This window comes from Choristoneura fumiferana, chromosome 12 (assembly GCF_025370935.1).
Source record: "Choristoneura fumiferana chromosome 12, NRCan_CFum_1, whole genome shotgun sequence".
NCBI lineage: Eukaryota > Metazoa > Arthropoda > Insecta > Lepidoptera > Tortricidae > Choristoneura > Choristoneura fumiferana.
The window spans coordinates 3508781-3580869 of record NC_133483.1 but is presented as its reverse complement, the minus strand read 5'-3'; the positions used below and the strand labels follow the sequence as shown (position 1 = coordinate 3580869).

The window sequence follows — 72089 nt, the reverse complement described above, 5'->3', positions numbered from 1 at the left end:
CAACCCCGCCAACTCCTCCGACTCCCCCGACTCCTCCGACCCCACCAACTCCGGCGATCCCTCCAACCCCACCAACCCCTCCAACCCCACCAACCCCCCCAACCCCGCCAACTCCTCCAACTCCAACAACACCATCAACCCCTTGCCCTCCAGCAACCCCACCTACCCCACCTACTCCACCAACTCCTCCAACTCCTCCGACTCCCCCGACTCCTTCGACTCCCCCAACTCCCCCTACTCAAGCAACCCAACCTCCACCAAGAACCACAACCCCCTTACCACCAATAAAAACAACTAGAAAATACGATTTTTCAGGCATTAGAATTGTCATCAGTTAATTTTGAAACCTTATTTATGTTTAAACAATAAAACAATATTTATTTATAAGTACTTATCTAAATAAAAATTATTCTATAAACTGTTTGCTAATGAATTTAATAGAGCATTTTTATCGTATTTATTAAATTCTTCTGTTTTTTCATTTCTCTCTCTCACTCATACCACCTATTTTTTTTTTTACAAGATTTTATTTAGTTTCACCTGTCCTGCCCCGTTGTCTGTCTGTCTGTAATCAAATCTTGCAAGTTAAATTTGATCAACTTCCAGTAGTCAGATTGACTTGAAATAATACTTATGTAAATCGCGTGACAATGACAATACAATAATCTAGAAGTGACATCCTGGTAGTCCAGCCAGGATCGTCTTCGCAGGACGGAACTTCAACGGTTAATAGCGTCGACTTGAAATTTGGTATGCAAATGTAGTTTGGGTGACAGTGCAAGTACAGTCAACAATAAGTACATTCGGCAAAAAAAGCTTGTTTTAAAAGCGTTTTTCATTCCTGTCAAGTACGTCAACGGTGTCAGTTATATTTAAAATTCTTGAAATTTTTATTTCGACTAATTATATCTTCCATTGTAAATTTATGCGATCTACGGGATGAGTGAGCGAAGTTTTTCTTCGCTGTCACCATCCATGAGCGTAAGTAGCGTGGTTGAGGTTGAGGCATCTCAACATAACTTCGATGATGATGAGTTTCTTAGCCATACTTCTGGAGTATTCGAGAGTCAGCCGAAAATTTATAGTGGACTAGTGAATCATGACAATGATGAGGATGAGGGGTTCACGACTGTTGCGCGCAAGAGACCTCGAACACCCAACAGCAAAATGTCTATGATGGATGTCGTAGAAGGCGTTGAGGTATATTTAACGGCCCAAGCAGCGTTACCGAAGCAACTAGCGTTAGCAAAACTGTTGAGAGCAGAGGCCATTGGCGGTATTCTTAAGATGAAATATAAAGGTTCTCTCAAAGTTTTGTTAGTCTTTGATTGCAAAGAGAATGCTCAAAAGCTGATTGATTGTAAAAAAATGGCTGAACTAGGATACAGTAGTGAATTTGTCATAGGAGAGAAGTGCTTTGGCATCCTCAAACAGATAGATTTAGATGTTGATGTCCAAGACATCCCATCTATTTTGACGGCAGATGTTGACATTATATCGGCGATACGTTTACGACGGTTGTCCGAAGATGGAAAATGGGTGGATTGCGAGACAATTCGTCTTTGTTTTAAAAGCTCTTCTCTGCCTTCATATGTTTACGGCTATGGATGCAGGTTCAAAGTTGAACCCTATACATTTCCAGTATCGCAGTGTTCGGGCTGCTGGAAATTTGGTCATTTAATTAAATTCTGCCCCACAAAGAAAATTATTTGCCCCAAATGTGGGCTGGGACATGGAAATTGCGAAAATTTGTCGTTTAAATGTGTAAATTGCAAGGGGGCCCATATGGCCCTAGATAAATCTTGTCCTGTATTTGTTAAAGAGAAGGAAGTAAGACAAATAATGTCAAGAATGAACTGCACTTATAAGAAGGCTGTTTCTTTACACAGTGAAAAGAAGAATGAGCAGAATATCGTTAAAAATGACCACTCTTACGCCAAACCTGAACGTTCCAACCGCATAAGATTAGGAACAGGTGTATACTCTTACAGCGATGCATTAAAAAGCACTAATAAGTCTCCAGTAACTGAGTCTCCAATCCCCCTAGGACAGGTAAATCCTTCCTTTATAAATGAAACAGAAAATCAATTTGAGCAAGTTGCATCTGACTCCTCAATTTCAATCGCAAGACAAAGCCAGCTTAGAAAAAGGCGTAAGAAGCAAGCGAAGAGAAGACAGCCAAACGTGAAATCTTCGAAGAATGTAAAGGATTCCATTGATTTTGATTTTGATGCGGGGAAAGAGCAGGACACACGGGATAAAAAGTTTTCATTTAAAGGTTTTTTCAGGAAGGTTAAGGATATTTTAAACTCGGAGGGGAATTTGGAAGATAAGGTAAAAATGTTATGCAAAATTGTCGTTGAGGAATTATGTGTTTATGTTTTTAAGATGTTGAGAGATGGAGATATGCTTAAGAACTTGTTATCTGGTTTACTATGGCCGTGAGTTCGCAAAGAATATCTATGCTTAGTATTTTACAATGGAACTCGCAAAGTCTTAGACCAAAGTTGGTGGAATTTGATTCATTACTGTCCCAAGAAAAAGTACACATCGCACTAGTCTCTGAGACTTGGTTGGAACCGAACTCAGACTTGAACATAAGCGAGTATAATATTTTTAGAAAGGACAGGGATGATTCTTATGGTGGTGTTTGTTTGATCATTCACAAGTCAATTAAAAGTCAAACACATATATTGAACATTTCGAATACTGGAATAGAATGTATATGTGTTACTCTTTTGAATTGTAGCATTCTGCAAAATATTATTTTAGTATACTGTCCACAGACTGTCAGAACTTCACAAGCAGATTGGGATTTTTTATTTTCTAAATTTTCGGCTAAAACATTAATAGCAGGAGATTTTAACGCTCATCATTCTAATTGGTCTTGCAAGACTGATGCAAGGGGCTCTCAGGTTTTTGATGCTGCACTGGAATCCGGATATATATCTCTGAATGATGGACAAGCAACCAGAGTCAAGTCTGTGAACGGTATACTTCGAGAAACATCACCTGATATCTCTTTTATCTCTACAGATGTGGCAATAAACTTCACTTGGAATGTCATTAGCGAAAATTTAGGTAGTGATCATTTGATTATTAAAATGAAGATTAATTATAGGGAGCCAGTTGTTGAAATTAAGAAACGAAATTTTAAGCTAGCTAATTGGAGTTTGTATAAGGAAAGTGTTGGTCAAATACTAAGTTATCCAGGGAATACTTCTGATGTTCAAGAACTGTATAATTTTTTTGTGGACCATATCTACATAGCAGCGAACAAAAGTATTCCTTTTATTGGAGTATGTCCGTATCCGAACATTAAATTTAAACCGAAACCGTACTGGAACAGTTCTCTTTCTGAATTAGTTGCTGCTCGTAGACTTGCGTTAAAAAATTTTAGAAAAAATCCGATCCCTCAAAATTTAAACATATTAGACCAAAAGATTGCTGATGCAAAAAAGGCTATATTACGTGCTAAAACAGATTGCTGGCATAATTATTGTAGTAGTATAGATGAATCGATGTCGGCCTCAGACATGTGGCAGAAAATGCGTTGGCTTAAAGGTTTTAAAAAGAAAAGTCACAATTTTTCAGTGTTAGATAAATCGAATATGCTCCACAGTATTGCTCCTGATTTTGTACTGCCACAAGCACCCAGTTGTAAATCTAGCAATCCTCTGTTAGAATCTAGGTTTTCATTGCACGAATTAAAAAATTGCCTTAAAAAGAAGGATACTGCTCCAGGGGATGATGGAATCACGTACTCTATGTTGTTTCATTTACCCGAATGCGGGTTGAAGTTCCTCTTGAACTTATACAATCTTATTCTTGAAACTGGGTGTGTACCTTACCAGTGGAGAGAAATTAAAGTTGTTTCTGTTCCTAAACCAGGCAGCAATACTAATTCTACTCCCAAAATAAGACCTATTTCACTTATCTCCTGTCTGTGTAAGACTTTACATATTATGTTGCTGAAAAGACTTGAATGGTATGTAGAGAAGAATAATATGTTAAGCCCACTTACTTCGGGTTTTAGGAGAGGTCAATCTTCTTTAGACTGTTTGACTCATGTTGTTTCACATATCCAAACAGGCTTTACTACAAATGTGAGTACGCTGGTATGCTTTTTAGACATTGAAGGTGCTTACAACAATGTTTTAGTTGATAAGTTAATCTGTATCTTAGACGAATTAGGAGCGGGCAAAAGAATTTGTGATTATTTTTGGAATTTTCTTAGTGACAGAATTCTCATAGTTAAAGATTGTGCTGGTGGTGAAAGTTCTCTGGTGAGGCATACTAGTAAAGGTTTAGCACAAGGTGACCCTATTTCGCCACTTTTTTTTAATATTGCCACTAGGAAACTCTGCAGGGATATTAAACAAGTACAAATATGCCAATACGCAGACGACTTTATTCTGTATAAAAGTAATTCGAACCTCTCTCAAAGTGTGGAAGATATTCAAAGTGCTTTAGATAGTTTTGTTACTATACTGAACTCTTTAGGTTTACAATTATCTGAATCTAAATCGAAATATTGTATATTTAGTAGAGGACACAAACAAAAATTAGTAAATTTAAAAGTTAATAATGTAGGACTTATGTCTGTAGATTGTTACAAATATCTGGGTCTTTGGCTTGATAAGTCGTTACGTTGGGGCAAACACATCAATGAAGTGGTGGCCAATGTACAAAAAAGGTTAAACTTATTTAAATTATTGGCTGCTAGGTCTTGGGGCCTGCATCCAAAACACTTGCGTAGAATTTACATCGCTCTGATTAGAAGTAGAATAGATTATGCCAGTTTTCTGTATGATAATAGTGCTAAAAGCAATATCTATAAATTAGATAAAGTGCAAAACCAGGGCTTGAGGATTATTGGTGGCTTTTTACGAAGTACGCCGGTCCACGCTATGGAAAGTGAAACTTGTATTCCACCATTATTTGTAAGAAGACGATATCTTGCTATCAAGTATGGTTTAAAGATCCGTTCTGTAGCAAATAATGAAATTATACCCCTTCTGGATAACTTAAGTTCGTTGTGCCAAAATAGGTATTGGAATAATAAAAAACTTCCTCTTCTGGTTGTCGCAAGCAAAGATACTGTAGAAGAACGTATATTTGCATCCAACCCTCTTCAGATGTTTTCCTTATCTACGTGGATGTCGAATATTGACGTAGATATTTTAATTTCATCTGATTTGGATTGTGTTACTACATCTAAAAGATCATATGAAATTAATAATCTTAAAGCAAATGTAATTTCGGAATTAAAACAAAAGTATAAAGGTTGGCACGTGTTATATACTGATGGTTCCAAATCTTCTTCGGGACGCGGAGCCGCTTTCTATGATCCAATTGGCTCCCTTGATAATCAGAATTATAATATCTTTAAAGTTATAGGGAATGTTAGTGTTATGACAGTTGAGCTTATTGCAATTTCCAGTGCAATATCGTATATTCAAGACAAAGGTATTAGGAAGGCTGTAATATACACAGATAGTAAAAGTGCGTTACAACATTTAGCTCGTAGTGTTTCTGGGCACAGAGGTGTACCTGTAGCGTATGAAATTTTAGATAAAGTTATCCGTTTACAATTGAATGAAATTAATTTGCGATTTCAATGGGTGCCTGCACACATTGGATTGCGAGGTAACGAGGAAGCAGACCATTTGGCTAAAAAAGGTATCGTGGAAGGTCACGAAATTTATATACTACCATTTTATTTAGAGGCGACGAATAAATTCAAAATTAAATGCCATGAAATTTGGAAAGAGTATTTTGATGAACGTTCACGAGAAAAGGGTATTTGGTATAAGTGCATTCAGAGTGAACCTCCACGCGTACCTTGGTTTCAAAATATTAGTTTAAGTAGGGTTAACATTGTAACAGCACACAGACTGCGAACCGGACATGTTCCTCTTAATAAGTTTTTACATCTGATGAAAAAAAGTGATTCACCAAATTGTGAATTATGCGGTACGACAGAAGATGTCCAACATTTATTGGTGGAATGTGTTCGGAATCGTGCTGCGAGGGAGGCATTGGTTGCAGCAGCCAACCTGAGCAAGTATGACACGGGTATGTTTGTAGGTATTTTAGCTCAGCCGGCCTCAGACATGGCGTTAATGCTTTTCAGGTTGGCTGATGTGACAAGGAATTAGTTATTATCAATTGTGAGAAGTATTTTTTTTTCTGGTTAGTTAATGTTTTGCCCTATGGGCTAATGTGACAAATTTGTACGTTGCCCGTTTCAAATAAAAAAAAAAAAAAAAAAAAAAAAGCGTTTTTTTTATGGTTAGGTTATACGAACTACTTTGTTCGAACTCTAAGCTTCAAATCATAATCCGTCTTATCCTAAGTCTTATCTATATTAACCCCCACAGACCACTTTTTTTTTGTGAGCGTGAGCCGTGTTTATTGGTTGGGTTAGGTTGTTGTTAAGTGCGCACACTGGGCCAATTTATCGGTCGTTGGTGGGAAGTTCTTAGACTGTCCAATAGTAGGCCGATTGCTTAGAGCAGGCGTTTTCAACCGGTGTGCCGCGTATAATTTCAGGTGTGCTACGATTGTCGCGAAGTGTATGCTGCATTGAAATCATGAATAGCTATTTTAATCAGAAAATTTACGTTGCTTTTTGGGGTTTCGTACTGGTGTCAATGAGACCCTATTAATAAGCCTCCGATGTCCGTTACGTTATGTTATACATATTACGAGTATTGGCTCTGATCTGAGTACGACATCAGCGCCACCTAGCGTCCGCAACTTTGTTGGCTCTGAGGCTCTTGACTTTTTAAAATTTCATCGCAACTATGGCAAAAACAAACCTATCACGTATTAATTACTATTAAGTTTGGTATTTAGTTTATAGTTAACTTTTACTTGGTTATTTTATCGTAATATGTATATTCTTAGTCTCGTTTAAACATTAAATATTTAATACAAAATAACTGTGATACCGGATTTGGGTCGTGAGGTGTGAGCTGCTCTTGACGACAGATAGTCACGTAATGAAATAGATTATCGCAAGTAAAAAATTAAACAGTGTTCCCCAAATTATTAAATTAAAAAAAAACTCCTTTTACCGATTAGCATTATGCATACTAAATAGCTACAATATTTTTTTTATAAAGAGCACTGGTCTTTTCTTAGTTAAAATTTATAACCTGAATTTGACAGCAGAAGTTTTATTCAGCTACACCTATTAAATATAAGTATGTAAAATAAAATGTTTAGTACTAAGTGAGTGGTCTTTGCTCTAAATTTAATAAAATAAAAAATAAAAACAAGTTAAAACACCAAACAAAATTAATTAATTTTTAAGATTTATATCGTGCCAAGTCCAAGCATAGCGGATGTTGACAGTTTTTGGCTATACATATATGTGTATATATGTACAATGCATAATTGGGGCAGCACTCCAAACCGACATGACTTTACCGGCCGAGCAATACCGACCTGATATTTGGTAGCCCAAATGGCTTCGAAATAACAGCGCGGTAAATTCCGGTCACGCAATAATATCTGCCCGACATGAATAAATACCGATCTAACATTCCCGACCTGATAAATACCGTCATGATAATCGGAATATTTCCCGTCCCGTTTGTGTTAGGTTGTGTTAGATTCAATGTGGCCAGAACCAAATTAAGTTATTTTCTACTAAATTTATTAATATTCCGTGTACACGAATAACATGGTCGGTATTGACAACCCGGTAATTATCTGGTCGGAATTTATCAGGTCAAGAATGATCACGGCAGTAAGATGCATACCGGGCTGATATTTAGTCGCTAGCATGGCATTCAATGTGCGTGTACACGAAAAACAGGGTTGGTATTACCATGTCGGTATTGTCCGGGCCGGTAAAGACAGTCACCCCATAACTGCTCAATTGACTACCATAAGTAAAAGATGGCTCTACTGGGGTACTGTGAAGCGGTGGTACTTACTGCAGAGAGGGCCCTGTTTCATAGTTGTATTTCTCGTATAATCGGTCGGTATAATACAAAGACATAATATAATAAATATTAACTACTCTATGGCGTAAAGACGTCTATACATTGACATAAGCAAAGGTCTTGCTCTAAAACAGTAAAGATAAGAGTAAAGATGAAAGAAAAAGAAAGCCATAAGAGAAAGTTCAGGTATGAAATTGTAGATGGCGCTCGCTGACATGGACGGAGGCCTTATCGTCTAACACACTTGAAATCATACTCGTTCTTACCACTTCTTTCTGTCACACTGTATAAGAAGAGCGTAGAGAGAGATGGTGAATGTGATCGCGAACGTCAGCGCGTTTAGGCATTACGGCCTAAGAGGGGCTACTTCGAAACTCGAAAATTGAAATTCGTATCGCAGCGTCCCTTTCACTCGCGTAGTAAATGTCATAAGGGGCTGTTAGCGAGAATAGTAGCAGTGGTGAGCGGCGTGGCTATCTACGGTAGAATGAAACAAGAACATTTTTTCAAAATACACCCGTAGCCAGGGCTTGTTAACGTTACCAAATTCACACTATAAGTAACGTTAAATAACGGTAAAAATCATAAAATACCTAGTACCGGTATTAAAATTTAACGTTAATTGATAACTTAACATTATTTAACGTTTTGCTATGCTACCGAGTGTTGCCAATTTAGCGCGTGCATACTCGCTCGATAAATGAGGATAATCTAAAATTTATCGTTACCCAAGCTTACCGGTAAATAGTAATATAAATACCGTTAAAATGATTTAACGATACTTTTGAATTAACGTTAATTTAATGAATAGCTGATAACGTTACCATTTTTTTTACCGGTAAAAAGTTGTATAAGTAACGGTAAATCATTTAACGTTAATTATCATTTAACGTTAAATCGGTTTGACAGTTGGTAACGTTACCACTTTTTAACGGTATTTAAAGCCCTGCCCGTAGCTTTATTCAACAAAGCACCACAGTGTATTCCAACGTCAATTGGAATAAAATACAGACAGATTACACTTATAAACTTTAGTTAATATGAGAGAGCACAGAAAACATGACCTGAACAATACAGGGCCAAATCAGAGGGATACGTAGCATCTCTTATTAGTCTGTGCCAGAGGGAAAGTAGAGCTGACAGCAGGAAATTATTTAAAAGGAACAAGACAAACAGTGGCAAACTGGCAACATTGATGCAAAGCATAGACTCAAGTAATGTTCTTTCTATTCTAACAGGGGCATCAGCGGGACGGAAACATACGAAGTTCGAGTTTTGCATTTCGTAGTATAGGGCCCGGAGGATCTCTATAGTCTAAGATAGGACCAGAGGGGCTACTACTACGAATAATAGTTACTACAAAATTCCAAAATCGAAGTTCGTGACCGTCTCTCTTACTCTCGTATTAAATAATGTAAGCGTCAGCGGGACGGCAAGATACAAAGTTCGAATATTGCGCTTCGTAGTAGGCTCGTAGCACTGCTACTACGAAACTCGAAACTCGAAGTTCGTTTCGTACCGTCCCTCTCGCTCTTGTATTAAATAGTACTTCGATTTTCGAATTTCGGAGTAGGCTCTCTTGATTGAGGTCGGAAATTTTTCAGCTCTTCGAGATAAAGGATAAACTGCTATTTTACGCCAAAATGGCGGTCTGGGAAATTTTTATGTTGCCGTCATGCTAATGTGCCAACTGTTGACAGTTCTAGCTCGAGCTGTCACGTCACTGTCACTTTTGTTTGTTTGATTTAAATTTGATGGTAACGGCTATTTAGTTATTAAAGTTTTGGCCATCGGGAATAAAAATCAAGCTAATTTATGCTTTCTTTATAATTAGAAATAATATATTATTGTCTTTAGCGGCTTTTTTGTCTTTGGCTACCGTAACACGTGCTATTGTTTTTCAATTAAGTATACGAAATGACTATGTCGAAAGTAAACAAGAAGCAGTTAAAAATAACAAAGTTGTTTCGGAAGGGAAACAAACGTAAGTTTTTAATAATTATTCCTGTTGTAGGTTCTAGTTACACAACACACACATACAAATATCACGCCTGTATGCCTGTATGCCTGTATTCCCTGTTGGGGTAGGCAGAGCACATGAAACCTTGCCGCTTCGGAGCCACTTTTAGCAATTTTAGGTTCTAGTTACATGTACGTCGAATATGTTTTATTTAGATGTTTTTATTATATAGTGAATTTCCGTTATTAATTTTTACAGTCAACTACAAAGAGATGTATGTATCCAAGTTAATCTTACAAAATTTTGTAAATTTAGTGTTTCTCATGTAAGTGAATTGTTATAATTCTTTATGAGAATAAAGTTCTTAAACCAGAAATGATGTATCCCTGCGGATGCCATAATTAAGTATCCATAGAATGTGACAAACATTCTATTTTTTTTCGAAGCTTAAGTGCACCTGTGTGACTATTCCAGCCTCATTGGAAGACTCAATGACATAGGGCTTGCAGAAGAGTTTTCCATATGTAGTATTCTTGATATACAAGAATACTTCTTGGTAGATGACTAAGCATTTGTATCATTATTATTCATATTTGTAGGACCACGGATCATCAAAGAGAACACAGAAAACAATGAAAATATTGAACTGCAGCAGGAGATTGAGGCGTTGGAGCAGAAACTGCGCGAGAAGCAAGACTACCTGTTCCAAGTGCAAAGAGAAAGTCTCCGGCAACAACAGACAGCTCCGAGAGCTAGAAGCGAGAATGCAGACAATGTAGTTAATGTTAAAGTAAGTTTATATATATGCAGGATAGAAATGTGTTGAAGTTTAATATAGAAATAAATTTTGGGATGATTGACACCAATCAATAAATCAATGACGACATCGTGAGAGTTGCGGGCAACCGGTGGATGCAAGTGGCGAGTTGTCGTTCATTGTGGCGTTCTAAGGGGCCTCCCTTTGTTCAGCAGTGGATGTCTTCTGGATGTTGATGATGTTGTGAACGTTTTGGTATTAACTGTAAATTCACTTTTATCTCTTTCTCTCTTCTTAGAATCTTTTTAAAAATCTTTTTAAAAATAAATAAATGAATCGTTAATACATACTTAATACATATTATTATCATGGTCTATGACTATGACTAAACCACACACACACCAAATATGACTATGTCAGCCTCATGGAGAGCCTCATATATACCACACTGCAGACAGATATTACACTCTCCCTTGCACTGAAACCACGTCTCTGGATGCAAAGGCCCGTCCAATGAATCTGTAACTTCGCGTCGCTTCTTCTGAAAGCGGTCGTCGATGACTCAACCTATATGAAATTGGAATATGGTGATTCGAAATTCTTAAAATTCGTATATGAGGTTGAATCAGAGACCCGTCAATATAAAATGTCCAAGACTGGTACAAAAATTCATATTTTTCTTACCCAACTGCAGATTGAACCTGTGGGTACTGCAAGCTTTGTAGTTTAATACGATTACATTGGTAGAGGCTACGCTCGTAACCAATAGCAACATTTTTCCCGCTTTGTAGCGCAAAGTGCCTACAAACAGATAATACAAATGTTGTGTTCTTGTCACTGAATGTGTTAGGGTCTATGCTAGCTAGCACTCTCTCGCACTGTTAGCGCTGCTGATATTATTTTTCAGTAGGCGTTCACTCTCGATCTGAGAGGAGGCCTGTGCCCAGCAGTGGGACGTATATAGGCTGGGATGATGAGGCGTTCACTCGCTCCGTGCAAACAACATCAACTAGAAAAGATTAATGGTTATTTGTACACAGGTCAACCAACAAGTTAATAATGTTATTATCTGTATCTTCCTTCCTCAGTCATTTATCCTGAAGAACCGGATAGACAGCTGGCAGAAGACCCTGGAGCTGACTGCAATGCTGACCGGCCTCGAGGTTGAGTCTTATGGCCGAGACCATTGCACCGTTCTGTTTCACATGCAGTTAGAACATGACATTGAAGTGAAGCATGGAGTCACAATATCTAAAGTAGATGGTATGAATACAGTCAAAACAGTTTATAGTGACGACACCAGTTATATAGACAGACAGACATATGGGATGTAATAACAATAAAAAAAAGTCCCAATGTGATTTGGTATATAAATACCCAAATGATACTGGTTATAACAACCAACCATGCTTAACAACCAAATATTGCCGTTTGAACGCCCTTTGAACGCGGTCTATGACGCCAGCAACGCCTAAAGGTGTCAGAGCTAAGGTGTACTTTGATCATGAATGAAATCTATTTCGAGTCGTTTTTTTATTTTGTTATTAACTCATTTGTTACTTTAAATCCTGGCGCAAACCATACCATCACCACTGTTTCAGATTTGCCAGAAGGTAGAGGACTTGTTCCACTTGTTGTTGGAATGTGTTTGGAATTCAGACTTGAGAAGAAGAGTTCTTGGGGGTTTGGGTTCCATGCACAATGGCTAGATCAAATGTCCCTTGTTGGGCATTTACCGAGCACCCATGAGGCTGACACGATCACCTGGAGGGTTCAAAGCCTCAACAAAAATAAGGAAAAAAAATCCTGGCGCGTGGACAGTGCTTGGCGTGTGACTGATCAGTTCATTCTAATACAAAAGCGTTTAAAGGATTTTTACCGTGCGAGGTTGCGAACCCGGCCTTTGTAGAGCTATGAAAAAATACAACCTAATGAGGGCTATCGCGAATGAATTCGCCGCTAGAGGCGCTAGTGTAGCGTGAGGTCTCCGAAATGTCAAATCTCATAGTTTTTGGGTGAGCTACGCGGGTTTATTTATAATTAGAATAATTTTGTGAATATTTTGCAATATTTGAAATTAATTATGGCAAATATGCGTTCCGGGGCAATGAATGTCTGTGTTTTGAGACAGTTTTGTCTTTCGGAAACCTTTGTCCTCCCTTTTTTCCGAACAAAACGGGGACTTTGCAACACTGTGGCATGCTCGATATTTTTATGCTATGGTTTAAAGGTGTATTAAATATGATTTTAATCTAAACTTTGTATTCACGCCCGTAATAACAGACTTTGAAAGCCATACTTTAAAAACCTCACGCAACAGTGCGCCATCTAGTGAGACAAAAAACGATAGCCCTCATTGATAACCTCCTCCTTTTTTAAAGTCGTTTAAAATAAACTTTAACTTGCAGGCGAGCACAAAATCACAAATTGTTCCCTGCCCCTCGGATTCAAACTACAGGAGATGCTGGAGGGGTGCAACAATGAAGTCTCCCTCAAGACCTTTGATGTCATTAGAAAGGCACTCACTGCATTCTACGCCAGACTAGAACAGTATGAAGATTTAAAGGTATATAAACATTGTTGTTTAACTTGACCAGAGTCCAGAGTCCATCTTCAGAGCAACACAACCCCATGCTACCAGATGTTAGACACCATGTAAAGTAATTTTTTTTAGTTCGTTTTTATGTTACCTCAATAAATTATATAAAAACTAGTTTTTGCCCGCGGCTTCGCCCGCGTGGAATTCGGTTATGGTGCATTTTTCCGGGATAAAAAGTAGCCTATGTCACTCTCTGGCCCATAAACTATCTCTATGCCAAAAATCACGTCGATTCGTCGCTCCGTTTCGACGTGAAAGACGAACAAACATACACACAAATACACACACTTTCGCATTTATAATATTACTATGGATGCGCCTAATTTAAAAAAAAAACCTTGCATTTATTTTTTGTGTAGGTCTCATCCTCGTGGTAGTTTTAATTCAAACATTATACATGGTAATATCCATCGACATCTATGTATAGACTGCATGTTTTCTACATCAAAACGACGCACAAAATTTGTTCACAGCGCGGATTTGTGAACCTTTTCACTATAGTTTGTTGACGTCCGTGACATGGGTTGTGTCAAAGTAATATTAATGATTAATGTTTCAAGCAGCCAGTCTAGTGCTGTAAGGTACAGTCAAGGGCATAAATATATGTACGTTACCGAGACATCAAAAATATCTATACACCTTTATGCCACTAATCATAAGCTATGGCTGTATATATATTTATGCCCTTGACTGTACATAGATGTCAATGGTATCTTTTCGATGGCTATAATATAACGTATAGATTTCCTTGGGGGGTTATTCTTTTCAGTGAACGGCCTGATTCTGTATATAATATAGCATGTTGTTTCAGATTTTCCTAAGCATGGATGGGACCTTGTTTAAAATAATGGACGGGACGCAGATCGAGATCACTTTTATGGTCAAAAACGAATTGGAAGAGGAAACTGAACCCACCGAGAGTATTACCTTTGTATTGTACTACACAATGTACGACATTCGCCCAAGAGATTACGCATTCAAAGGTTTGATTTTTTAATATACACCATGTTATTTTTCATTTCCGCTAGCTTCAATAAGTCTAATGAAGTAATTCTCTCTAAGATATTAGTGGCTTCACTATTACCGTTTAAAAGGTAATCAAGAATTAAGCTGAATGAACTAAAAGAATTTCCTTGCTTGCGAAACAAAATAGTCAAATAATTTATTGAATCAGGGCGTTACTTTGCGGAGGTCCATATCAATGAACTAAAAGAATTTCCTTGCTCACCCGCGACCTTACGATAGCTAAGCTTATGCAAAATATGCGTGTTCATGCAGTTCCTCCACCTCCACACTGTAAGAACACACACAAATCACACAAACCCATCTATCACCACCATCACACTACACTGACGCGTTTGTAACTCAACCAGAGCTCATCTTCAGAGCGACACAACCGTACACCATGCTAGACAACTAACAACTGGTAGCATGGTGTAAATATCGAAGTCCAAAATATCGAAGTACAGAGTATCGAATATCCTATGTATGAACTTACACGTGTCAGGGTCGACGGAGCTCCGCTTAAGCGGAGCTCCTATTCCGCTCAGTTGAGGCGCTTAGCGCTTTGACGCAATACTAACCTAACCCTACCTATTGAACATGAATTAGTTACCAAAAATATTTGGTTCGGTTACGGTGACCACAACAAAAAACTGTGACCACAGCTAAAAATGACTAGATTATGTAAAATAAATGCTATTAACAGAAAGGAGCAATAAATGAAGCAGATTTGTATGTACGATATTTTAATTTTCGTCATTCAAATATGTTGACATTTACAACTTAGATAAATTGGCTATCGATATTTTTACTCATTCGATATTTTAATCAATTGACATTTCAATCTTAGACATTTTGACCATAGGTATAACAACTTTCGATATAGTGATACAATCGATATTTTAATTTTTATATTATTGGTTCGCTGTACCTACATAGCTGCAAAAATATGCAAGTTGAAGTGGCAATGGGCGGGCCACATCGCTCGAAGAACAGATAACCGTTGGGGGAGAAAGTTCTCGAGTAGCGACCGCGAACCGGAAGACGAAGCGTTGGCAGGCCTCCCACTAGGTGGACTGACGACATCGTGAGAATTTCGGGTAACCGGTGGATGCAAGTGGCGAGTAGTCGTTCATTGTGACGTTCTAAAGGGGAGGCCTTTGTTCAGCAATGGACGTCTTCTGGCTGATGATGGATGATGATCATTTTTTTAGACGTAAAGCCTCATCTACCTGTTCACATAGCTATGTTGTTCTAGGTTTAGCTGATAAGCCCCAAGAGGCTCTCCGCGAGCAGTTTTTATTGTTCAAGAAGTTTCCCCTAGCTAAAGCTTTTAAAATGGCGTTCATTGATGGAACTGGATGTTACAAGCTAGTGAGACACGTAAGTATTCGAATTATCTATTTCAATAATTATATTATTATTTTATTAGATAGATTAATCCGTACAGGCGCTTTTACGTTGAAGAGTAACAAATGCACACACACGAACAGTCGACGAAACTGAATCACGTACTGGGGTGGAATCTTTTTATATTCCATATCGCTATGATTACTTTGGCAAATGTATTATGTCAACATGACATTAGTAATTTCGTTGCTGTCGGTTTTGAGACCCCGGGCCCAGCATACAATTTCGTTGCTCTCAGTTTTGAGACCCTGGGCCCAGCATACAATTTCGTTGCTCCCAGTTTTGAGACCCTGGGCCCAGCATACAATTTCGTTGCTCTCAGTTTTGAGACCCTGGGTCCAGCATACTATTTCGTTGTTGTCGGTTTTGAGACCCTGGGTCCAGCATTGCTCCCAGTTTTGAGACCTTGGGTCCAGCATACTATTTCGTTGCTGTCGGTTTTGAGACTCTGGGTCCAGCATACTATTTCGTTGCTCTCAGTTTTGAGACACTGGGTCCAGCATACTATTTCGTTGCTCCCAGTTTTGAGACCCTGGGTCCAGCATACTATTTCGTTGCTCCCAGTTTTGAGACCCTGGGTCCAGCATACTATTTCGTTGCTCCCAGTTTTGAGACCCTGGGTCCAGCATACTATTTTGTTGCTGGCGGTTTTGAGACCCTGGGTCCAGCATACTGTTTCGTTGCTCTGTATTCGAATGAGCTATTTTAATAATTATATTATTATTTTATTAGATAGATTAATCCGTACAGGCGCTTTTACGTTGAAGAGTAACAAATGCACACACGAACAGTCGACGAAACTGAATCACGTACTGGGGTGGAATCTTTTTATATTCCATTTCGCTATGATTACTTTGGCAAATGTATTATGTCAACATGACATTAGTAATTTCGTTGCTGTCGGTTTCGAGACCCCGGGCCCAGCATAAAATTTCGTTGCTCTCAGTTTTGAGACCCTGGGTCCAGCATACTATTTCGTTGTTGTCGGTTTTGAGACCCTGGGTCCAGCATTGCTCCCAGTTTTGAGACCCTGGGTCCAGCATACTATTTCTTTGCTGTCGGTTTTGAGACCCTGGGTCCAGCATACTATTTCGTTGTTGTCGGTTTTGAGACCCTGGGTCCAGCATTGCTCCCAGTTTTGAGACCCTGGGTCCAGCATACTATTTCTTTGCTGTCGGTTTTGAGACCCTGGGTCCAGCATACTATTTCGTTGCTCTCAGTTTTGAGACACTGGGTCCAGCATACTATTTCGTTGTTGTCGGTTTTGAGACCCTGGGTCCAGCATACTATTTCTTTGCTGTCAGTTTTGAGACCCTGGGTCCAGCATACTATTTCGTTGCTCTCAGTTTTGAGACACTGGGTCCAGCATACTATTTCGTTGCTCTCAGTTTTGAGACCCTGGGTCCAGCATACTATTTCGTTGCTCCCAGTTTTGAGACCCTGGGTCCAGCATACTATTTCGTTGCTCCCAGTTTTGAGACCCTGGGTCCAGCATACTATTTCGTTGCTCTCAGTTTTGAGACCCTGGGTCCAGCATACTATTTCGTTGCTGTCGGTTTTGAGACCCTGGGTCCAGCATACTATTTCGTTGCTCCCAGTTTTGAGACCCTGGGTCCAGCATACTATTTCGTTGCTGTCGGTTTTGAGACCCTGGGTCCAGCATACTATTTCGTTGCTCTCAGTTTTGAGACCCTGGGTCCAGCATACTATTTCGTTGCTCCCAGTTTTGAGACCCTGGGTCCAGCATACTATTTTGTTGCTGGCGGTTTTGAGACCCTGGGTCCAGCATACTATTTCGTTGTTCCCAGTTTTGAGACCCTGGGTCCAGCATACTATTTCGTTGTTCCCAGTTTTGAGACCCTGGGTCCAGCATACTATTTTGTTGCTGACGGTTTTGAGACCCTGGGTCCAGCATACTATTTCGTTGTTCCCAGTTTTGAGACCCTGGGTCCAGCATACTATTTCGTTGCTCCCAGTTTTGAGACCCTGGGTCCAGCATACTATTTTGTTGCTGGCGGTTTTGAGACCCTGGGTCCAGCATACTATTTCGTTGCTCCCAGTTTTGAGACCCTGGGTCCAGCATACTATTTCGTTGCTCCCAGTTTTGAGACCCTGGGTCCAGCATACTATTTCGTTGCTCTCAGTTTTGAGACCCTGGGTCCAGCATACTATTTCGTTGCTCTCAGTTTTGAGACCCTGGGTCCAGCATACTATTTTGTTGCTGGCGGTTTTGAGACCCTGGGTCCAGCATACTATTTCGTTGCTCCCAGTTTTGAGACCCTGGGTCCAGCATACTATTTCGTTGCTCTCAGTTTTGAGACCCTGGGTCCAGCATACTATTTCGTTGCTCCCAGTTTTGAGACCCTGGGTCCAGCATACTATTTCGTTGCTCCCAGTTTTGAGACCCTGGGTCCAGCATACTATTTTGTTGCTGGCGGTTTTGAGACCCTGGGTCCAGCATACTATTTCGTTGCTCCCAGTTTTGAGACCCTGGGTCCAGCATACTATTTCGTTGCTCTCAGTTTTGAGACACTGGGTCCAGCATACTATTTCGTTGCTCTCAGTTTTGAGACCCTGGGTCCAGCATACTATTTCGTTGCTCCCAGTTTTGAGACCCTGGTTCCAGCATACTATTTTGTTCCTGGCGGTTTTGAGACCCTGGGTCCAGCATACTATTTCGTTGTTCCCAGTTTTGAGACCCTGGGTCCAGCATACTATTTCGTTGCTCCCAGTTTTGAGAACCTGGTTCCAGCATACTATTTTGTTCCTGGCGGTTTTGAGACCCTGGGTCCAGCATACTATTTCGTTGTTCCCAGTTTTGAGACCCTGGTTCCAGCATACTATTTTGTTCCTGGCGGTTTTGAGACCCTGGGTCCAGCATACTATTTCGTTGTTGTCGGTTTTGAGACCTTGGGTCCAGCATTGCTCCCAGTTTTGAGACCCTGGGTCCAGCATACTATTTCGTTGTTGTCGGTTTTGAGACCTTGGGTCCAGCATTGCTCCCAGTTTTGAGAGCCTTGGTCCAGCATACTATTTCGTTCCTGTCGGTTTTGAGACCCTGGGTCCAGCATACTATTTCGTTGCTCTCAGTTTTGAGACACTGGGTCCAGCATACTATTTCGTTGCTCCCAGTTTTGAGACCCTGGGTCCAGCATACTATTTCGTTGCTCCCAGTTTTGAGACCCTGGTTCCAGCATACTATTTTGTTCCTGGCGGTTTTGAGACCCTGGGTCCAGCATACTATTTCGTTGTTCCCAGTTTTGAGACCCTGGGTCCAGCATACTATTTCGTTGCTCCCAGTTTTGAGACACTGGGTCCAGCATACTATTTCGTTGCTCTCAGTTTTGAGACACTGGGTCCAGCATACTATTTCGTTGCTCCCAGTTTTGAGACCCTGGTTCCAGCATACTATTTTGTTCCTGGCGGTTTTGAGACCCTGGGTCCAGCATACTATTTCGTTGTTCCCAGTTTTGAGACCCTGGGTCCAGCATACTATTTCGTTGCTCCCAGTTTTGAGACCCTGGGTCCAGCATACTATTTCGTTGCTCCCAGTTTTGAGACCCTGGGTCCAGCATACTATTTCGTTGCTCCCAGTTTTGAGACCCTGGGTCCAGCATACTATTTCGTTGCTCCCAGTTTTGAGACCCTGGGTCCAGCATACTATTTCGTTGCTCCCAGTTTTGAGACCCTGGGTCCAGCATACTATTTCGTTGTTCCCAGTTTTGAGACCCTGGGTCCAGCATACTATTTCGTTGCTCCCAGTTTTGAGACCCTGGGTCCAGCATACTATTTTGTTGCTCCCAGTTTTGAGACCCTGGGTCCAGCATACTATTTTGTTGCTGGTGGTTTTGAGACCCTGGGTCCAGCATACTATTTCGTTGTTCCCAGTTTTGAGACCCTGGGTCCAGCATACTATTTCGTTGCTCCCAGTTTTGAGACCCTGGGTCCAGCATACTATTTTGTTGCTGGCGGTTTTGAGACCCTGGGTCCAGCATACTATTTCGTTGTTCCCAGTTTTGAGACCCTGGGCCTGGGTTCAGTGTACAATTGTTTTAAGACCCTGGGTAGCATACAATTTCAACCAAAAATCCCTTATTGTTGTATTTTTGTACGTTTTTTTTTGTGTTTTTTTTTGTATAATTTCAATTTTACAGTTTATTGGTTTTTACTGTAGGTAATGCTGTATTTTTTTAAGTGACAATTAAATAAATATTGCAGTCAGCTTTGAGATCCTGAGTCCTGCATACAATTTCGTCGCTGTCAGTTTTGAGACCCTGGGTCCATGGAATCCCGGCGCACAAACTAAATTAAAGAAGTGCAAAAGCGAGAACAATAATATAAAACACATAAACGAATAAGCGCCTCGATCACTGGCGTTCTTTTCCACAAGTCACTGAAATAGTGCTCTTGCAATGCCGTAGGCGCCTTTTGCGCTTAATTTTTTTTGCGTGGTTACACAGTGACGGGCTTACTAACTTCCCAATTTTACTAAGTTTTTGAAAGAAAGTTAATACAGTGAATAATTAGTAATATCATACAGCTAGTCCCAAACTAATCAAATATTGTACTATTGCTTACATGGACAATGGATAAAGTATACTGATATATATTATTGCATAATGATTTTTCATCGTGTTTTATCGGAAAAAATCGTATTTATCGTGCTCCCTCAGATAGCTTCGATTCGACCTATGCTTAAATTATTTTTTACTTTCCTTGTTGTCGAAATGAAAAGTAGAGTGTTTAACTCGGGAAAAACACCATACACACTCGAAATATTAAAACTCGAAAGTTATCTCGTGTGATATTGTTTCTTTTCCTCCCTTGTTGAACAATCTACTATTTATTGGTACTTGTAGTTTTATGGAGATCGCGGCAAGCGCAGCGTAGGCCGTCCACTAATGAGATGGACGTATGACCTGGTTAAAGCCGCGGGTTCACGGTGGATGCAGGCAGCAGGCGGGAGGTCTATTGGGGAGACCTGAGTCCTACACTGGACGTCATACGGCTAATATGATAATGATTGATACTTAGTCAAAAACTAAAAATAATAATTATCAAGGGACATAAAATGGTAAAAGAATATTTCAAAAGTTAATCATAAGTACCTACAAGAGATACTAACATGCGTGAATTATTGTTGCATTTCATTTTTATCAATTTCATCATTTAACTAAATAATTTGTTAAATTTTCTCACGAAAAATAGCGCGATTATGTTGAACATATTCAGAACATACGCGAATGAATGCCATTGATTTATTAGCACAACAATTGGAATAAATGACATGAATCATGTCTGTTGTGTTCTTAATACGTCGAAATTATTTCGAATACTGTTTACTGTTCCTATCCATTCAACGAATTGACTAATGAGTTTTATATTTAGGGTGTTTGGTATTCAACACTTATACTGTCCGTGCATACTTATAGTATTATTAAAAGTAATATTATAGTCATAGGCGAAAAGTTCTCGAATGTTGACCGCGGATCGGCAAGCGCAGAGCATGTCGTCCACCAACGAGATGGACGGATGATTTGGTTAAAGCCGCGGGTTCACAGTAGGTATTAGGCCGCTTCCAACGAAGTAACTGAAGGTCTATGCGGGAGGCCTATGTCCAACAATGGACGCCCTATGGCTGATATGATGGTGATAATGACGATAGTATAACGTTTTAAACTTTCACAAATCTCACAAATGTCGAGGCGTATTTTGTTGTAGTTATTTACAAATAGTACGTTGTTGTAGAGGATGATGTTGTTTCAGCACGCCGGGGAAAATTATTACGAAATATATTCTAAAAAGTCTTATCGTACTATAAAATATATAAAAGATACGACCTGCTACCGTAATTTGTTATAGTGTTGTCGTGTTTTGCGAGCGATAAATGAGTCAGCTGTTAAATGTACAAATATAGGCAGTTTGTGTACTAGATTTAGGTTATATATGCCACATTTCCGAGCAGTGTCATGAAAAATAATTTTCCTGAATAAATTAACAAAGGAAAGTGACCACATTTAAAAAAGGTATTGTTTTGTTACAGTTGGATCGGGAACTCGATGAAAACCCTCGCCGTAATAATAAAAGACATAAACCAAATCGTGGAAATAATGATGACACTTTTTACGTGGAAGACTGCTCCGAGTCCAGTGACGACGAAGTTGAAGGAAATTGATATAGCATTGATGATAATGATATATTTGGATATGATGATACACGTTGAGCTGGGAATTTTAGATTAAATAAAATAAAGATTTTAAGCCTAAAAACTTATGTTATTTTTTTATGACAGGGCTGCAAACGAGCACGCAGGTTATCTGATGGGAAGTGATCACCACCCAGTGGCGTAGCGTGGGTATCAGCCGCTCGGGGCGGAAGAAAATTTTGCCGTCTGTTTAGTTTAGGTTTGACAAAACTATAGTATACAAGTAGATGTAATTTTTGTGCCATTCATTATAGAGGGGTATTGTTTCTTGCTCATTCTAGTCAGTCTAAATCGTAGGTGCGACAAAATTGTGAAATACGTACATTACATATTATCTAGATATTATTCAGTATTATTTATTATGGAATTTTGCCGCCCCCCCCCAAAATTGCCGCCCGTTGCCGACCGCCCCCTCGGCCCCGGCTACGCTACGCCGCTGTACCACCGCCCAGGAGTACCGCAACTACTGAAGGAGAGTCATTGGTCTGTTGCCGGCCTTTTAAGAAAGTTGTCCTTTTCTTTTATGAGAACTAGGGGGCCAGTCAATGTCGAAGTAGGGGAGGGCATCCAAGGTCGCATATAGCTTTAAAAATATACAAGTTGAAGTGGCAAAAGCAGGTAACCGTTGGGGAGGACGGTTCTCGAGTGGCCACTATGAACCAGAAGACGGAGCGCTGGCGGGCTTTCCACTAGAAGTATTGATAATAGCGCGAGAATTGCGGGCAGCCGGTGGATGCAAGTGGCGAGTTGTCGTTCATTGTGGTGAGCTACGGAGGATGCTTTTGTTCAACAGTGGACGTTTCCGGTTGATGCTGATGATGATGATGGTGTTCTATGGCTGTAGTCCCGGGCCCTCCACAAGGTAGGGGCTCCTAATGTGTTACTTTGCGGAGGTCCATATCAATGAACTACCTACAACTAGTTAACAATACTTACGTATCTAAATAACTACCTATAGTTGTACGAGTAGTCCATCCATTCTAGTGCCTCCTCACCAGGGCCGAATTTAAGAGAGGGCATCCTTCGGGACCAGAAAAGGCCCCCTCACTAAAGATTTTAACAAAAATATCCAAATCTCGACAAGTTGGCAACTTTTTAATTTTAGGGTTCCATAACAAAAAAAAGATATCGTCGCTCGGCAGGCCAAAGTACTAAAGCGACACTTTGGGCTAAAATGAGTTATGCATATCACCAGAATCAGCGAATTTTTCTGCGTCGAACTATCTAGGTTTCAAAGCGATTGGAGCAAAATTTAACTTTTTTTTGGCGCTTTAGTCTTTCAAAAAACGCTTAAATTTGGGAAGCAAATTACTTAATGCAGCATCACTTTCATTATTTTCATTTTAGTACTGTTACCTTTTTGCCATTTTTCGATTTACCGTCGTTCAGTCTTTTGCCATTTTTCTAGTTTGCAAATTTTGGACGTTTAGTATTTTGTGCAAAAAAAAAAGAAAATACCTTTGTCACTTCAGTAATTATGCCCTCCCCGAGTTGAAGTTTTATACACCTTTAGTCGTTTGGTTGTATTGATAAGAATTCATTTATAAGAATTTAGCTATTTGTTCTTAAAAACTAAAACATACGTTTGGCATTTTAGCCATTTTAACATATACAAAAGCATACATTCAAACAGGATTAGCAAAAAAACTTCACGAAATATTATAGATTTGGTGAAATTAGTCATTACTCTTGACCTTTATCGTGTATTAAAAAAGCGTTTAGTATATATACGTAGTAAAATATCATTGCAATTCGATGTTTGGTATATAGAAACATCATATTTTCTTAAGATTTATAACTTTATTTATAAATTATAATGATTATTATTCCTTAAAACTTTAAGTTCTTTTTATGTTGCCAAAGGATAAAAGAAAATAGTATGTATGTATGTAAACTCTTAATTGTACAAAAGAAAAGAAACACAACACAATTGACAAACTTTGAGATACTTGTACAAAGGCGGACTTATCCCTTTAAGGGATCTCTCCCAGGCAACCTCAATAGTAAATCTATTTCAAAATTTTGTAGTTATAATTTTATCGCTACGGTTCTGTTTGCATCGAATAAAGATGATGTTCGGCCCTAAGTATTTGAAATTTAGAGTTAGAAGTTTTAATTTTTTTTTATTAATGTTACATAAATAGCTTAAGTTTAGTCCAGAAGGCCCCTCGAGTTGTCCCTGGCGCAAAAGTAGCCATCAAACTGGCCGCATTACCACGTTTAATGGCGATAGACAATCTTTGCACCAGGAACGAATCCGCGCGGGCGTGAGCGTGAGACCCCCTTTCCGTAATTCGACGTCCCACTTCCCGAATGTAAACAATCGCCTCAAACGCAAGAGGAACAAAATAATAGTTACTCAGTGCCGAATAATTCTGCCGTTTTTGACCGCAAAATCCACCGCGGATTGCCGCGGACTATTCAGCTGAGGTGCGAGGCGGCGAAAGTACTAACGCACGTAACGTCCGACAGCAAACACTTCCCGTTCTGCCATGGCACTAAAGTTAAGCCATCTGGTCTTTTGCTGTCGGTTCGACAGAGGACCGGAGGCTCCAGAACGCAGAGGATGTTGGCGGATATTAAAACCCTCTTCAGTATGTCAAAGAGAGCGTAGTAGCGCGGAAATTTTCCTGAACACCGACAAGAACTCAACGCGTGAAATGGCCAGGGTGCGTACCGGTGGCTAGGTATAACAACTTTAGATATATTATTGGTAGATATAACTTTCAGTGGGTATAATGAATTATTGGTATAATCTGGAATACGTAATACTATTATAATAATAATGTGTTATGCCAAAAAAGTAGGTAAGGTTAGAACTGCGACCCTATCAAGAAACGAAACTGCCTGAAAACTAGGTTAGGTTAGAATTGCAACTCCAACGATTTCATAAAGAAAACTAAATTATATCTACACATTATACTACTAAATACTTATAGCATAATATTGTGAAATTATGTGTTATTTGTTATACCGATCATCTTAAGCTCTGATGGCCATTTGCTTCCACCATGGAGCCGCAGATGCATTTATGAGGCACACAAACATCGCAGCCCAGGCGGAGAGCTACTGCCATCCACAATGAGTCGTTGTCCAGAAGTATTTCCAAATAAAGAGCAAGCAAAGCCCATAACCACGCTCTCGCTTTGATTTTTGATACCGACTTCAGCCTGGCTAAATCCACCCTAGTGGCACACCCACCCACAAGTGCCAGAGCGTCCCTAGCCCCCACGTCATCCCAAACTCGTTATATCAGCGGAGCCCGAGGCAGCGACGCTATTAGGTGTCGAGCCGTCCACCTCGCCAGTGCACCATGCACAAACGGAATGGTAACCCGATGGGGTTTCATGACAATTTTTAATTTTAAGAGACAAGGCCACTATAATAACTCCATGTGCTGATGCGAGGAAGACTGGCAAGCCCACATTCTCCACACGCCGCAAACTGAGACCAAACTTGAACATGGGACTTGGTTGAATTTAGTAGTAACGGGCAGGCTTCCTCCAGGTCGCATTCTGTCCTTAAGACTATAGAGTCCAAAGTATATGAGGCCGGTGTGTGGGGGGCGTTCGCCTGATGACTCGATAGCACCTCCGGGTCTTGAGACGCTTGTGTTCGAAGCATCCTCCCGCGTCCCGCACGTTAAATTTCCCTCGGGAGCCGGATCGGTCCATTCAAGCCTTGCCGGTAAACTTGGAGGATGTGGTGCGAGCACTAGGGTCATTCCATAATGGGTCAGCCGTGGGCTTAGACGGAATTCGACCAGCTCATTTTCAGATGGGTTTTGGAACACTGAGGTCACGATCCACAACACGCACTTTCGTCACGGAACCCGGAAATCCAGACTGTGTCGTCTTGAAGTAGGATCTCAAGAACGCGTCCAATACTGGCGAGAGGGATGTTCTGTTGGGTGAAGTGAAAAAATACATTCCCACCCTGTACCTTTTTTACACCAGGTCTATCATTCTCCTTCTAACCTTGTCTACGGCGATTCTCAAATTCTTTCGCAGGTGGGTGCGCAGTAGGGAGATCAGCTTGGACCGCTTACCTTCAGTCTTACTATTCATGAAGCACTGTCGTCTCGAAAATCACCTCTTAATATTTGGTATTTACTCGTAGATGATGGCACCTAAGGAGCCTAAGGTCGTAAAGCAGGACTTGGCTTTCCTTATCCCCCCCCCCTTGAGAGGTATAGGACTGAAGGTGAATATGGGACAGATTTAACCCCGCCTGTTCTCCTTCTTTAACTTCTTTAAGGTCTTTCTTCCTGGTCTCAAAGGGCTTTTTACACGAGACCTTTACCCTCTTGGGTTCTTCTATTTTCCAAGAGGCCATTTCTAGTGCACTATAGAGACCAGGAAGCGTCTATTTTGCTCGCCCAGGAACGTTTGAAGAGTATTAATACCCATCTCATCTTGACTCTGTTACGAATGTGTTTCGCAGTTCCAAAAATAACCTATTTTTTGAAAACCACTCCAATGGTTGTGTTCGGGTAAAACTTCTTCTTTTGACGTCACGTTGAGAGATACAAAGGAGACTGTATTGAACGTGTCCCTTGCGGATGAGCAATGGGTCCAAGCGTCCTTGCCCATATGTAACGGTGGTGTCGGTTTGCGGCGTACGGCGGATGTGGGCTTGCCAGCGTTCCTCGGATCGGCACATGGAGTTGGTGGCCTTATCTCTTAAATTTTTAAATCTCATAAAGGTTACCAATACCATTTCGTATGTGGATGATGCACTGGCGAGCCGAATGAGACTGGCGTCACTGCACGGGGCTCCGCAGATACAATGAGTTTGGGATGACGAGGGGGCTAGGGACGCTCTAGCACGGCCTGTGGGTGTAACCACTGGGGTGGGTTTGGCCAGGCTGAAGTCGGCATCAAAAGTCAAAGCGGGAACGTGGTTATAGGCGTTGCCTGTTCCTTATTTGGGAACAGTCTTGGACAACGACTCATTGCGGGTGGCAGTAGCTCTCCGCCTGGGCTGCGATGTTTGTGTGCCTCATAACTGCAGCTGCGGCTCCATGGTGGAACCGAATGGCCATCAGGGTGTGTTATGACCAGTATAACAACTTTAGATATACTTTCACTAGAATAAAAGATATTTGGCATAAATACCAGTAATTCATTATACCCCACTGAACGTTATATCGAACATAGGTTATATCACATATATTATACCATCAATCAGGCCTACGCGTCTGTTCCAGACGAATTTTGGCGTGTTGCCTGTGCACAACGTCTTTGGTGGCTGACTAGACCGATGCGAGAGCGACATGTCCGTCCACATCTCTGACAAGCGAAGTCTGCGGATGTTGGTGCAGAACGGCCTTGGTGTCGTATTTGTCATTGAGCCAGGCAAGCCTTCATCGCAATACTTGCGGCCCTCCAACACACGTCTGCACCAATCAGTGCATTTTTCCGCAAGCTTTTCTCAGTCTAGGTGGTCAATTTTGAAGACGGCCATGTCTCACTTAGCGCAGTCCTTAAATCTCAGCAAAGGTCTCACGACGTTTCATTTGGCATTATACCATATTACTGTTAGGGGCTGTTTCACCATCCATTGATTAGCGTTAACCGACGGTTAAATGTGATGCCGTCTCCGTCTATTGAGTCTATTCGAACAAAACAAATAGAGACGGCATCACACCTAACCACCAGTTAACAGTAATCAATGGATGGTGAAACAGCCCCTTAGTATATTAATAGTTTGGTATATTACAAGTCCATGATACCGGAATAGTTAGATCATGAGAATATAACAAATGTTGTTGTACCAATAGTGCATTATATTTCTTAATCGTTATATAGACCAATAATATATCTAAAGTTGCTATAGCAACCATGACGAATGAGTTTGTTATTCAGGTTTCTTACTTATTAGGTACTAATAAGTACTATAATGTTGAATGAATGATTTATTTGCATAACATAGAAAAAAAATGTTCTGAAGTTTTAGTTGAAATGCTAATTAAAGTTATTACCTACAGAATAAATTAAGGTATTTTACGTATTATTTCATCCTTAAACCTAAGCGTATGCTGTGTATATACACCAAAAATAGTAGGACATGATAATGATCAAAATAACTTAAAAAAAGAATGGTGAAAAAAACCTTTTGTGCATTTTGTTAGAAATCAGATGGTGCCTTTGTGATTAATTACCTTATAATATTAACAAAAGTCTAGTGTTAGTAACAGTTAACGTTAAGTTATTGAAATTTTAGCATAGATGATTAATATTTATTATAATTAATTAATATTATTTATATAATTTCTGTTCAGTAGGTACTTTGGAATATTTTTTCCCTTGCAATTTGGTAAATCAGCATTATGAACAGTTTGATAAGAAATAAAATGTGTGTTGTTAGTAAAAACATACTAAATTTATTGAGACGTAAAATCACATAAGTTAATTTGAAATATGACGTTTGAGGTCAATTTTTACGTTTAGTCTTTTTGCCTGATTGCATTTGCTCGATGACTAGGGGACAATTTACTAAAGCGACACTTATCTCCTAAACCAGTGGATTTTGCTATGAATTATTAAAATCTTATTATAGTCTATTAAATTATGTGTCATATATTCCTGGAAATTTCAAAATTGGTTGTCTGGTTAAAAAGTTATGATTTTTTTTCGTAAAAAAAAAACTTTAAATCGCTCTCCTGTAAAGTTGACGAAGTGTCGCTTTAGTACTTTTGCCAGCCGAGCGACGATATAATCTGTTTATTTCAATAAAAGACAAAAATCTTCTGCTTAGACTAATCTTAATATTTAAAGATCCTACCTCAGCAGGCAAAAAATAGATCCCTTATTAAGATCCGTTCATTTTCCGTCTGTCTGTCTGTCAATACCCTTTTTCTCAGGATCGCGTAGAGGCATCAAGCTGAAATTAATATCAAACACTCAGTTCTGCCAACCCTTGGAAAAGTGAAAATACGCGAGGTGTTAAGAAAACCCTTTACGATAATTTAATTCAAGCGGTGGTTGATACAAGTGGAAAAACTTTGAAATTCGAAGACAAAAATATTATTGTTTTGTATGGAAATATAGTCTTCTTATGACTCAACCTGTATACAAAACTTAAATTCATTTTTGGAATTAAAATAGTTATTTTTCCACTTGTACCATTAGTACAGATTAGTACTCTTTATGTGGCGTAAATTATCGTACAGTACTACAGGGTTATTGTAACACCGTGTATATCTATATACCGGGTGTGGCCTGTAATATAAGCAAATAATTAAAACATAGATCAAGCATAGATAATACTCGTCATAATGAACAACATTACTTCAGCGACTATTAAAATACATAATTGGTTTTTTAATTTATATTACACTTTAAAGTTTATTCGAAGAAGCAATGTAAAGCAAAATGGTTGATGTTTGTAACGTGACAGGCGACGTCAGTTGTGTTCTAGGATGGCGTTAATTGATAGCATGATTTAATTTGTATGCAAAAAGGAAATCCTAATGACTCCATTATTTTTAAAAGTCGCTGAACTAATGTTGTTCAGTTTGACGAGTACGATCTATTCTATATTTTAATTATTTGCTCGTATTGCAGGCCACATTCGGTATTGGAGCGTAGCCATTTTAGTGTTAAGTTGTAGGTTATCTTCTTTATGTGGCGTAAATTATCGTACAGTACTACAGGGTTATTGTAACACCGTGTATATCTATATACCGGGTGTGGCCTGTAATATAAGCAAATAATTAAAACATAGATCAAGCATAGATAATACTCGTCATAATGAACAACATTACTTCAGCGACTATTAAAATACATAATTGTTTTTTTTATTTTTATTACACTTTAAAGTTTATTCGAAGAAGCAATGTAAAGCAAAATGGTTGATGTTTGTAACGTGACAGACGACGTCAGTTGTGTTCTAGGATGGCGTAAATTGATAGCAGGATTTAATTTTTATGAAAAAAAGAAATCCTAAAGACTCCATTATTTTTAAAAGTAGCTGAACTAATGTTATTCAGTTTGACGAGTACGATCTATTCTATATTTTAATTATTTGCTCGTATTACAGGCCACACCCGGTATTGGAGCGTAGCCATTTTAGTGTTAAGTTGTAGGTTAAGTTCTATGATAAAATACGATAATGCTCATGCTCATATAATAAATCAAAAATAGAATTACGTCAACGCGGTTATCTATTCTCTGTTTACCCCCTGTCTTAGTGAATTAATTGCCAAAAATCCAATATTTACTATTGTATTTTGTATTGTAATGTATATTTACGTAACAAACATTTGAGGCCCTAAATTTTCTTTGTAGCGCTGCATAAACACGTAGACGGTGTAATCGGAACAGGCGAATGATGAACAATGGTGACCTGTTTGAACAGCTTTCGCGGCGCTTATTTGCGTTATACACGCGTTTATAACGAAGAGTTGGACTCAAAAGCGGCCAGAGTTGTGTGAGTTAGTATACATGTAGCTAACCATGAAGACAACAGTCTTTTGCGTTACGATAATTTGCTTGGAGCTTGTCTGTGAGTATTTCCTTATTTGTCACCACACCCTAGTGCGCGTTTCTCAGTCAGTACCCCTTTGGTTGCAGAACTATAGATTCCTAAACAAGTTGGCCAGTTAGATTATTAAAAAAATATTGGACACGTAGTTTATATTTTTTTAATTAAACAAAAAATAATGAATATTAGGTATAGGCTCTTAAAGCTTCGTGTGACGTCACGCGCATGTCCTTTTCTACTTAAAAGCGACGTCACGGCTCCATTCTCAAATTCGGACGCTTTTTATCTTTTTAACTGATGAACTAATTATAGTAATATTTTTTTAAGATTAAACAAAAACTAATGAAAAGGGGTAGGCCAAAAAGTGCCGTTGACGTCAAACCCAAATTTCAAATAGTATTTTTGTTTTTCATAAAAAAATATCCTTTATCATTTATCAATCTCTTTATTAAACGATATGAAATTTATTTTATTCAATGAATTCCATTGTTTTATTTACGATTATTTTGTTACTTCATTAATGCTACTTTGTTACTACATGTCACACGGAAGTTTAAATAAAAACATCATCTTGTGTGCAAGATTACGTCATTTTTACGTCATCCGCACTTTTTGTCCGACCCCTGCTAATGAATATTAATTTTCAGTTTGTATTTTCAATAAAGTCTTAAAGCTTCGTGTGACGTCACGCGCATGTCCTTTTCTACTTAAAAGCGACGTCATGGGCGCCATTCTCGAACCCGGACGCTTTTTATCTTTTTCACTGATGGATGGACTAATTATAATAATATTTTTTGTACCCCGGATGCTATGTTACAAGTAGACCACCATATTTACTATAGGAACTATTACTTTGTGCGGGTTCACGGTGGATGCTGGCCGCTTCCAACCGAAGCAATGAGGGCTATCGCGAATGAATTCGCCACTAGAGGCGCTAGTGTAGCGTGAGGTCTCCGAAATGTCAAATCTCATAGTTTTTGGGTGAGCTACGCGGGTTTATTTATAATTAGAATAATTTTGTGAACATTTTGCAATATCTGAAATTAATTATGGCAAATATGCGTTCCGGGGCAATGAATGTCTGTGTTTTGAGACAGTTTGGTCTTTCGGAAACCTTTGTCCTCCCTTTTTTCCGAACAAAACGGGGACTATGGAACACTGTGGCATGCTCGATATTTTTATGGTACGGTTTTAAGGTGTATTAAATATGAATTTAATCTAAACTTTGTTTTCACGCCCGTAATAACAGACTTTGAAAGCCATACTTAAAAACCCCACGCAACAGTGCGCCATCTAGTGAGACAAAAAACGATAGCCCTCATTGGGGGGTATATGGGGAGGCCTATGTTCAACAGTGAACATCCTAAGGCTGATATGTTGATGATTACTTTGTGACTTACCTAATCCTTGATTTTTAGCTGCATTCCCATTCCCGGAACCACTGTCTGGATATTATGACCCGTATGAAGTGGATCAAAGGGGCGTGCCCCAGCAGATGCAGATGTCAAACTCAGCACACTCTCAGAACTCAGAAAATATAGCGTTCCAACAACAACAGCAACAACAGCAGCAACAGCAACAGCAACAACAGCTGGCTTACATCCAGCAAGAGACCATAAGGAGGCAGAACTATGAGAACTTATTGCGGAACCAAGAGCAACAAAAACAAGTGGCCGCATTGAATCAGAGATATCAAAATCCAATTGTGCGCCAACGACCCGTCGAGCACAATTACAACAATCAAGGACCTGTCCTGAACACTGTGCATGACCCGTACATCAACGCGGTACCTGTCCAACGTCCGATACAACAACCTCACTATGAGGTACCGATTACCCAGCAATATCCGCAGATTACTTATCCCGTCCAGCAAAACCAGCAGATTATAAGGGAACCATACCAGAGGGTCGAGACACCGCAGCAGTATCAAGTGCAAAACAGCAGGTCAGAAGCTGTCGCTGAACCCCAAGCACAAGTGTATCCAAATAATCCATACAACCAGCAGCCACATCCGTTGTACCAACCACAACCTCAATACCAACAGCACGGTGAGTGATCTTTTATTAGTTTTGTTTGAAAATGCCTTGCTGTTTAAAATAGCTTCCGGAGATTAAAATTCATCCTTCATTTTTAGAGTACACCGCACAAAGTGTGGCGAACGATCAACGGGTACATGAGGTCCTTGCTTCCACGCCGCTTAAGAAACGCTATTTAGTGCTTCATCCAAACGGAACCATTGAGCATAGAGATAAGATCGAGCATATTGTACAAAGAAATCCAAATTACATTTTAGTGAACGCCGGAAGCGTAGCGCCTAGACCGAACGAAGTTTTGATTCAGAACGGTGGAGTGCAACCGCAGTATTACCAACAGCAATGGCCTGTTGGACCGGTCCCACCCGTGGCACAAGGACCTCCTGTAGCACCAAGGCAACCAACGGCGCCTGTGTCACAAGAACCCTCTGAACCAGCACCTGTCGCCCCAACAGCGCCAGTGCCGCCAACACCAGCGGCCCCTGCACAAGCGCCACCTACCCCTGTAGCGCCACAACCTGCCCCAGTACCACCACAGTATATCCCAGCAGCACCACAATATATCCCAGTAGCACCACAGCCTGCCCAAGTAGCACCACAACCCGCCCCAGTAGGGCCACAACCTTACCCAGTAGCACAACAATATGCACCAGGACCTCCACAATATACCACAGCACCATCACAATATACCCCGGTAGCACCACAACCTACTCCAGTAGCACCACAACTTGCCCCAGTAGCGCCACAACCTACCTCAGCAGCGCCACAGCCTACCCCAACAGCGCCACAGCCTACCCCAGTAGCGCCACAACCTACTCCAGTAGTTCAACAACCTACCCCAGCAGCGCCACAACCTACCCCAGTAGCGCCACAACCTACTCCAGTAGTTCAACAACCTACCCCAGCAGCGCCACAACCTAACCCAGTAGCGCCACAACCTACTCCAGTAGTCCCACAACCTACCCCAGCAGTTCCACAACCTACCCCAGTAGCGCCACAACCTACTCCAGTAGTCCCACAACCTACTCCAGCAGCGCCACAACCTACCCCAGTAGCGGCACAACCTACTCCAGTAGTCCCACAACCTACCCCAGCAGCGCCACAACCTACCCCAGTAGCACCACAACCTACTCCAGTAGTCCCACAACCTACTCCAGCAGCGCCACAACCTATTCCAGTAGCGCCACAACCTACTCCAGTAGTTCAACATCCTACCCCAGCAGCGCCACAACCTACTCCAGTAGTCCCACAACCTACCCCAGCAGCGCCACAACCTATTCCAGTAGCGCCACAACCTACTCCAGTAGTTCAACAACCTACCCCAGCAGCGCCACAACCTACCCCAGTAGCGCCACAACCTACTCCAGTAGTCCCACAACCTACCCCAGCAGCGCCACAACCTATTCCAGTAGCGCCACAACCTACTCCAGTAGTTCAACATCCTACCCCAGCAGCGCCACAACCTACTCCAGTAGTTCAACATCCTACCCCAGCAGCGCCACAACCTACTCCAGTAGTTCAACATCCTACCCCAGCAGCGCCACAACCTACTCCAGTAGTTCAACATCCTACCCCAGCAACGCCACAACCTACTCCAGTAGTTCAACATCCTACCCCAGCAGCGCCACAACCTACTCCAGTAGTTCAACATCCTACCCCAGCAGCGCCACAACCTACTCCAGTAGTTCAACATCCTACCCCAGCAGCGCCACAACCTACTCCAGTAGTTCAACATCCTACCCCAGCAGCGCCACAACCTACTCCAGTAGTTCAACATCCTACCCCAGCAGCGCCACAACCTAACCCAGTAGTGCCACAACCTACTCCAGTAGCCCCACAACCTACCCCAATAGCGCCACAACCTGCTCCCATACCACCACAATATACCCCAGCAGTACCACAACCTACCCCAGTAGCACCAAGACCCACCCCCATCGCATCACCCGCCCCTGCCACAACTAGTCCAGTCCCGCCACAAACTGGAGTTATACCTCCTGGACCCAAACCAACTGTTCAACCGCCGACTTCTCCAACAACTCCTTCAAAACCAGTGTCAGCTCCAACAGCTTTACCACCGAAACCCACTACACCAGCGCCACCCACTTGGGTAACTGCTACTGCTACTGCCACCGCAGTTTACCCACCACCAACCACTCCCGCTCCTCCAGTTACTCCCAAGCCCGTGGCGACCGCTACAGCGGCTAACCCCCCGCCCGCAACCACACCAACCTATGGCCCAACCACTGCGAAGCCTCCCGTCGCTTCAAATAAACCAACAGCAACTGCAAAAGTAAATTCCACTGTCACCAAGCCTGCCCAAAAGAACGATCTAGGTAAGTCTTGAGACGTAAGTTTATCTACAGATCGACAGAAGGACGCAAAAAAAGCATAAAGGAACCATTTTTTTCACTGTAACTTCTGTTGTCATATTCAAGAAATTTTCTTCTAAAATACTACTTCTTTTTACAAAGTTTGCAAAGCAATGTTCGGATAAAATTAATTTCCACGATTTCAAGACATCGTGCAAGTTGATTTTCATTAACTTCTAGTGAGATTTAATTGAAATTTTGAACAGATATGCAGATGAGTTGACGGTGTTAACAAAAAGAACACGCGAAAAAAGCTTCTAATATCAATTATTTTTTATTTGTACACTTCATTGCTGGTTTTGTGACGTGAAATCTCTTTGACGTCATCGAACCTTTAGTTAACTATTGAAATGAGGGCTATCGCGTATGAATTCGCCACTAGAGGCGCTAGTGTAGCGTGAGGTCTCCGAAATGTCAAATCTCATAGTTTTTGGGTGAGCTACGCGGGTTTATTTATAATTAGAATAATTTTGTGAATATTTTGCAATATCTGAAATGAATTATGGCAAATATGCGTTCCGGGGCAATGAATGTCTGTGTTTTGAGACAGTTTTGTCTTTCGGAAACCTTTGTCCTCCCTTTTTTCCGAACAAAACGGGGACTATGGAACACTGTGGCATGATCGATATTTTTATGGTACGGTTTTAAGGTGTATCAAATATGATTTTAATCTAAACTTTGTTTTCACGCCCGTAATAACAGACTTTGAAAGCCATACTTAAAAACCTCACGCAACAGTGCGCCATCTAGTGAGACAAAAAACGATAGCCCTCATTGACGTGATACCTAGGGCTATGCGGTATTGGGCTTGATGGCAATACCGGTATTATTCCGGTATTCAAATTTTGAAAACCGGTATCCCGGTATTTCGGTAATTTTTCGGTATTTTCCATATTTTCCCTTTATTTTTCTTTCTTTCTGTATAAGTCTGTTGTTTTGTTGAAATATAACCAATATACATGAAAAGCAATTAATAAACTTCCCTTTTAATGAGCAAGTATTAAAATAAAAAACTTAAGTTGTTAATTGTTAACTAATACTTATATAATATGGAATTGGATTCTCTAATTCTACGGTGAAAATTGTTTCACCGATTATTAGTTCCCAACCAAATTTTCGCATAATTTCTTTCGCTTGCACGAGGCTCATTAAATATCCAGTTCAAGCTTGAAAGGTCTCTACTGATGAAATCTTCGCTCCGCCCGGAACCAGCTCAGCTCCAAAACCCCGAGAGCTTTCAGCTCAAACTTCAAAGCCATTTCGAATGCCTAGGTAGCGACGTGGACGATTACAACGACGGGTTTGTGGAAGCTGTCCATACGATCGGATCTAACTCCTTCAAAACCCGCCGTACTAGAACCAATAAGCTCTCGCGCTCTGGCCTTAGGCTCATGGAGGTGAGGCGTGAGATGCTGCTACAGTACTCTGGTGACGCTTGTCGCTATCGGCAGTTCAATAGGCAGGCAGATCTCAAAGTCTCTGAAGCGCGATGTACGCCGATTTAATACCAAAATCATTGAAGAGGCTATTAAGCGTAACAGAGGCTCTACTGTGTTTACCAGGGATCTGTCTGTAAGTCAAAGCCGGTTAATGAAGTTGAAGACCGACGACGGCAGAATCATTTCATCCAAACCTGAGCTGTTGGGGGAAAACGAGAGGTTTTATGGATAGCGACACGACAACCCGAACACCCGTCGAAAATCTAGCTAAAGACCCGAGGGCTAGATTAACCCGACACTATCACGAAGACATCCCAGACGTCAGCCTGTACGAGATTAGTATGGCCCTCAAATAGCTTAAGAATGACAAAGCCCCGGGTGACGATGAAATTACAGCCGAACTCTTGAAGGCGGGTGGTAAACCAGTCCTTAAGGACCTTAAGACGCCGTTTAGTTCCGTCCTCCACCAAGGGGGAACACCGAAAGCATGGAACAGAAGACAGTGGTGGTGCTCATCTTCAAAAAAGGTGATAACACCTTGCGGAAGAATTATAGACCCATTTCACTTCTGAGCCATGTTTACAAGCTGTTTTTCAGGGTCATCACAAATCGTCTCGCAAGCAGGTTTGACGATTACCAGCCTCCCGAACAAGCCGGCTTCCGAAAACCTATAGTACCGTAGACCACATGTACGTTGCGGCAGGTTATACAGAAGACCGAAGGGTATAACTTCCCCCTTTGCCTTGCATTTGTGGACTACGAGAAAGCCTTCGATTCGATCGAGACTTGGGCTGTGATGCAGGCTCTCCAGCGGTGCAGTTGACTACCGGTATATCGGAGTGTTGAAGTGTCTAGTGTCTGTACAAAAACGCCACTATGTCCGTCCGATTACATGACCAGAGCACGAAGCCTATTCCTCTGCAGCGGGGAGTCAGACAAGGAGATGTGATCGCTCCGAAACTGTTCACCGCTGCATTGGACGATGCTTTTAAGGTTCTGGACTGGAAAGGACGAGGCATCAACATTAATGGCGGGTACTTCACTCGCCTTCGATTCGCCGACGATATTGTAGTCATGGCTGAGACCATGGAAGACTTCAGTGCTATGCTCGCCGACCTCAGCAGTTTCCGACCGAGTTGGCCTAAAAATGAACATGGGCAAGACGAAAGTCATGTCTAACTAATGTCCATGTTGTCCCAACTCCCGCAATAGTCGGGGGCTCTGCGCTCGAAGTTGTTGACGACTATGTATACCTGGGACAAACGGTCCAGTTAGGTAGGTCCTACTTCGAGAAAGCTTACACTACAAATAAGCAAAGCAAACTTGTGCGCGGTAAATTTGAAATTTGAAAGTAGATTAAGATGTAAGTAACTTCAAAAGCCATAAGTCTGAAGACATGTTATTAAAAGTGCTTTCTTGTTTGAAATTAAAGTCGACTATTACTATTTTAAGCACAAGTCAAAATACCGAAAACCGGTTTTGTAGATATTTAATACCGGTATTAAAAGAGGGGAAAAAATGACCGGTATCCCGGTTTTTCGGTAATACCGAATACCGGTATCCATGCCCTAGTGATACCGGCTGTCGTACTGACGTCAGAAGTAAATATAGTTATTAAATATTACAATCGGGATTCAATGCGACTAAATTATTGTTAAATTACATGTACGTTTCGATCACACTGTAGCGGCCGTAGTCCCCCCCACACACTAATATTATAAACGCGAAAGTTTGTTTGTTGTTGAAAGTTCGTTACTCTTTCACGCAAAAACGGATTTGAATGAAATTTGGCATACAGGTAATAAATCATCGATTTAGGTTTAGACTGAAACAGCCCTTTTGATCCGTAGCTAATTAAAATAACTTCAACATAGTTTGTTGACTTTTATTACAAAAAAATAAAATATTAAATAAATAATATTAAGCTTCATTTAAAGTTCAAAAAAAGTACTTTTTATAAAAGGATTTTTATTTTCGTGATTTTCTCACACAGCACATTCAACGTTGCGTTTCGTTACTAACTTTACTTCGATACTTCCCGCCGACGGTTCAAATGGCACAGCACATGATATTAAAATAATGCGGGAACATTTCAATTTCGTCGACTGTCCGCGGTACAACTATGGCCAAGGTACAACAGTTTCCTCTACCCTGGATTAACATATAGGCTACTTTTTATCCCGATATTCCCACGGGATAGAGATAAAATCTCGAAATAACAACCGCAGGGCTTAGAGTCATGAAATTTGGTATGTAGGTAGCTGGACGTCTGGAATAACAGATAGATAAGCTATTTATTATTTCGATATTCCCACGGGATAGGGATAAAATCTTGAAACTTCAACCGCTGGGTTTAGAGTTATGAAATTTTGTACAGTTGTTCTTAACACAACTTCAATGAAGATTACGATATAAATTTTGGGATTTCCCAGGGGAATTTTGTAAAATCCCGTAATTTCAGTTGTAACTACCAGATCGAGTAGTTTACGCGTGCGAAGCCGGGGGTAAACTCTAGTCAATAATAATTATACTTATGTCATAATTTTAACCCTAATTTTGTCACATTTAAGTCTCGGTTGTACGAGAGTGAAATTAGCGAAATTTAAAAACAAAATACACCGTCCGTTAATTTTAAGGGAACGTTAAGCAGGTCAAGTAAAGTTAATTTCTCCAAGACTCTAGTGGCCTAACTCTTACTTAAAAGATAATAAATAATAATTCAAATTCTTTTAACAATGATTGTAAAGTAATATGTGAAAAAAGAGATTTGGTTAAAAAGTTACCAGGTAGGTAGTTTCAATGAACTGTGTCATCTGTCGAAGTTGGTAGTATTAATTTATATCATACTAGCTTTTGCCCGCGGCTTCGCCCGCGTGGAATTCGGTTATCGCACGCTGTTCCCTCGGGAACTGCGCATTTTTCCGGCCCATAAACTATCTCTATGCCTAAAAACCACGTCGATTTGTCGCTCTGTTTCGACGTGAAAGACGGATAAACATACAAACACACACACTTTCGCATTTAAAATTAGTATGGATTGCGAAAGGACTTTTTGCCATGCATGGTGAAACTTTAGAATCAGCTTGCAGCGCCAATATTTCCGGAAAGGTAGGTACAACTTGGGGATTTTCAAAAAACGAGCCTAGAGAGCCGACAACTCATCCGTAACTCAACTTATGTAATGGGTGTCCATGGGCGGCAGTGATTGCTTTCCATCACCTGACCCGTCTGTTCATGTGCCCCCATCATATAAAAAAAACTAACCCTACGTTCTGTTGTTTCAGAATTGCTGCATGTGAACGGTACATCGGAACCAGTGATATGGTTCCGCACAAAGGACCTAGCGTTCTGGGATAAGCTGACCAGTGGCAACGAGACCTACGACCTTGTGTACCTCTTCAACGTGCCGCGAGAGCCGCGAGTTACCAAGGACACGAAGACCACGATACATGCGAACGGCACAGTAGTTGAAGAGATAACACAAACTATTTACGAGGACGATGGTAAGGATTTATTTATTTAAACAATGGTCTAATGTTCACAGGGGCGTATTAAAGATTTGGCGGCTCGAGCTTTGCTGCCATATTAAGTGACGATAAAGAATTTCATTTGAAAGGAAGCGTATTTACTGGAATAGGTTTTTGGAATAGGTTTTGGCTTGGACGCGTGAGTACGCGTTCCCGCCCGCGATTCTTTTAGCGTACGAGTATTTAGGAGTACGGCGACTGACAACGTTCCGCCAACTTGAAAACAAGCATTTATGTACACTAAGCCTGTATAAAATATGAAGGGAAGTTTTTAGTCGGTATTTAATATAAGTTAAAATTAAAAAATATATAGTGTGAAAACTGAACTGTGACGTGGAATTCGGTAGTTCGATATTCGTAAAACTACTAAAACTAGAACGTGTATACCTTCGGTGTATACCCAATCACGGGAGCGCATTTACGGGAATCATTTTGTTTACGCAATGACTCAATTGAGTTAAGTACTCGTAGATACTCGTGGACCTAGTCTGGATCTAGTCTTTTTGTGGACGCGTACTCGCAAGACTCAGTCCGCGTTTTGCCTAGTACGTCTCACCTCTACAGAACACATTTATTCGTGACTGACGACATGGATTTGTCAAAATAAGTATGTTCATCTCACAAAATGGTCCCAAATCAGCAAAAACTGCCGGTCTTACGAACAAGACCATTCGACTTCGCTGACCCTCGCACCCTGCCGCCCCCTTAACCCTTTATAGGGTACCTACAGCCGCATTCACATCCCACTTGCTGAGCAGCCCATCTGGTTGCTCGCCCTCTCTCCGGTAAGCTGTAAAAGCCGTCTGAGGCTAACAGCAACAGTCCGTCCGAAAAAAAAAGCATTCACATCTGTCGTGTTGTGTCGTGACGCATCAGAACGGTATCGGTTTCATACATTTTACATTAAATTCGGTATACAGGTAGTTTGAGTCCCGGGAAGGATATAGAATAAGTTTTATCCCGGAAAATTGCATAGTTATAAAGGTATATACGATCATAAATTGTATTCTTTGTTTTTCTTTCAGATAAGCCACCAAGGATAATTCACACCACTAAGATAACAAATCCCGATTCGCCACAGAAAACGTGAGATTGCTCCCGCCCTAATAAGTTTTATTAGATTTTAGTTAATTTAATATTGTTAATTCATCTTTCCTGTTCAGTTTATTAAGCGAAATGTGTCGTGTCGTTACTTTGTTTTTGTAAACTCTTTTTACAAAATGTAATAAAGTAGTTGAGGATTCTAAAAGTTTTTATTATGATTTTCCGATTCGTTCACCCTTGCGTAATACCGTAGGTACACACCTAGTTACTTACGAGAACTGGTAAGCAACTAGGTTTTTATAAAAACCGGCAAAGTGCGAGTTGGATTCAACACGAAGGGTTCCGTACCATTATCTATACAACATTGGACATTAGCAAAAAACGGCAAAAAAATCAAGTTTGTTGTATGGAAGCTCCCCTTAAATATTTATTTTATTTTAATTTAATTATTTATGTTTAAAGTGATTATACAACTAAAGATTGTGTAAATATTTCAAGCCTGTACTTGTTGCCGTTATTAATATCAAGCAAAATACGGCAAAACAATCACGTTTGTTGTATGGGAGCCCCCCTTAAATATTTATTTTATTCTGTTTTTAGTATTTGTTGTTATAGCGGCCACAGTGAAACATAATCTGTGAAAATTTTAAGTGTCTAACTATTACGACTCAAGAGATAGAGCCCTGTGACAGACGAACGGACAGACAGACAGACAGCGGAGTCTCAGTAATAGGGTTCCGTTGCCACCCTTTGGGTACGGAACCCTAAAAAAGTATTACAAAATACCTCTCAAGCCGAAAGAGGGTTAAATTATTGCTTATAAAGAGTCATCGGATGTACTCCTACCATGTACAAGCTGAATCATGTAACAGAATAGTAATTGCTTGCATTTTTGCTACTATGTCATGTTGACATTCAATACATTAGCGAAAGAAATCGTAGCGAATTTGATTAAGAAAAAGTTGCACCCTGATACGCGATTAACTTCTTTGACTATAGGTACTCGTACAGTCAAGTGCACGGCCGAAGTTACAAAACCGGCCAAGAGCGTGTCGGACACGCCCGAAAAAGGGTTCCGTAGCTATTACGAAAAAATCAAGTAATATTTTTCTAAGGATTTCGTATTTTATACGGAATCTTCCATAGTTTATGTATATTTTATACCTTAGGCTGCCATTTACTCATAAACTACTAATAATTCTCAAGCAAACTTAACCGTTATAGTTTTCTTTGAAAGTTTGATATACTTACTACCATTCTGAATTTTTTAAAATTTTTCCACTTACCGGTTTAGATTTTAGAGGGGGGGGGGGGACGCTCGATTTTAATGAAAATTTGCACTTTAAAGGTGAATATTTCGCAAACAAATCGCTGAACTCCACACTATAGGGTTGGATGAGAAAAAGATAATCACCCCACTTTACGCCTATGGGAAACACTAAAAATTTTTTTTTTTACTTTTTTATATACCATTTTGTTGGCATAGTTTACAATATATCCGTGCAAAATTACAGCTTTCTAGCTTTGATAGTCCCTGAGTAAAGCCGCGGACGGACAGACAGACAGACAGACAGACATACATGGCGAAACTATAAGGGTTCCGTTTTTGCCATTTTGGCTCCGGAACCCTAAAAATGTGTATACACGACTCTATGCACTTAACATTAAGGTCGATATCTTTGCACACTGTACAGTCAAACCATTTGATTCCTGACCTACCGTAGAACGTTCTAACAGTACGTGACATATTATAATGAATTCCCTTGTCAAGCAATGCGATGTCACTGTGACTTTTCCTACGAAAACGTTCCACAGTGGGTCACGATTCAGTTGGCTCGATAGTAACCTATTCAAAATCTTTTTATTTTATTCGACTGGATGGCAAACGAGCAAGTGGGTCTCTTGATGGTAAGAGATCACCACCGCCCATAAACATCTGCAACACCAGGGGTATTGCAGATGCGTTGCCAACCTAGAGGCCTAAGATGGGATACCTCAAGTGCCAGTTATTTCACCGGCTGTCTTACTCTCCACGCCGAAACACAACAGTGCAAGCACCGCTGCATCACGGCAGGATTAGCGAGCATGGTGGCAGCAATCCGGGCGGACCTTGCACAAGGTCCTACCACCTGCTTCTAAATAATTAAAGCCTGTCGTTGACGAAAAGTACTAGACAATATTTTGAAGTCACCAACAAAAAGTTTGCTTCAAGCTTTTCTGATCCCACTGATGTAAAATTGACGACGGACTTTTATCCTCGCAGGGATTTAACGCTGTCACGTTTCTGAACCAGGAAGGAAACTTGAAGGACAATATGTAAAATATTGGAAACTTTGCTAAAAGATTTCGCTTATCGGCCTTGCAAGTTTAATATGAATGTTAATATAACTAGCCTTTACCTACGACTGTGCTCGCTTTAAGCTTTAGATTTTGCCAAATTTCAAAAAATTATAATTATAAATTCAATTAGGTATGGCTTGTCAGTCTCTCTCATTTCTACAGAAATGTCTACTAAACTATGTTAATATCCAATCATAAAATGGTTTATAATTCCAATAAGGTTTCCTGGAACGTTATCGAATAATCTTAGATAAATTCAGCCTAAAGTTATGATAATTTTATGACCGATGAGGTCGCAAGGTTGTTTGTATGAATAGCAACGGGTCTACCCTAAAGTTGTGAACGAACGCGGGTCCGGCGACTTACAGTGTGTATTAACAAAGGGCAAACTTTTATTATACGATACCAAATACATCTATTCTTCTTCTATTCTATCTCTATCTATATCTATCTTCTATCTTTTTTTATTATATATATAAAAGAACAAACTGACTGACTGACTGACTGACTTATAGATCAACGCACAGCCCAAACCGCTGGGCCTAGAAACTTGAAATTTGGAATATATGTTCCTTAATAGGTGTAGACGCGCACTAAGAAAGGATTTTTTGAAATTCCCACGGGATACGCAATAAATGGGATTTATATTTTCACTTCAAAGTGGCCCTATTTCCGTAACTATAATTAATAGAAACTTCAAATTTGGCATGCATGTAGGTAATACTAACAGCTAAAAATAATTTTCAGGATTTTCCTAAATTCTCACGGGATAATGAATAAATGGGATTTATATTTTCACTTCCAATTAATGACCCTATTTCCGTAACTATAATTATTAGAGACTTTAAATTTGCCATGCGAGTAGGTGATACTAACAGCTAAAAATTTTTTTCAGGATTTATCCAAATTCCCATGGGATAGGGAATAAATGGAATTTCTATTTTCGCTTCAAAGTGGCCCTAACTCCGTAATTATCAGTATTAGAGACTTCAAATTTGGCATGCAGGTAGATAATACTAACAGGTAAAAAATGTTTTAAAGATTTTTAGAAAATCCTACGGGATAAAACGAATAAAGAGGATTTTATATACCAACTGGATCAGAAAACGCACAAGCTAAACTAATAAAATTAGGCACTAGAGATTTGGCAAACTGATGTTCTAAATCTGGTAACAATACAATAATTTAGCGGTGACATCCTGCTCATCCTGGCCAGGATCGTCTCCGTAGAAGGGAACTCCTCAAAAGTTGATGGCACACACAAAAGACTTTTACATAATTGTTAAATTTCAATGACAATGCGTTTATATGATATACACCACCTGATGCTGCAGCCAGGGTCATCTGCTGATGACGGAACTCCTCAAGGGCTGATAGCACAGATACGAAATTTTACATGTACGTTCAACGAACTAACACAATTACTTTGCTCACTCGCGACCTTTATGATAGCTACTTTTATGCATGAAATGTGTCCATGCAATCCCTCCACCTCCACTCTGTAAGGACACACACAAATCACACAAATCCATCTATCACCACCACCACATTGAACTGACACGTTTCGAACACAACCAGAGCTCATCTTCAGAGCAACACACCGTTCAGCATGCTACAGTGTGAATTTTGGCAAAGATGGACCTAAAGTACCTAATACAGAGGTGCACTAGGGAAAGATTTTTAGAACACTCAACTTTGTTTGTTTCTTTGTCTGTTGGGTTCTCTGAAACTACTGAGCTGATTTAAATAATTATTTTATCAATAAAAAGCTACACTATCCCTGATTGACATAGACTCCTTTTTTTTAATAAGTGAATTCAATTCGGGCAGATTTTGAAAATTACTACAATGTGTCTCTCATCGACAAATAAGAATATTAAAATAGATCATAACAGTAATTCACGTCCCGCGGGAAGTTTACAATTTCTCGGGATATAATCCTATATTGTGTATGAAGTCGCGGGCAAAAGAAACGCGTAGTAGGTACTTTAACGTTTTCTAAAATTCCCCCCCTGGATCAGCGAAACAGGGTTTCAAAGTTTGTACGAATTATGATTAATTACGTATGTGGGCTGATTTTTGAATTTCAAAATTTGCACCATCTGTCTAAAACATCGCATGTAAGTGTGTATTTGTATTTCCATGTAATCCTCCGAAAAATCAATCAGAACACGAAAAAAGGATCACAGAAAGTAAATGTATGTTACCCCAAATTTAATGCGAGCGAAGCCGCGGGCAAAAGCTAGTCTATACATATAATAAATCTGTAGAAAGTCGGTGTCTGTACATTGGAAATATTTGAGAAAAACTATTACTAGGGGCCTATATTAGCGCAATAGAACCCAAAACAATGATTTTTAGAATTTTAGTCTGTTTATCTGTTTGTCTGTTTGCCTGTGCGCTTGCACACGCTAATCCCAAAAACCACTCAACGTAGAAGGATGCGGTTTTCACTTATGTATTTAGAGCTTTGGATTAACATTTAGTGTTTGTTTCATTCGAATCGGTTCACAGTTAATTTTGAACTTTTCATTTGCAATAATAGTAAAGTAAGATAGGATTTTAAGTACGATTACCTAGCTACAGCCTACAGGTTAAAGCCTTGAATCGCTTGAATAGATTGTCAGCCATATATAGAGACCTAACCTATACCTACATATATAATTATTACATATATATTTTCGGGGATCTTGGAAAACTTTTGATCAACTTAGTTTCGACGAAACTTGCTATGTGGGGGTTTTCGGGAGCAAAAGACGTAGCTTGGTCTTATCTCTAGGAAAGCATATTATTCGAGTTTTATCCCAAATGCTTTTCGGTCGTTCGGGTATTTTGTATATAAGTACGATTTGCAATGTAATATCTTGCCTAAAACATCAAATCACGAATCAAAAGTAATTTCCCCTGACATGTAGAAAGGATGAATCCAAACAGCAATGTTTGCGTGAATATTTATTGACGTCGTATTTCGTAAGCCGAAATAGGAATCATATGCCGATATTGAATTATGAATTTATGACAATGCGTTATTTATTGGATTTTTTTTTCGTGTTGAAGTGGGGATTTATAGGCAAAGGTCATTCATGGTATGAGTTACGTCACGTCAATTATGAAAATGTTTAGCCCTCCTCCTTCCTGGACATCCATTTTTAAAAGGAAATAGGTAAAAATTGTAATAATCCTAAACCTAATTAATATTTTAAATAGTAATGTGACTTTGTTTTTTTATTTTTTGTTACGCTTTCATCGTCGTATTAAGGCTCATGACGCCACGAACCCCACTCCTGAACTTTAACGCGCTTCTTTGTTTTTTTTTTATTGCCTGACAAAAGAAAAAAATACTTGCCCAATACCTATTTTCTGATACCAAATCTAAGTGCCAGCCTTAATAGAATAATATTTTTTTATCGAGAAAAATACCCAATTTTCGCATTCAGAACGAACTTCCTCTTTTAAAAGTTCTCTAAAATGATTCAAGAATTAATATTAGTATTTTTATTTATTTTACACGTAAAAGCAGATATATTTAACACACAAGTTTAAACTCGTAGAAAGCGCCGTTAAAACAATACATTCAAAGCCTTTCAGTATTGAATTACAAGAAAAACAGGTGTTACCTATTTTATTACTGTACGACAATGTAAAGCAAATATGCAAATATTGTTCATATACCTACATGATACAAAGAGCATTGTCACAATTGCACAAATGAAAATTAAGACAAAACAGAGCGTAGCACATTACGAAAATAAATTAAAGTTATTGAAGGCAGGTCGACGATTTACTATAATTATCGTATAGATATATTATTATAGATAGTATCATAGATATAATTGATTTAACGTAGGTATTTAGGTGAATTCATATATCTAAAAAAGTCTGTAAACAGTGCAAGTTTGCGGCGTTTAGTGCAATTTTTCACATCTAAGCCATGCCCCATATTGTTTGGTTAATTTCCTGCTGCTTCGCACGAATTCAAATTTCGGGATTTTACTAAATTCCAATGGGATTTTTTATAAATTACATCCTGGTTTCATTAAAATTTTGCATACAAAACAGTTGCAACAAATTTGTGGTCTTTTAATGGTTGGTTTAAGTTTTGGGATTTTATTTCAATCTCGTGACATCGGGATAAAAGTAGCCTATTTATTATTTCAGAGTCCAGCTATCTAGCTTGGTATCCTGCCGTGTCACCTAGTAACATAGTTTTAGTGCTAGTTCTAGTCTTAGTTTTAGGTGGTACTTTTTGGAGCCAAAATAAACTTTTCTTTCTTTCTTTCTTTACACACAAAGTTACATCCAAATCTTTCCAGCTATTTCACAGACATACACGCAGATACTCACAGACTTTCACATTTATAATTTAACTTAGTAGGATGTAGCGCCTTAAAATAATTTATTAATTATCAGACGACAATTTGGCCTCTTTAGTTGTACGGACAAGGACTTTAATTAATGAGCCACCATGGAACCTTTTCAAAGGAAAAGTCATTACGATTTTCCTTGTTAATTAATGCGATATCGTAAATACAAACTGATGAGACATGGATGCACAGAAAAACCAGAAAAAGAGACCAGCACTGGGAATCGAACCCAGGTCCTCAGCATTTCGTGCTGCGTGCTATAACCCCTACACCACTGCTGGACAGGAATCTAGATACGAATTTTTCCTATGCATACATATCTCAGGTTGCTTATTTCTACTATGCTACTTAAGCAGCAGCACTAGCGACATCTATCATCTATCTATCTGGTGTCTCAGTTGTCTTAAAAATAAGTTGTGTTAAATACTTGTGATGTATACATATCATTTAATAATATTGTAAATCTGTTTTAAAAAAAAATATATACCTCGTTGAGTTTCTTGCCGGATTCTTCTCAGCAGAGGTTTTTCCGAACCGGTGGTAGATTTTTTTTGACATTCATAAGAGCTTGTTATAGCCTAAATTGAATAAAGATATTTTGACTTTGACTTTGTATTTACGATATGGTTTCACGGGATACCCGTAAAAGTAACAAATTTGGAGTTGAAATAAAAAATACAAAAAAACTTTTAAAATCAATCATAATTAAAGCGATGTCAATATGAAGATTACAGTGAAATGGTTCCATGATAGCTCATGAATTAAAATCCTTGACCGTACCTACTATTTGACATGCAATTCGTCATGATTGCAACGTGACATGACAAATGAAAGCCAAACGCTTTTGATTATTAATTTTCGTCACTAATGACGAAATTATCGAATTGAGGTCTAATTGAACACATACATACATACATTACATATTTTTACGCTACCTATAGATACTAGGAAACTTTATATAACAAAGATTAGGTTTTATCGACATACATTACTAACCATTCATTCGTTCGTTTCAACCAACAAGAAGTTGCAGGATATTTGATATGCGATTTGGAGTTTTCTTTAAAGAAGGAACATTTATTGCTAATTAATAATTAATTTCATTTACATTGTATCTTATGTCATCACCATCTCGGCCTATACCTATAGGTAAAGAAAGATAGAAAAGTAAAAGTGTCTTCTCATTTATTAATTTAAGACATGGATAATGTTTTCAAATAGGCATAAATTATAATACCTCGTTAAATATTTGATTGCGGTTATTTCAGGCGCAGGTGGCTGGGCTTCACCATTATTCATTTTACTAATAGAATGCTAATTAAACGTTGAAATGCCACAAATGTTCGCTTATTTAAAGCTTCGTTAGGCGATTTATTGCGGCTTTACCTGGTGTTGCTAGTATTATTTGTGTATAAGCCTTGAACAGTGGATTATTTCGCGTAAAAAATTAGGTGTGGCAGTTTATTTGATTCCAGACGTGGTTTTCATTTGCGTTGCATGAAAATTACCCCTTCGGCCCAATGCGGAGTAACTATTGGCGTAATATTTCAAAATGGCGTCAACGAAAAAAGATATGGAGGGTTTTTTTAAATATATCAGTGAATTGTTATCGAAAATACAAACTGAGACATGGATGCACAGAAAAATCAGTAAATGATACCTTGCTCATCGAGAGACGTCACACTCTTTCGGAACTAACCGCTCACCCAGACAAGAGATGTCGCTACTAAGCAATCAAATTATGATTGTTTTTTTGGTTATAGCATGCAGCACGAATTGCTGAGGACCTGGGTTCGATTTCCAGCGCTGGTCTCTTTTTCTGGTTTTTCTGTGCATCCATGTCTCAGTTTGTATTTTCGATATGGTTTCACGGGATACCCGTAAAAGTAACAAATTTGGAGTTGAAATAAAAAATACAAAAAGACTCCAAAAAACCAATCATAGTGAATTGTTACGCAGATGTACTCATGTAAAAAGGGTTCCTCACAGAAAAGCTTATGGTAAAATTACAAATATACTTCTAGGTATGTCCATTGGCCACACCACAGATGACCATAGGGCTGTCTCTTTCCTCGGTCATATATGGCCATTGGCATTCAACGAGGGAACGTAGCTATCCTTATGGGCCTCTGCTCATGCATCTCGTATAGTATAGCGATCTGGTTGGTATTTGTGAATATAGGTTTTCAGGCTTAGAATAGCTAGTTTTAATTCTATTTTTCTATGTTTTTGACACACCTTTTTGTTATTTAGTGTATATACTCGTATTACTAGCTGCTGCCCGCGACGCCGTCCTATCCCGGGACCCGGGAGTCCAGCTATCTGTATACTGAATTTCATCTAAATCGCTTCAGAGGTTTAGGCGTGATAAGGTAACAAACAAACATATTTACAAACTGTCGCATTTATAATCTTAGTGGGACGTGTTATTATTTATCTTCTTGGTAGACAATAAGTACTTAAATTACAAAAAAACTGAAAGATGCAAGCTCACGCGGCTCAAATATAAGACCCGCTTTTTTTCCTGTTTTCCTCTATTTCGTAATATTTCTAAGGAAAACGAAAGCAAATTATTCTTTGCATATCAGCCTTCAGAAGGAGAAAACATTGTGACGTGTTCGAATATAAACACGAGCCGCTGTCAAAAGCAATGAGATTGATTTGGGTATTCGACTGTTTCAGACATTCGTATTCTTTATACAAACAATTATATGAGACGGCTCCATTACGCAGCCCGAGTGTATGAGTATGAATAACGAGCAATTATTTCTTTCCGTGTATATTTCGGATAAATTACGCAGGTAACTGTTCAAAGGAAAGGTCTCTTTTGTTTTATATATTAGATACTTTTACTTTTACTTTTGCTTTTAACTTAACGAGATGGAATTCGGAATTCAAATTGTTGTTCGTCTCTTTTCTGAAGGTTCAAAAGGGTCTAAAAGTGGCGTGGTGCGGTTACAACTCGATTCTCTTGTCTAGTTTTTAGGATTCCTTACCTCAGTCTGCAAAAACGGAACCCTGATAGGATCATTTTGTTGTCTGTTCGTCTATCTGTGAATACTTTCTTTCAGGAACGCGTGAAAGTAGCTAGCAGCAATTCATATCAAACACTCATGACATATCTAATTACATGTGAAGGATATAAGATTGTGTTAAATAGATTAGTGTCCGGGTGATTGCGCTTTGCCTGTTTGTAATATACTCGTACCTACCTACGAGTAAATAACAATCGCGCACTAGACGGCCATAAAAGCCGTGGTGGCCTAGTGGTTTGACCTATCGCCTCTGAAACAGAGGGTCGTGGGTTCAAACCCCGGCTCGCACCTCTGAGTTTTGCCAAATTCATGTGCGGAATTACATTTGAAATTTACCACGAGCTTTGCGGTGAAGGAAAACATCGTGAGGAAACCTGCACAAACCTGCGAAGCAATACAATGGTGCGTGTGAAGTTCCCAGTCCGCACTGGGCCCGCGTGGGAACTATAGCCCAAGCCCTCTTGTTCTGAGAGGAGGCCTGTGCCCAGCAGTGGGACGTATATAGGCTGGGATGATGATGATGACTAGACGGCCATGACTTCGACCAGAGGGTCTACTGCGTAACGTTTCTGACACTCGCGATCACAATCAAATGACAGATTTTGTAAACGTTAGACAATACGGCCTCAGGGATCAACGGCCAGATCAAGGCCGCTTGTATACGTCCATTGCTTTCACCGAACAACGGCCTGTTTGTTTTGCCGGACTAGTAGTGTTGTATGGCTCATTTTAAACACTCACGGACACTTCGGACACTTGTCCGGCGACCAAATTTTGCCGGATGCTTCGTCGTCTCCCCTTGGCGCGACGGAGACTGGTTTGGCGTAAGAAAGAGCTTAGGGGTCATCCATGCCATGCCAGCATTGATGTATGTAGCTACCGGACCACCTATCCCTACCGCTGTATCCCCCCCTGATGGAGATATGTGGAATATTGGACCTTTCTTCTCCACCGGTAGGGATATTATTCCACGTATTTCTATTCTACTAAAATCCACGGCGGTAGGGACATGTGGATTTTTTCCACCCATCCATACTAGCTGACCGTGTAGTAGGGACTTGTGGACTTTTTTCCAACCATTCATACCAGCTGACCATTTAGTAGGGACTTGTGGAAAATTTTCCAACCATTCATACTAAGTGCCGCCTATTGCTTACCTTAGAAAATCTCTATGTATATACTTGTGTTCTCTGTACTGTTTACTGTATTGGTGTGCAATAAAGAGTTATTGTATTGTATTGTAAGTGCCCGCCTGGTAGGGACTTGTGGATTTTTTTCCAACCATCTATACTAACTGACCGTGTGGTAGGGACTTGTGGATTTTTTTCCAACCATCCATACTAGCTGACCGTTTTGTGTCTGTTATTTTATTAAAAAACGTTCTGAGAATCGCCTGGAAGTCGGTTTGGATGGTTGGAAAAAAATCCACATGTCCCTACCAGTGGGGGCTGGGAGGGATAAGTGGACATATTATTTCCATCTATTCCTACCGGTAGGGAAGAAAGGAAAAATATTCCACGTATCTCTATCAGGGGGGATATAGCGGTAGGGATAGGTGAAACAGGGGCGTATTAGACACGGCACTCACAGCTAATATCCATCCGGTAAAAAATTACATGTACAAGAATATGCGTTTATTAACAATTCGTTGTCAGATGAAAACAACAGACGTGCACAAGCGATCTAAAACTAAAGAAACCCCATGAACGTCGTGCACTTGGCCGTGAATCTGGCCGTTGCGGACACTGGCCGTCTAGCGTGCGAGGTGCCTAAGAGCATAGCCGCACGCACACACTGATAATTTAAGGAGGATTAAGTTTTCTGTAGTCAAGGCTGCGCTGCGGTCGGTGTCGTACGTTTTGATGCTTCGCGAGATGATCACCTTTTACGTTCGAGTACTCGTACTTACGTTTTTTTTTGTATTAGTTATAGTTGTAAATTAGTAGTATAATAGTTTCGTAATATATAGGTAAGTGTAGTGTAATAGTTTCGTGCAGGGTACACATGAAAAAATAATACATACCTACCTACCAATAAACAATATAGCTTTATAGTATTATGTGTCGGTAAACATGAGTAGTATGTGCGTACACAGTCGCCATCACCACTCCGGCGAATTTATAAATAATATTTTCAAATTTAGTATAATAATAATAATATAGCGGCATATAATCTTGTTTGTCTTAGACACAGACATAAGACAATTTTAAGTTAACTTTCGTACTATAATTATTTGCCGGTAGGTAATTAATCTGAAATAGACATCGACAACCCTAAGCGTCAGCGCGGGAGTAGGCAGTTAAGTCTCCTAAAGGGTCGGAGTTTACATACTTCTCCTCTTTTACTATGCTAAGAGTAACAAAACATTATTACCTCGCCTAACCGTGCGTATCGAGGTATTGAATTTAGACTAAATATTTCGGCAATTTACTTTACAGCACACTGTAAAAAAATATTTGCGCTTCGGCTAAGTGTCGGTAGTATATTTATATGACCAGTTAGTGTACCCTCGGAAACCATAAAATGTTATTTTTACGTTCACTCGGTTAAATGTAATGAGTATACGTATAGCCGGGCCGTAATGCCGTATGAGGGCGATTCATAAACCGACCTTCATAAAGCCAGGGATTTAATGATCCAAACCGGTCTTTACTAGGGTTTGAAGCCCTGAAGTTAAATTGACAGGTGTTGATAGACTTATTATTAATCTTAATATTACTAGTGGCATGGCATCGTAAGAGTAGCAACCCAATTCCCACAGGATTGCCTACTTTTTAACCCCCGACGAAAAGAGGGGTGTTATAAGTTTGAGCGCTATATGTGTGTCTGTCTGATCGATTTGAATGCGGTTTTTTTATTTGAAATCAGGTTTTCTAGCGATGGGTCTTAGACATGTTTCATCAAAATCGGTTTTTGAGATATAGAATTTTGTTTAGGCTTTAGTATCTGAAAAAAAAAGAAACCTGCATAGGATCACTTTGTTGTCCGTATGGTTACGATTATTTTTCTGTTTCTCAGAAACACGTGGAGTTATTAAGAGTAAGTTGGTACTACAAAACATTTGCGGTTTTTGTTCTATGGTTCTATCTAGCATGATAAGAGCGAGTCACACGGCAACGCAATTTTTATTTTTTATTTTATTCGACTGTATGGCAAACTAGCAAGTGGGTCTCTTGATGGTAAGAGATCACAACCGCCCATAAACATCTGCAACACCAGGGGTATTGCAGACGAAAACAAAAGTTCAAAAGAAAACAAAATATCCTTTTACATTCGATATCTTCGAACAGGTCAAAATGTGCATTAAGTGGAGTCAAAAAGTTTTCTCGCAATCTCCGCTCTTTCCCGCAAGTATTTTAATCTAACTTCCTATCTTATGAACTCACAAAACTATTTACTTGCGCGTAAACTCCTCAGACTGATCGCTGTTTCGGAATGTTAGAAATAACTCGAAATATTGTTCAAGAGTCACGCTTGACTTGGATTCGAAGTATACCAGGATGCTGTGCGGAAATCGGAAAACAGCGCTATATTCTTCCTTCCAGTTGCTGTCCAAATGGAGACGCTAGAGGTGGGGGGAGAGTTTTTTTTCAACTAGCTGTTGCCCGCGACTCACTATGCGAATCCAATCGCTATTCCGCGGGATCTATGTAATTTTCTTCAAAGTCAAAGTCAAAGTGTCAAAATATCTTTATTCAATTTAGGCAAGCACTTATGACTGTCAAAAAATCTACCACCGGTTGAAGACTATCCGATGTCGTTTCCATTGTCTCAAACTACTTCCGTCTCTAGTTTCATCATATCGAATGCGGTTTAAGCGTGAAGAGGTCAAACAGAGTCACTTTCGCATTTCTAATATTAGTGATGATAATGATCCGACTGATTTCGGCCATGGCGACCACTTCGACTCCTAGTTATTTGTTTGGCGCTCATGCGCTTTAAGATGGCTTACATAGCCTATCTTAGCTTAGCTAATATTAGTAAAGAAGGGTTTGATATTGTGAAGAAAGTAAGTCAATTAAATACAACACCGTTTCGATACCAATAGGCTTTTATATTACAGGAAATGCCCAAAATAAATATGTAATTCGCTTGGTACAAAAACGCTATCAAATAGCAGTTCTTCCAACAATGGACCCCCAAATGTAACAAAAACTGTTGGTTTTTGCACTCCAAACAAAACGTGTAAACGTCATTTCGTATGTAACGAAAGTCTGCTTCGAAACAAAAGGTTCATGCTTGAATAGGATTTAATAAAACGTAGCCACAGTCTAAATTCAGTAAGTCGTCTACAAACACCGGGTCAAATTTGCACACAAGCGCGTGTTGTTTGTGAAATGGAACTGTTGAAGAAGACCACAGAGTTAGCCACCGGTGGTACTCAACAAGTTGTGCTCGTCATAACGCGTATGATGAAGTGGAACGGATGATGAAACACCAGGACTCTACAAGCATTTTGACGTCTCTGCATTGAAAAAAAAAAACAATACTTTTTAAAAGGTGACGAGGAGTTGACAAAAAGCTATTGTAATTTGGATTAGCTATACAAAAGTGAGACAAAAATATAATTAAATATACTGAGCGGCAAAAAATCTGGCCCTCAAATGTATCCAGTACTAAATAGGTAATTTCGTTTGTAGTGGGCCAAATTTTTTTCCGCTGAGTATATTTAACCGACTCAAAAAACAGGAAAATAATTTTCTACCAGTTTCAATTCGGTGGCTCAGTGCGAGTCAATAGGAATGGATCTACTCTACTTACCTACTAGTATATAGCGTAATATAGGCTTCTATCACCTTGCTGGGTTTCGCTGAGGCACCGACTTCAAAGTGGACACTTTAAAACCGTTAAGAATAACACTTCGGTAGGTAGTATAAGGGCATAATTGTCTATATCTATAATAGTTAGTGTTTAGTTTTGTAACTAAGGGACCCCATACATCCCTGTTTTATTATTATTATTTTTTCTACTATTTTTACTCTAGTTTTTAAGTATTTTATGTTGAAAAAATGACTTTCTGACAAGTTTCTTGCGGCGCATTCTTCTTGGCAATGATGGTCTTTCTAAAAGATGGTAGTTTAAAAAATGACGTGTAAAAGTGCCAATTGCGGCCTATTTACTGAATAAATGTTAAAATATATTTTTATTCTTGTACTTTAATTCGCGAATAACAATTTAATTTAGTTAGCTGGTCGGGGCATTTTTAAGGTATACCAATGGCTTCTGTCACTCTCAGGGTTGCTCAAAAAAGTGTTCACTCTACGCCACTAGACTATTAAAAAAACCGGCCAAGAGCGTGTCGGATACGCCCGAAATAGGGTTCCGGAGCCATCATGAAAAAAAAAATAATATTTTTCTAAGGATTTCGTATTTTGTACGAAATATTCCAAGTTCAGGTATATTTTATACCTTAGGTTGCTATTTACTCTTAAACTACTAATAATTCTTAAGAAAACTTAACCTTTATAGTTTTCCTTGTAAGTTTGATATACTTACTACCATCCTGAATTTTTTTCACCCGCCGGTTTAGATTTTGGAGGGGGGGGGGCGCTCGATTTTAATGATAATTTGCACTTTAAAGTTGAATATTTTGCAAAAAAAACTGAATCGAAAATTCGTTTTAGCAACCCTCTAATGGTTTTAAAAGACGATGAGAAAAAAAAATCACTTTACGCCTATGGGAGGTATTTAAATTAAATTTTATTTTTTATTTTTTATTAAGTATACCATTTTGTCGGCATAGTTTACATATATATTCGTGCAAAATTACAGCATTCTAGCATTGATAGTCTCTGAGCAAAGCCGCGGACGGACAGACAGACAGACATGGCGAAACTATAAGGGTTCCGTTTTTGCCATTTCGGCTCCGGAATCCTAAAAATGATCATCATCATCATCAGCCGAAAGATGTCCACTGCAGAACAAAGGCCTCCCCCGGAATGTCACAATGAACGACAAATCGCCACTTGCATCCACTGATAGAAAAAATAGCCGTTAGTAGAAAATTATAGCTCTAATAAATAATGAAAGCTGCTCAAAAGCTGTAGTTTACTTTATTTTACCACCTTCTAAAAGCCTCGATCGAATGGCGAGTATAACCTGCAATACCCCTGGTGTTGCAGATGTTTATGGGCGGTGGTGATCTCTTACCATCAGGAGACCCACTTGCTCGTTTGCCATCCAGCCGAATAATATAAAAAAAAACCGCAGTTTCATGGCTCGTCGGTAAAACTCGCTGGTATATTATTGTAATACTGCGGTTATAAGTAAGTTCGTACCAACAAGCCTGGCTCCCGGGTTAATATGTTTTTAGGGTTCCGCACCTAAAAGAAAAAAGGAACCTTTATAGGACGATTATATGGTCTTATCTCTCTGTCCGTTTGTCAAGACGGAGCGCGTGGAGCGTGGGGTTATTAGATAAGCGGAATTTAATATCAAATAGTCAGTCCAGGCCGTGGTGGCCATAGAGTAACTTATATATTGGGAGAGTGGTGGCCGAGTGGTTTGACGTATGGCCTCTCAAGCAGAGGATCGTGGGTTCAAACCCCGGCTCGCACCTCTGAGTTTTTCCAAGTTCATGTGCGGAATTACATTTGAAATTTACCACGAGCTTTACGGTGAAGGAAAACATCGTGAGGAAACCTGCGAAGCAATTCAATGGTGTGTGTGAAGTTGCCAATCCGCACTGGGCCCGCGTGGGACGTATATAGGCTGGGATTATGGACTCCGCTTAACACATTCAGTGCTAAGAACCCGCTGGGCGCGTTCTCTGTTCGTAGGCAGTTTCGCTACAAAGCGGAAAAAAGCTGCTACGCGCTACGATTAGCGAGATGAGGGTTGAAAGAGATAGTGAATGCGACTGCAAACGTCAGCGCGTTACACAATACGGCCACTGGATTGCAGCCCAAAAAGCTTTTCCGTAGATTCACCTCTGAAGATGGTGCATTCCAAAAACAATATAAGGAAATGATAGAACAACCGAACGCGTAGGGGTTCTAAATATATTTAACGGCGGTCCGACCCCTGACGCCGAAGTTGGCTCTGTTTCCGCTCAACCCTTGGCGGGACGTGACTGACGTAAGTGCCGACGCAGCATGGTACACTGCGAGTACTCTTTACGTTTAGCTGGCCTTTTTAAACATATAAATTTAATATAAGCTTAGCAATCAGATCGTCAATATACAGGTTGTCTCTGCCTATATGGGGCTTTAAATTCTAGGTTCGTTTTTCGTGAAGATTGGAGGAGGCCTTTGCTACGTGGCAAACGGACATGCAAAAAATTAACAAAAGTGAATAAATACATTCTATATATTCTTGTAATGTTACATGCTGTCTGATTAAAGGCTTATACAGTGTGTGGCCCAGAACTGGGGATAATATTAAAACAGAGGCTCTATAGATCACCGGTAATTGGATCATCAAGTCCCACTTAATTAAAATCAAAACTTAACTTTCGGTTTTTTTCCAACAAACTTAATCGTAAATTTAAAGTACGCCACCCTAGAACCCAACTGACGTCGCCTGTCACGCTATAAATATCAAATATTTTGCTTTACATTGCTTCTTCGAAGTGTAATAAAATAAAAAACAAAAAATATTTTTAAAAGTCGCTGAACTAATGTCGTTCAGTTTGACGAGTAAGATATCTCTTTTAATTATTTGCCCGTGTAACAGGCCACACCCAGTATATTTATAATATTGACAAGCGGGGGCGGTAGTACCAACTTTGAATACCAAGTTTCAGATTCCCCTGGCCCAGCAGCGTGCACTCACCATTAAGCCGCATGCGTGCCCTGACCAGGCCTCAGCGAACTTGTGATTGCCCTCAAGTTTACCAACTCGTTACGATAAGAAGTTGATTGTTGCAATGTTTAATCATCATCATTATACAATTTTTTTCCCGACTGCCTGAAGGCGGGTTGTTTTTTGAGCGCACCTATGTTTGTATGTCCTCCTATGTACGTGTATTCCTTTGAATCTTTGTAGCATAAACGGTTGTTTCCGCGAAAAAATATGGAGGGCTATATATTTTTTTTATTGTTACAATTTCAGCATCAAATTAAAGATAATAATTAGCCCATTCCAAACAAATTTAGCACTTCGCTACTATTTTCACAGGAACATAAAGAAAATCTTAAACCTGACTGCTTTATAATTCGTCAAAAAACCAAGCTTATTAGTTTATTAGTCTAGAACTCTTTTAAGTAACTTAAACTTCAACAGTCGGGACTTTTTGAGTAGGGAATTTTTGAGCTGGTCACGAGTCACGATTTCACAGGGGCCCGACTAGGTACAGTCAGCATTAAAAGTACCGGATCACTTTTTTACTTTGACGTTTTAACACATTTGACAAATTTGTATGGTGTTAAGTACGTTGCTGTAAAACGACAAAGTACAAAAGTATGTAGCTAATTTTGATGCTGACCATACTAGAAATAGTTTTTTCCTTGCTAGTTTTTATTTAATTTTTCAAGGCGATCGGGTTTTCGTTTTCACCTTGTGCTTCGTTCTCCAGCACCCTCCAGCACCAGTTTTATTTTCGATATTTTTTAAGCGTTTTCATTCCAGACATTAAAAATATAACAAACATCTTAAATCTGCACAAGTTTTAGTCATATGATTCCATGCAACCGCAGCAAGGTAGATTATTATAGAAGTGTGAACACATGCCTACGACGTAAATGTACCAGATGCTGCCTTCCATTACGCGAAACATTAAGAATATTTTATGATGCCATTAACGCAGCTAGTAGTAATATGTTTAGAGAATATTATACTCTTTTATATTATACCTATGTATAACATAGGTTTGTTTAGGTTAGGTATACACGTAGAAAATTTTAAGGTAAACTATCACTCCAGAGCGAAGGTATTTGCAGAAATTTAGGGAATAATGGAAGTTAAAGACAATTTTGTATAAAGTTTGAAAAATTGATCTTTAAATCAATAATAAATTAATAATTAACTAATAATTAGTGCCTCTGTTTGTTTCGTTCGAATAGACGGAGACGGCATCACATTTATCCGTCAAATAAAATTAATCAATGTGTGGTGAAATGTAATTGAGTGAGATTATAATCTGATATTAAATAGATACAATTCAGTTATGTGAAAGTTTGATAAACAAAAAAAAATATTCCACAATTATTGCCTGTTTTTTGATTTTCTACAAGCCTTTGTTTAATTGTCCTATTTGTTGTCGTTATTTTTTGTAACGGTCAAATCTTGCAAGTTAATTTTCATTCATTTCCGTGGTCAGATTAACTTGAAATTTACCTAGTATTTTTGGTATTCTGGTAACTAGGCGACTCCAGGTTTTGACGCATACGTACGTTTCTTGTTTTTGTCTTTCAAATATATTTCCACAATTGGATATCAATTATTATGCATCCTTCGTACCTCAGTGCTTTTTTTTTTAACCCAAATAGGGGCTCATTGCAAACGAGAGGATTGTAAGAGTGAGGTGGATAAATCAATCTCTGGTTAGAGTCACGTAGAGGTATTTTCTCATTGCTATGTCTGAGATTTTGTAGAGCTACTATAAGAGCCTTATCACACTGGCGATTTTAGTAGGAAGCGAAACGAGCACGCAACGATTTCTCTGCGAGGGCGTAACGATATCGCTGCGATGGCGACGATTTCGCTACGTGCGCGTAGCGAGTTAGCCGCATTATAGCGCCAAAAATGATATATTGTACACTCTTGTACACAATAATAATGCGTTGCGCTTGAGCAGGTTACCTTAAGAGTTTTCCTTCACCGAAAGTTTGTGGTAAATTTCAAACGTAAAGCTCACTGATTCAGTAACTTCACTTTGGCCGTAAACATACAAAATGAGGTGAAAACAATGTGTATTTTTACCCAAAAAATAAAAATGGTAATGCAATCCTTAAATCACAGAGCCACTTTTCAATTCAACCTGCCTAATCAATATTCCGAAATCTATTTGCATTTGCTTTATCCATTCATTAGCATTTCATTCGATTTTCCAATTTTTCATTCGTTTTCCATCGCGAGATGGACGGTACAAGACGGTATGCAAAGTAGATCGTTTTAACCTGATTTGATTTGGATAAAAGATAGATTAAGCTTCAATCTTGTAAAACTAGTCTTCAGATTTGTTTTTTTTTGCAATTTTCTTTTAGTTGCAATGTAGAATCCAAACGACATTGCACGGGACAATGTCAATAGACCCGACGACTGATTTTTCGAAAATACCATTCGAAAGTATTGAATCTGTATATGGCTAATTTTTTTTATAAAGCATATGTTATATGCAAATATATTAATAAAATAGTACAATTGTCTACTTTTTTGTACAATTATTCCTAAGTTTCATGAAAACAAAAAATAATTAACTAAATAGTTACAGCGTTCTGAAGTTATGCGCTTATATACACATCGGGAAATTATGTTTAATTCATGGTTTATTGACTGTTGCCCGCGATTTCGTCTTTGAAGAGTTCTAAAATCGCTATCCCGCGGGAATTAAGCAATTTTCTAGGATAAAAACACTATCCTATCAAGTACCTATCGGCATACCAATTCTATCTAATTCGGTTCAGATATTATTGCATGAAAATAAAAAGAAGCTGTTGTTATCATCATCATTATCCTAGTCTGTATACGTCCCACTGCTGGGGACAGGCCTCCTCGCAGGATGAGAGGGCTTGGGCCGTAGTTTCCACTCGGGCTCAGTGCGGATTGGGAACTGTTGGGGTGTCCGAGGTTTTCAGTATTAGCACTTTGTATAAAAATGAAAACAAGGCTCACAGTTTAAAGAAAAAAATTACAGCATTTTAATTAATGTAAATATCATCATCCCAGCCTATATACGTCCCACTGCTGGGCACAGGCCTTCTCTCAGAACAAGAGGGCTTGGGCCATAGGTCGCACGCGGGCCCAGTGCGGATTGGGAACTTCGCACGCACCATTGAATGGCTTCGCAGGTTTGTAAATGTAAATATCAAGGGGCAAAATTGTGTTTCATTCGATTTGTCACTTTGTTTGTTGTTGTAGTACTTGTAGTACTCGTACCTTCGTAAAAATGTTTCACTTAGCGACAGTAGCTTTTCTCGCTCCGCTAAATAGACGGATCTACGGCGACAGACAGCCTCCGTCTGTCCTTAATTTAATGCTGCCTTAGAACCCATGCACACTGGATTATTTTTGACGCGCAATACAATCCGCTTGTACCTAGAAATCTACAACATTTTGGTCGCTATCGGTTGCTTCACCTTTAAGTGGTTATATGAGCGCTCGAGTCTAATAGAGCCAACAATTTTCGCTCTTTTAGACTCCAAGTGCCGGCTAAGCACCAGCAGATGTTCCTGCACTCCGATTTCTGGCCAGAGGGCGTGGTCTTCCGTCGCTTTAGGAAAGCAAGGATAAAAATCCCTAAATAACTTTTTTGTTTTTAATGTCTTTTTGTGTTTTTTTTTATTGTAAGTATAATTTGAATTATACAGCGCATTGGTTTTACTGTAATGCTGTAATTTTTTATTGGCAAATAAATAAATAAAAATAAATAATAAATAAATAAATGATTCTCTAAACCTCGAAATCTCTTCCGCGGCGCTATTGCTGTGCTAGGCAGACAATCATAATTTGGCCGGTTCGATTGCAGGAATGATAAAGAGTTGGTGTCTTTGAACGTGTATTGACGTCGTAATAAGTGGCGGATTCAGGAAAGGGGAGAGGATTAAGGGGCTTAATCTCCATAATAATATATAATAATAATTAGACGATTAGACCAACGGATGGCCAAGTAGTTAGAGAACCTGACTATGAAGCTTGATGTCCCGGGTTCAATTCTCCGCCCGGGCAGATATTTGTATGAATAATACGAATGTTTGTTCTCTGGTCTTGGATGTTTGATATGTATTTAAGTATGTATTTATCCATAGTACTAGCTTTGCTTAGTTTGGAACTAGGTCAATTGGTGTCAAGTGTCGTATGATATTTATTTATTTTATATAGTTTTACCATAAGCTGTTCAATGAAGGACAACGTCTTGAGTTAACCTGAAGTTCCCAGCACGCCGGGACGTATGTAGTATGTATGTACATATGTAGATCGGACCTTGGCAAGGCGGCTAAGTTATCTAGTGTGAAAGCTCTCTTATTTTATAGGCAGAGTGTTTTTGTCTCCCTAATAGAGTGAGCAAACGAATGAGGTCACGCTTAATGCGGTTACGTCATTTAATTTCATTTGATACCTATTAATGGGGATGTGTTCAAGAATTAACGACGTATCGTGTGATAGGAATAGGGTAGGGTATCCTACTAATACCTAATAGTAATATGTAACTAATAGTTCCTATCCTACTAATGTGTAGGTACGCGCGCGCGGTGTGTGTGTGTGTGTGTGTGTGTGTGTGTGTGTGTGTGAGATATAATACAAGAATACATTGCAATACATTCAGGGTGACATCGGTCGGAGACGTAACCAGAAACTACTTTTTTAGGCTCGTTCATTTATAGCTACCTATTTACATGCACTAGCCCTTATACGAAACAAAAGCCGTTTATTTTTTGTTAAAACCATCTAATCTAATTTAAGAGATTTTTTGAGAGATGTTATATAAGGGGGGGGGGGAGAAACTAAAAAAACCAAAGAAATACTAGTTCGAATCCTATCTGGAACCTTTTTTTTAAAGATCTTTTACTTTGTTGCAAACTTTCTTTGTTTTTTATTAGTTACCAAACGTTTCCTAATAGAAACAAAACATACCTAGTTGCAACATTGTTTGGTAAGTAATTATGTGCGTGCGGCTGAGCAATTTGTAGTTAATTAATTACAACTTTATGTCTATTTTTGCCTCTACCCGCGGCTTCGCTCGCAAGTCTAGTAGTTGGGACAAAATTTCGGAATTTTACGATATATACTTGGGATTTACTAAAAATTCGAACTTTTGGAAAGTAGCCTATTTGTTATTATCATGTTGACAGGTGTCTATGGGTGGCGGTGAATACTTGCCATCAGGTGACCCCATGCTCGTTTACCCCCTGTTACATAAAAAAATAACTAAGTACGGACGGGCCCAGTAAAAAAATTTCCAAGAATATCCATATAGACAGAACGCAATACATTAACATACATAAACAGTGTCTTACAATGTATCTATTGCAGGAAAACACAAATCAATAATCAATTATGTACTACATAATGCAGTTATTATAGTTTTATGACCAGTTTTATTATCAATAAATAATATCAAGTCGAAATTTAAAGGATGAATAGCATTTAAATGACCTTAAAGTAATAATTACTTATTCCACCGCGTATAAAAGGTAATTTAAATTTGCGTATGCACACTTTTCAGCCATGAAGCGTGTGGTTTGTTGCCTTTTTTCAGTTCTGTTATTGAAAAAGGGCAGTGGTATTGAGCATTGGAATGCTACTCTGGACTTGGATCCCGCTTCCCGGCAATTGCTGGATTTTAAATTAGAGCACCCGGTAAGAGATTTTATACCTTTTAAATATGAATGTTTCTAGGTCTTTTATTTTAATTGATTTGATGTGTTTTACTAATCTAGTTTTTTGTAAGTACTATAATATGTAAACTAATAGTTTTATACACGATTTTTGGAATTTTTCGAAAAGTTTTACATATAAACTTGCGAAAAAGTCCAAAAATCATGTACAAAACTTTAATTCGGCATTCGGTTTCGGGTTTATGTAAATATGATCATGACATTCACTTCCGTATTATTTTGTTTCCCATAAAAACATTTTTCATACATAATCTAATTTGCCACAACAACGTCAGCCATAAAATATTCTGGAACCGTGCTAATTTCAGGTTATTTTTAATGTCATCTTACAGAATGTTCTAGGTAAGATTATGCTAGTTTAATAACAATTCTGAAAAAGAAATATTTCAGAGTAAAATCACTTCATCTATATCTATACTAATATACTATACTAATACTAATATATTACAGAGATGAAAGATTTGGAGTTTTGTATTTTTAGACGTTTTTACGAATCAACTCAAAAACTGATAGACATATTTTAAAAATTCTTTCACTATTAGCATGCTAAGAAGTGCCATAGGCTATATAGATATAGTAATAAATTACCAGAAAAAATTAGGGTTCCGTACTAAAACTTTCATAATGTAACTCAAAGTGTAAAAAAGTTGCCAAAACATCTTTCAACGCATGCGCTGTGGAAACTATTGATGATAGAACAAAAAATGTTCTACAATATTAGAGGATCTTGAAGATATTGATCTTCAAGAAACTTCGCGATATCACATGTCCAACTATTGTAGTTTTATGTCACTACAACTACTTTTTTACATTTTAAAAGTTAAATGAAATGCCGAATATAATGAACCCGCGACTTTAACCAGGCTTTCTTCATTCACTTTAAAAATAAATACTTACCGTGTGATATACGGCTGTGGAACGCCTTTGCAATAAAATTAGGGCGCACTAAGTCTGTGCCTAACTTTAAGTCGTAAGAACCAGTATTTGTAATCGGCTTTTAAATGTTTTATTTGTATCTAAAGTACTATTCAATGGAAAAAATCAATTGTGTAAACAAAGCAATTTTTCACGATTACTCCGTAGTTACTTGCATTTGAACGCCAATCCCGATCATATTCACATCTCAATGAGCTCACCACTGTTTTTAACAACCATTTTATCATTAAATAATCGTGTAAATATGTTAATTTTAAAGAATTAATTGGAAGACGAAAATCCGTTATATTTGTCAAATTGACATGATAATTTTTTCCTCACCGAAGTTGGTCTATGGTCGGTCTAGTCTCGGGAAATTTAGTGCTGTACCAACAAAATTAATTATTTGACTGAACCAACCTTACCTACCGATAATTATGGCTGGCTCTGCAAATTAATTTATTCGTAGATATTAATTATTTGTGTTAAGTTACACTATTTAATGAAGGTTTATAAAGGTTTCTAATCCTATCCTACTATCCTACTTCCTACTAATCCTACTGATATTATAAATGTGAAAGTTTGTGAGTGAGTGAGTGAATATGTTTGTTACTTCTTCACGCTGAAACGGCTTGGCTTTGGCGAAAAGTTAGATAACCTGGATTACAACATAGGATACTTTTTATCCCGATATTACCATGGGATAGGGATAAAATCTTGAAATAACAACCGCTCAGCTTAGAGTCATGAAAATTGGTATGTAGATAGTTTGACATCTGGAATAAAACATAGCCTACTTTTTATTTCGATATTCTCACGAGATAGGGATAAAATTTCGAACTAATAACCGCTGGGCTTAGAGTCATGAAATTTGACCATGATTGTTTTTAATGTAATGTCAATGAAAACAACGATTTAATTTTCGGGAATTCCCACGTCAATTTTTTAAAATCCCGGTATTTCAGCTGCTGGACCTAATGATTTACGTGTGCGAAGCCGCGGGTAAACACTAGTTGAACGATAAAATAGTATTTTAGTAGAAATTATGTACATTTCTATTTACTAGTATCATATTTACTGTGGAGTCCATTGTTGGACCAAAAAATCATTTTGAATCACTTCCCTGTGTCTACTCTCATTTCCCTGTCTTATGTAAATTTAAAAATGCCTCTTCTAAATTATATCGAAAATACAAACTGAGACATGGATGCACAGAAAAACCAGAAAAAGAGACCAGCGCTGGGAATCGAACCTAGGTCCTCAGCAATCCGTACTGCGTACTATAACCCCTACACCACCGTTGGACAGGAGTCAAGATACAAATTTCTCCTATGCACACATATCTCAGGTTGGCTTTTTCTACTACGCTACTTAAGCAGCAAAAAAATCTAAATTAATCCATATTTTAACTGACCCTTTCAATTCTAAAATACTCCATCATAAACCTTGGGGAAAATATACGTCAAAAAATACAAGTGGATATACATGTTTCACCATTTTAAAAATTCTACCCTTAAAGGGGTATAAAGGGGAGTGTAAGTTTTGAACATGAAGTGTAAGTTTGTATGGAAGAAACGTTAGGTATATATATTTGAAGATATAATTCTAAAACTTCTTGAAAATGCTATTAAACATTTTAAGTTAAAAGGGACATGGAAACATTGTGAATGACTCTTGAACAGGACTAAGAGAATACGTGATTAGCCATTTTTAAAAATTAAACTTAGGGATTACATTAAATAATGAAATATGAGTAAATTCAAAATAATTATTTACTGCTGATTGAAGTATCTTAAAGAGCATTCACATCACTAGAGCCAACGTCAGTCAGTCAGTCAGCCAGTCGTCAGTCAAGTGTCAATGTCAGTCACCACATTTGTTTACACAATTGATTTTTTCCATTGAATAGTACCGTACATGTTATGTTATATATATGCATTATGTATATTCTATGTAACTTTGAATGATCCTATACTCGCATGTTTTTATTTACACCATTATTTATTATCCTAACTAAAGTAACAAATGCGAATGTAAATATGTTTGTTTGTTAGTTACGCTTTTACGCTTAAACTACTGAAGCGATGGAGATGAGATGGAAACAGTTTGAGACTTTAAGAAGGTCATTTTAATTCGATAGTTTCATGCAGGGAAAATAGTATAGCTCCCATGGGCGCGCGAACGAATTCTTCGTAGACGAAGTCGTAGGCGACAGCTAGTATTAGCGTACAAGCACATTTGCGATCACAGGCCGGGAATACACAGGCTTGTAGCTCGTACATTTTCATGCAAGGAGCTTGCACGCTTGTCTCATCTTTGTATGAAGATTGACGTACGCGCGTCAGCTACTTGTACGAAAATGTGCGAGCTACTGGCATATGTATTTTCAACCTATCGCTATGCGCTACGCTCGTAACCAGTAATAGCTTTTTTCCGCTTTGTGGCGAAAACTGCCGACGAATAGAGAGCTTGACTGAATGTAATGGAATAAAATTAGCATGAATGCATGGATGTAGATATCAAATACGACGTGATTGCTTAGAGCCACGTGAGCTATCCTATTCTAATATTCCTATTTCAAAAAATTGTCAATTTTTTTTCAGCGACCTATAGGCGTCCTGACCACCAGCGCGGGAAAGCCAGTGGAAGTAAGAGAAACCGTCACGCTCAACACGGACCCATTCAGCAACGTATTCTTCTACGACCAGTTGTCGTCCTCAGACCATGAAAGGATCCCGGAACGTGTCGTCCATGCCAAAGGCACCGGCGCTTTCGGCTACTTCGAAGTCACCCACGATGTCTCAATGTACACTCACGCAGATGTGTTTAATGGAATCGGAAAGAAAACTCCCGTTTTTGGCCGGTTCTCAGTCGTAAATCAAGGATTAAGCGGAATAGATTTATCCAGAGAAGTCAGAGGCTTAGGCGCCAGATTCTATACCAATGAAGGTAATTTAGATCTAATCGGAGTAGCCGTCCCTGTCTTTCTCTTCAAGGACCCAAACCTTTTTAGTTCTACCACACACCATTTGAAGAGAAACCCCAAAACAAATCTATTCGATAACACGTATCGCACAGAAACTTTCACGCAAGAACCTGACAGTCTTCATGGTGTACTTTGGTTGTTGTCTGACTATGGTCAAACCAATGGTTATAGGAAGTGTGACTCATTCACACTTCATCCGTTTGAGGTGAATAATAAACACGGCGAGAGTTTCTTTGTGAAATTTAACTTCCGAAGCGAACAAGGAGTAGAGGTGCTTACTGAGGAGGCGGCGAGGGCTCTAAGCGCCACTGACCAAGACTACTCCACAAGAGACCTTTATAATGCAATAGCTGAAGGTAAATTCCCCTCTTGGCAGTTGGAGATGGATGTGATATCAAAGCATGACTTAACAAAGCTAAATTACAACCCTTTTGACTTAACCCGGCTGTGGGTAAACGGAACATATCACACCGTAACTATTGGACGCTTTGTACTGAACAGAAATCCCGAGAACATGTTTAAAGATGTGGAACAAGCTGCCTTGAATCCCGGCAACCTGGTCCCTGGTATTCCCGGGCCTCATGACGACATATTTAAGGCGCGCCTGTTCGCTTACCGTGACACACAAAACTACCGTTTGGGAATCAACCACAATAACATAGACGTCAACCGACCGAAGTATAGAAAAGTGTACACCCGTGATGGTTCTCCCCCAACAAAAGACAACATGAAAGACGCGCCCAATTACTATCAGAACTCATTCAACGGTCCAGTTCCATTTGTGAGTGTCGCGAGACCGCGAGAAAGGATAAAGATATATGACAGGAACGTAGTTGATCTGCAGTATTCTGCTGATTTCTATAGTAAATACATGGTTACTGAAGGTAAACGGAATAGGTTGGCTGCGAACATAGCTGGAATTTTAGTGACTGCTGTTCCTCTGGTACAAAAGGATGCTTTGAGGATGTTTCATCTGGTGGATCGCGATCTTGGACGGCGTGTTGCCATCGCGCTTGCAGCAGCCCAGGCCTCGCGTACTACCTCCCAACCTGTGCTGGTAAAGGTCGACGAATGCCCTACAACCTTCGATGTGGCTCCATCAAACTCAGCCGCAGCTGAACCTCCTGACTTGAAACTTGCTCCTAAACCTTTGGAAACTGTTCCTGATACTTTGGATCCCGTACCTAACGCTTAGCCAAATGATTATTTTCCTTTATTCCGTTACCATTCGTGTGACGTATAGCTCTGGTTAAAAACTTAATATCAATCAATCAATCAATAACCAACCAATGAAACCAATCAATGATTTTTTACTGTTTTTTCATTTTGTTTTCAACCAAACCAATCTTAATTTTCAAAACTTGTTTGTTGTGATGAATAAACATTGTCTCGCCTATGTGTTCTTATTTTATTATCATCTTCATCATCATCAGCCTATAGCAGTCCACTGATGGACATATGTAGGCCTCCCCCAAAGAGCGCCATTTCGCCCTGTCCTCGGCTAGACGCATCCAGCTTCTACCAGCAGCCCAGCCCAGTTAAAAACTATTATAATAACTACTTACTTACGTTACGAATTATACTTATATATACGAATATAGTAAGAATATATTTAGTTACCAGTATCTAGTCGTAGACCACTGACTGACCAGAAGCCAGTAAGCCGAGAAGTTCTGACACGGATATGGCGAAGGATTGAACACACGCTTCGAGGGTCGAATAATCACCTGCCCAAGCAGGGTCTCCATTGGCAATCTACTGGCAGAAGACGGCCAGGACGTCCTCGTACCACGTGGAGGCCATCAGTTGAGAAGGAGGCTGGCTCAATTGGTCTCGGCTGGGAAAGAGCTGGAAGATCGAGCCAAATGGATAACTCTTCTACGAGCCCTATGTCCCTAGTGAGGCATAACAGGAACACATCATCATCATCATCTAGTCGTAGATACCAATAAATTTGCATGAAACTCTCGGTGCGCGGGTCGGACTCGCACTTGGCCAGTTTTTTTAAGCCAGTGAAAATGTTTATTTGAATTCTTGCGAGAGTGTGGCCGGCCTTTAAACTGGAATGCATCGCCTGGAAGTTCCTTAGAGACCTTTATTGCTCAAGAAATTTATAGCACCTAAATAGACACGCATTATTCTATGCGACGCAAATTCTGTTAATTCGGAGAAGCAAAATTTCATTTAATCGCTTTTGCCACTTCCCCTCCGGTGAGACACACGGGCGCGGCGTTCGGGAATCACGATATCGCAGCGGTAAAAATCTGTAAGTGTATTTTTTATAGTTTTGTTTGTATGAAAAAGTCGTGGTAGTCTAGTAACTTGATCAGTGGCGTATAAAGATAACTCAGGAAACTCGGTGCTAAAAAATAATAATAATAACGGGCTATTTATAGATATGTACTACCTACAAATTTGTACGGAACAATCGGTGTGCAAGTCCGATCCACACTTGTTCGGTTTTATGTAATGTAAAAATTTGTTATTGTTCCAAATAAATATATTTTTCCGAAATGTAGGATTTCACTAAATTTCCTTGGGAATTCCCAAAAATTATATAAGTAAAGTAAAAATCTTTATTTGTAAACAAAAAGAATGCTACACATACAATAAATATAGTACATACAAACTAACACAAGTTTTAACTTGCACTGCGACAAAGATTGACTGCGATATGAAGACTGCGATATCGTGGTCTTCATTGACATTGCACTAAAAACAACTGATAATTTGCCAATTTTTTAAACTCAGCGGTTGAGATTTCGAAATATTATCCCGATGCCGTGGGAATGTTGACATAAAAAGATGCGTTAAAGTCTTGTTAAAGTAGTCTGTCTATTATAGTTATTTTGATCATGAAACTACCGTGAGACTCACTCATATTAAATGATAATATATCGAATATCATCATCAGCTTGAAGACGTCCACTGCTGGACAAAGGCCTGCCCCTTAGAACGCCACAATGAACAACAACTCGCCACTTGCACCCACCGGCCTCCCGCAACCCTCACGATGTCGTCAGTCCACCTGGTGGGAGGCCTGCCAACGCTTCGTCTTCCGGTTCGTGGTCGCCACTCGAGGACTTTTCTCCGCCAACGGTTATCTGTTCTTCGAGCGATGTGGCCTGCCCATTGCCACTTCAATTTGCATATTTTCCAGCTATGTCAGTGACTTTACGGGACGTCTTCCGGCTGATGATGATGATGATGATGATATCGAAGAACTCGCGGCTGACTGAAATCGAGTTTAGCTCGACATATTTCGGGCTAATCCGTTACCATTCATCTAGGAGCAACGCGACTCGGCGGCTGCTGCAACACGCGCACTGCGCGCCGCCGCTCACATGCATGTCTAGCTAAACTCTAATTCAGACGTCGTGAGTTATCCGATATAATCAATTTTCTATAGTTATTTTCCAGCTATCTACATTCATACCAAATTTCAACAAAGTCCATTCGTTCGTTTTTCTTTTGTTGTTACCTAGTCGTAAGTATATATAATGCACACACACCCACACACACACACTCATAAACTTTCGCATCATAGTTTCGCTTTAGTAGTTTTTTTTACTATTCGCCGATAAGCTAGTATTCGTCTTCGGCTGTGTGTAACACGTGTTAATTAGAATGAGAATAGGCCCCCGAATTTGTGACGGCACTCAGCGCTTCCTGCAGCGACTCGGTTATGTATTGAGATACTTACACGGACCATTTGTTCCGCTGTACCGCTTTCAGAGAAAAATCTGCACAGACTATTCCGGAATTTCCGGACAGATTACTATCTAATGTATGGGCAGAAAACATTTCCCAAAGTATCACATCCCAAAATATTTTACTCAAATTATCATTTTGGCAAAAAACCATTTGCCAAAACAACTTATCCACTCACTTGCTTTCGGTAACTAGAGCTACCAACTTTGACAACCTACAAATTGCTTCTGGTAGCCAGAGCTACCAGACGACCTTTATACGATTTTTGATTTTTAATCTGTGAAGGGCACTTTTGGAGCGGTTTAAACTATGTCCTAAACATACCCAAATAAGATAGCAACACATAAAAAAATTGGCAGCCAACATGATAGAACAAAAATATTTTTAAATAGCTGTCGTTCTCAACTTTGTGAAAAAGTGAAGTTGCGTGAAAGTGCACAGTGTTTTAAAAA

The 72089-nt window shown here is 39.3% G+C and overlaps 4 protein-coding genes across 5 annotated transcripts in view; all 4 read left to right on the top strand.

The window, feature by feature from the left end:
- LOC141433657 (uncharacterized) overlaps nt 1–298 on the top strand; it is a 2635-nt gene extending 2337 nt beyond the window's left edge. Inside the window, exon 3 of the mRNA XM_074095760.1 lies at nt 1–298. This exon is cut by the window's left edge and continues 1363 nt beyond it. Within this exon, the coding sequence (XP_073951861.1) occupies nt 1–298 (298 nt within the window).
- A 9387-nt stretch (nt 299–9685) lies between these two features.
- Nucleotides 9686–21946, top strand: LOC141433753 (uncharacterized). The gene is made up of 7 exons (XM_074095852.1): nt 9686–9942; nt 10518–10708; nt 11764–11938; nt 13084–13241; nt 14086–14257; nt 15535–15659; nt 21730–21946. The coding sequence occupies exons 1-7, from the start codon at nt 9876–9878 to the stop codon at nt 21859–21861; spliced, it is 1020 nt and encodes a 339-aa protein (XP_073951953.1). The 5' UTR covers nt 9686–9875; the 3' UTR covers nt 21862–21946.
- Nucleotides 21947–30289: 8343 nt separating this feature from the next.
- LOC141433123 (uncharacterized) lies at nt 30290–40995 on the top strand. 2 transcript variants are annotated; one of them, XM_074094970.1, is made up of 5 exons: nt 30290–30399; nt 31797–32426; nt 32672–34744; nt 39504–39722; nt 40772–40995. In XM_074094970.1, the coding sequence occupies exons 1-5, from the start codon at nt 30351–30353 to the stop codon at nt 40834–40836; spliced, it is 3036 nt and encodes a 1011-aa protein (XP_073951071.1). In that variant the 5' UTR covers nt 30290–30350; the 3' UTR covers nt 40837–40995. The 2 variants fall into 2 exon arrangements, with proteins under 2 accessions (XP_073951071.1, XP_073951070.1); XM_074094969.1 differs by having other exon boundaries at nt 32513–34744.
- A 13871-nt stretch (nt 40996–54866) lies between these two features.
- LOC141433656 (catalase-like) lies at nt 54867–69192 on the top strand. The gene is made up of 3 exons (XM_074095759.1): nt 54867–54936; nt 63854–63987; nt 67544–69192. Exons 1-3 carry the CDS (start codon nt 54867–54869, stop codon nt 69119–69121), a joined length of 1782 nt encoding a protein of 593 aa, XP_073951860.1. The 3' UTR covers nt 69122–69192.
- Nucleotides 69193–72089: the final 2897 nt, after the last annotated feature.

What these genes read in the sequence shown, in the direction of transcription:
- LOC141433753 (XM_074095852.1), top strand. Translation starts at nt 9,876, where the DNA reads ATGACTATGTCGAAAGTAAACAAGAAGCAGTTAAAAATAACAAAGTTG. An exon ending in ACAATGTAGTTAATGTTAAA is followed by an intron (nt 10,709 to 11,763) that starts GTAAGTTTATAT and finishes TTCCTTCCTCAG; the next exon opens with TCATTTATCCTGAAGAACCG. An exon ending in AAGAGATTACGCATTCAAAG is followed by an intron (nt 14,258 to 15,534) that starts GTTTGATTTTTT and finishes ATGTTGTTCTAG; the next exon opens with GTTTAGCTGATAAGCCCCAA.
- LOC141433123 (XM_074094969.1), top strand. Translation starts at nt 30,351, where the DNA reads ATGAAGACAACAGTCTTTTGCGTTACGATAATTTGCTTGGAGCTTGTC. An exon ending in ACCTCAATACCAACAGCACG is followed by an intron (nt 32,427 to 32,512) that starts GTGAGTGATCTT and finishes CTTCATTTTTAG; the next exon opens with AGTACACCGCACAAAGTGTG. An exon ending in TGCCCAAAAGAACGATCTAG is followed by an intron (nt 34,745 to 39,503) that starts GTAAGTCTTGAG and finishes CTGTTGTTTCAG; the next exon opens with AATTGCTGCATGTGAACGGT.
- LOC141433656 (XM_074095759.1), top strand. Translation starts at nt 54,867, where the DNA reads ATGGAACTGTTGAAGAAGACCACAGAGTTAGCCACCGGTGGTACTCAA. An exon ending in AGTTGTGCTCGTCATAACGC is followed by an intron (nt 54,937 to 63,853) that starts GTATGATGAAGT and finishes CACACTTTTCAG; the next exon opens with CCATGAAGCGTGTGGTTTGT. An exon ending in ATTTTAAATTAGAGCACCCG is followed by an intron (nt 63,988 to 67,543) that starts GTAAGAGATTTT and finishes ATTTTTTTTCAG; the next exon opens with CGACCTATAGGCGTCCTGAC.